Source organism: Lycium barbarum, chromosome 4, assembly GCF_019175385.1.
Source record: "Lycium barbarum isolate Lr01 chromosome 4, ASM1917538v2, whole genome shotgun sequence".
Taxonomy (NCBI): Eukaryota; Viridiplantae; Streptophyta; class Magnoliopsida; order Solanales; family Solanaceae; genus Lycium; species Lycium barbarum.
The window spans coordinates 129290029-129362117 of record NC_083340.1 but is presented as its reverse complement, the minus strand read 5'-3'; the positions used below and the strand labels follow the sequence as shown (position 1 = coordinate 129362117).

At 36.6% G+C, this 72089-nt stretch overlaps 2 protein-coding genes across 3 annotated transcripts; one reads left to right on the top strand and one right to left on the bottom strand.

Moving 5' to 3' along the window:
* Positions 1-19838: 19838 nt before the first annotated feature.
* On the top strand, positions 19839-29631 carry LOC132636439 (protein SEEDLING PLASTID DEVELOPMENT 1). 2 transcript variants are annotated; one of them, XM_060353307.1, is made up of 9 exons: positions 19839-20377; positions 22009-22223; positions 23268-23418; positions 23677-23868; positions 24691-24853; positions 24987-25219; positions 26477-26653; positions 27128-27250; positions 27422-29130. In XM_060353307.1, exons 1-9 carry the CDS (start codon positions 19979-19981, stop codon positions 27455-27457), a joined length of 1689 nt encoding a protein of 562 aa, XP_060209290.1. In that variant the 5' UTR covers positions 19839-19978; the 3' UTR covers positions 27458-29130. The 2 variants fall into 2 exon arrangements, with proteins under 2 accessions (XP_060209290.1, XP_060209289.1); XM_060353306.1 differs by lacking the exon at positions 27422-29130 and adding an exon at positions 29137-29631 and having other exon boundaries at positions 19841-20377.
* Positions 29632-57212: 27581 nt separating this feature from the next.
* On the bottom strand, positions 57213-58479 carry LOC132638589 (uncharacterized). The gene is made up of 2 exons (XM_060355418.1): positions 57403-58479; positions 57213-57310 (listed from the first exon to the last, which is right to left on the bottom strand). Exons 1-2 carry the CDS (start codon positions 58252-58254, stop codon positions 57242-57244), a joined length of 921 nt encoding a protein of 306 aa, XP_060211401.1. The 5' UTR covers positions 58255-58479; the 3' UTR covers positions 57213-57241.
* Positions 58480-72089: the final 13610 nt, after the last annotated feature.

Here is a 72089-nt window from a genome sequence, read left to right as displayed (position 1 = left end):
GCTCGTAGGTCTAAAATTAAGATATCATAAGCCACAGTTAGATCATCCACATCACTTACTAACCAATCCAAGTACGAACGAAACTTAATGAAATTCGGGCAGCATTTCTCCTGAAAACTTAACAATCCTCGAGATTCCAATTTAGCCAAACATCAATCAAAATACCAACAGCAACAACACCAACAATTTCATATCAAACTAGAATTAAATCCATTCTTAAATCACTTCCAAAACAGCCCAATATACATTCGTATACCAATGCTTGTATACACTTCTTTATTTTCGTATATCTATAGTATAACAACAAACGCAACAACAAAAACAACTACAGTCAATCCCACGATATTCCAGCCCACAAAACAATTCATAACAACCACAAAACAACCCCAAAATATTGTCACAAAACAGCCACGAAAATCATATAAAAACAGCCCGGTATACGCTTTGTATATAATATCTTCATACACTTTAATCTCCCAAATTCAAGAACAGCAACTTTTCAACAACATCAACAATTATTATACATCATAACTCAGCCAATTCCATCCATTTAATCCAACAAAAACAGCCCCCGATCCATAAATCTCAACAAAACAACAAACGAATTTATAATGCTATTTTCTCCGTTCTAATCCGTTAAAACTCTAAATAAACTTGTTAACAATGAAAAAGGGACCTTACTCTTACCTTAAGTAAGCAGTAACCACGTCAAAACTCTTCTTCTTGGCTGAGTTTTAGCTCAAATTGAAGGCAACGCAACGTACAACACTTTTCTCTTCATGAGCTTCGGGATTCGGGGCTCAGATTTTGATCAAAACTTTGTTTTTCTCTCTAAGGCTTTCCTCCCTATCTCTCTCTAGAATTTTCTGGGTCTTTTTGGTCTGAAAATGTGGAGGAGAAGGCTGAAACTTCCCTTAAATAACAAGAGAAATGGGCCTGACCCGGATTGGAATCGGGTTGGGCCCATTTCACTGCCCAGCTTGACCTTTCTGCCTTAAAACGTCCATAACTCTTTATCTCGATGTCACATACAGGCCCACCACCTATGGTTGGAAAGGTAATTTAATTATCTACAACTGTAATTTTAGGAGTTTTCCCAAATTCCCAAATAATTATGGGGTTATGGCCTCCCGAAGTCAGATCACCCGAAAACGTAACTTAAAAACATCTTTTTGGAGGGCTTACACTTGGATTGGGCTCAAGGGTCCTTCTTGAGTTGTGTTTAAATTCACATATATTGTCCATATAACTTATCATATGTCCTTTATAAAAATCCCATCATGCGGGCCCCATCTCAGCTTATGGTTACGAGGGTTATATATCTTTTAACGTATTATTCCAATCATATTGTACGAATTCCGAATATCATACTCATGATACTACAGTAGAATGTCATTCTTTATACTTGTGATATTTGCTCCTCCTCGAGCTCACATTAAGTTGTCTGTAGCCTTAGTAACACGAAATTTTCTCGGGTGTAACATCCTTCCCTCCTTTGGAACATTCGTCCTCGAATGTTAAACTAATTCTGCACTTCCAATACTTCCTTAAACGTTCTTTTACTGAATTATGCCCTGCACATGCCTCCTTCATTGGTCGATCCCTTCAGTTTATTATAACGCATTCCAGATCTCTAAGTAACCACTCCCATAATAATTGTTCTTGCTCTTGCCTCTTGAGGTGATAATTCCACGCCGTTGTCTTTACTCTCCTTTTCATTTCGCAGTTGGTTGACGATTGTATTGCGAGCTCTTCCGCTGAAATCTTACTGTCTCCTGGTGCACGTAGTCTTAACTCGACTCTTTCTTCTTCTATAGTTACTCCTTTAAGACGCATCGTTCACTTCATCTTACCTCTCACGCGTAGACGTCCCTCGTCGACTTATTAGACTTTACAATTCCCTGGGGTATTTCATGCCTCTGGTAACTTGTAGACTCTTCACAGACTTTACGGATAAGACAAAATTTCCCTTGGTGTAACATTATTTTGCTTCAATAACCTTACATTGCTCTGTGTTACAGTCCATACTCTGGAATCTTCAGCATCATGTATCACTTCTCGACTTTCTTATTAAAGGTCTTTAACTGTCACTTTGCTTTTAGCTCTTGATCTCGATCTTTAAGGTTGGCTATCAAGTAGCGCTAGAGTTCCCTCATTTTATAACTTCACATAGCTGTTCTGTGATCTGTCTATTATTGACTGGTATAATTCTAAAAGAATTTCTCTTGATTTGACATTTAAATTAACTGTCACCCAGTAACCAGCTCGTCCTGTTCGTCTCGCTTAAGCTATTTCACAATTTCTTTTAACCCAACTTGTAACACTTTAGGCATATTCTATTGCCCCTTTACTCAGATTTTGTTTCTAGTTTTCCTGTCACCCATTATGTTGCAATCTTTAGGCATACCTTAGCGTCGTTTCAATAGTCTGTATGCTTTACCTTTCATTCTTATCTCGTACCTTTCAATGGTATCAGGGCTCAACTATGGCTTTTGCCCTCAGTACTAATCCTATCTCGGTACTTGGTTCAAACCATCTTACACATTTCCCTAATGTATCCAAAATATCGAAACCACATTGTTATTACTGAATCCTTACTCTTCTTATCAAGTACTCACTTGGTCTCATTCTTAACATACAAATGTGCGTAGATCGCATAACTATTCTTGTATAATTTGTACAAAGTACATCCGATCTTAGTCATAGTCTTTCCTTCTCCTGATTCATTCTGCTTTACATATCTTATTTGTACTAAAACTCACTTGCTGTCTATCTTATCGTATTCCTTTCCCTTCCTTTATTCACCATTTGATTTTCTCATATCCTATTATAGGAGATTTTCTATCCCTTCCCATCGCTACTTATAAGTCGCAATACCATTAGCGCACAACTCTATTGCCGACATCTTAGCCTCTAATCCAGTTTGACATTGCCATCCTTTATAATATCTCTCAAGTTACTCATTACTATTCTCCTGTCGTACTCCTTCTTTTTATAAGCACCCACTCTTTAATGTCATATCATTCAAGATCTTTACAAATAATTCTCGGCACTGTCTCTAATGCCCTCCTGACTTTTATTCATTTATTGTTGGCTTTCAGATCTTACTAGCTTGTTTCAGCAAGGGATCTCACTTGAAGTTTTAGTATCCACATCAAATACATTGCAGTGTCGCTTGTTTCGATCTTATACCTATATTTCTCTCACCCGCTTCCCCCCTTAAGGGTGTACTTATACCATTATCTATTTATATTCTGCTTTATGTCCCCATTTCCAATTTCAAATTCATCTGATAACTCACTTGGTATACTGTACCATGCCCATGTCTTTTCTTTATAATTTATAACTTTGATTATCCACGTACGAAACCTTGACAAATCGTGAAGCGATGAGAACCTTTCCATATGTAGTATAAAATCTTGTCTGATAATTCGTACTCGAGTAATGCAATCAATGTAGCAAATCATCCAAGGTCATATTCCACTAAATCCAATCGACAATTAATGAGTGCTTGTAGTCATTCCAAATTCTCAATTAAGTAGCACTCATATTCTGATGAAAAGTGTTCAAAGCTCTCTTGTAACATTATCTTTATCCCAACATGTATCATATGTTTCCTTTAATAGAATTGCGATATATTATTTGTTCCTCAACCTACAGTCCCTGCCCTTTAAGGATTTCACAGGTGAAGTCGTATACGCGCAGTACTCCTTTATGTCTTATGCTCTTCTACCCTTGTTGCGTACCCAACACTGACTTCTAACTTACTCAAAATCATATCAAGTTCGTCTTAATAATGGTCTTATCTTATCACCTTGTCTTAGCACTGCACCTTTAAGTTCGTAGCTATATATTCCCCTTTTATTTTATACTCGTACTCAATTAATTTTGTCTACCTAGGGTGCTTCCTTTAGTATTCCCTTACCATTTCTCCAGTCTATGTCCATCTTTCATTCTGTGCACGAGGAATCTCATGCTACTCCTGTATCCTTCGAAAAACACTATTTCTGCATAACCCCTTTTCTCATCCTCCAAACGTATTCTGTTCATCCCTGTTTGTCCTTGTCATACTAGTCATTTTCTAGCACTCATTCTACCTCGTTGTTCATTTTTCTGTAGCTTGGTCTTTCACAAGTTATGCCATTTATATTACTCGTGTTCTCGGCTACGTCATAACCTGTTACTACGCTGTTATCTCACTCGCTTTCTTCTTATTTCCTTCTTTCAATTAACTCCTTCTTTTCTTGGGCTCGCTTTCATTTTCGTTATCATATAATCTTTATTCTGAACTTTTCCTTATAGATGAACTTTATAAGTCTTTCTTATTCATTCTATAGCTTGCCTTAATACCTTAATCACATAGATTACGTCATGTCTTTTAGTCACTTCCTCGCTAGGCTTTACTCATTTTCATAACAACCCTTATGATATTCACATTACATCCTGTTCGTAATCAATCCTATAACGTAACACTTCTTAACCTTATTCACGATTCTTACTATGTTTTAATTACACTCTGTGGAGTAGGCGTACTTAATCTTTCACCCTTTCTGATCAATCTTACCCTTAATATCTCGCAAGCTGTCTTATCAGTACCTTCATATTTATCATAATCCTTCCTCCTCCTTACTTTTATCTCAATCATACTATTACTCCTTTTAACTATAAACTCGTTGTAATTTATCCCTACTTATCAGTTCATTCGATACCTCAATAAAACGTTCTGTTAAGATTTGACACCTTTTTCTAAACCATCTCGTAGTGTCACAAGCCCTTCCAAATTCCTAGCATTTCATCAACAACACGTGAAACACATGATCTAAGACAGCCCACAAGTTTGAGTTTTCCTTCTACAAATTCCATCTCCAATTAGTTGATTAAGAACTAATAAACTCAAGGACATAAAGATATGATGAAATGTTACCTCAAGAACACAAGAACGCTCCAACTCCAAAATTACGTCACAATGAAGCATCTCCCAAAACCACCATAAGAAGAAGAACTAGAATCCGACAAGCACCACGGGACTTCTAATGCTTGATTCACATAGTTTACTTCCAGATTTATTCTTGGGTCATGAACGAACTATTTAGTTCATAAACTACTTGTTGTATGCTTTGTACTCTTCAAATAAAAGTGAAACTTAATTGTGGACGTTTTTGCTCTTCAACATGAGCCTCTTCTAAGGTGACATGTGGCTGGAAAGTATCCTGGTCCATTCAAATGAATTCCAAACTTTGCTGCTCATATATGCTTCTTCGAAATAAAATTTCCCAAATAAGAATGATGCCTCTTACGGATGACATGGAGGGTGTCTCTTAAAGCTTTAATCCAACATGATAAATTTACCCTATCGATATTGATCTCATACTTACTATTACTATCAATTCAATAGTTAACTTTATTTCTAGAAGTCAGACTTGCAACTTAGTCAAATCCTATTATTACTGTTGACATAGCTTTTCAGGACATATTACAAACTTATATCTCATCCTCTTTTTATTTCTAGGAAACTTTTGGCAGAGTTTCCTCAGTATTTCTTACTATCCCAGAACCTGCACGCAAGAAATACCAACAATGCCTCACAGGGCCAACATGTATACATATGTATCATATGATATCATAGCCACACAGGGCTCCCACTTTCAAGTAAAGGTATAAAGATATCGAAACTTACCTCACATATCACACCTCGAGACGTACCTGATCCTTTAATGATCTATCCCGTTATACCTTCCTATCTACCTTCCTTTTCATTCTTCAACTTTACATTTCAATCATACTTCAATATTCTTACCTTATCCGACATGCATCTTTCGCACCGTTGCTTACCTGTGTACTTAGTAACTTCCAATATCATCAGCCCCTTTCTTCTGTCGATGCCGTTCTTCAGCTGAAATCAAGGGTTAGTATAAGGAATTCCATTTCCTATGGCTGGGCTCTATCGCACGATCTTAGATATGAAAGAAAATAAACATCCTAAATGTCCTGTAGCTTCCTGTTTATAGATGTGGTGCACAACACACCGATAAACAAGATTCTACTAGACACGGTCTGTAGACACTCCGAGGATGAACTGCTCTGATACCACTTTTGTCACGACCCAATCCGTGGGCTATGACTAGTGCCCGAGCTGGACACTCGTATACGTACCTGTTAGATATAGCCAACTGAATCTAAGAACAATATGGAAACTTACAAAAGAACTCCAAAGGTTCATAACGTCATCATATATATATATATATATATATATATATATATATATCCAGATAACCTGTCTCCTGAGGAGTCACATCTAATCAAAACATAATATGGTACGCAAGCCGACAAGGCTGTCACTACATGTCAATATCATATGGAAGCCAACAAGGCTGCCACAACAGACGAACATATCCATAGCACATCGTATAGACACAGCTGAACAAAACTTATACACAACCCACACATATGTCTACAGACCTCTAAGAGTATCGATAGCGAAATATGATGGGACAGGGCCCCGCCGTACCCCTGGATAAACATATATATATATATATATATATATATATATATATATATATATATATATATATCATAAGATCTGTACCAAAAGTCTAGGCTCCGAAACAATGGAGCTCTCCAAGACAGCTGAGTAGAAGTCCTAAGCTGGAGGGTCACCAAACCGACTATCTGTACCTGCGGGCATGAAACGTAGCCCCCCGGAGAAAGGGGGGTCAGTACGAAATATGTACCGAGTATATAAAGCATGAAATGCAGTAAAGAGGATCATAACTGAAATAGAGAGTACAGGAGACAAGTATAACATCCAGAATACCAAAACACTTGCCTTTTGAAACATAAATCACGCATGTCAATATCATATATCATACCCGGCCCATTATGGGACTCGGTGAATAAAATCATCATATACCATCCTGGCCGCCATAAACATATCATCATATCATATATATATATATATATATATATATATATATATATACCGTACCCGGCATTCTAGTGAGGGACTCGATGAACAATGCAGTGAAACTGTGCACGATAACATACCCGGCCCGGGACTCGGTGAAAGATATATTGAGGCATGCACGAGCAGAGTAGTGAACAACTATATGCAAACTAAGTCATATCTGAGACTCGATAGAATAATCAAAATGAACTATCATTTGAAAATCAAGACAATAATCATATCAAGTATCCTTCGAATGTCACAATGGATTATATCAAAATAGAACTTCAGGAATCATAGACACGTATCAAGACATAATGAAGAAAGTTCGGGGAATCAAGAACATTAGCCATCCTAGTGGCTCTAAGAATAGGAGCTTCTTTGGAGTCATATATACATCGTCTGTTTGTTTCATAAAGATCATGCCAAAAAGAAAGAAGGGTTAGCTTTACATACCTTTAACACTTATTTAAATGTCCAACGTCTACTTCTCGAGCTCGTAGGTCTAAAATTAAGATATCATAAGCCACAGTTAGATCATCCACATCACTTACTAACCAATCCAAGTACGAACGAAACTTAATGAAATTCGGACAGCATTTCTCCTGAAAACTTAACAATCCTCGAGATTCCAATTTAGCCAAACATCAATCAAAATACCAACAGCAACAACACCAACAATTTCATATCAAACTAGAATTAAATCCATTCTTAAATCACTTCCAAAACAGCCCAATATACATTCGTATACCAATGCTTGTATACACTTCTTTATTTTCGTATATCTATAGTATAACAACAAACGCAACAACAAAAACAACTACAGCCAATCCCAAGTTATTCTATCCCAAAAAACAATTCATAATAACCACAAAACAACCCCAAAATATTGTCACAAAACAGCCACGAAAATCATATAAAAACAGCCCGGTATACGCTTTGTATATAATATCTTCATACACTTTATTCTCCCAAATTCAAGAACAGCAACTTGTCAACAACATCAACAATTATTATACATCATAACTCAGTCAATTCCATCCATTTAATCCAACTAAAACAGCCCCCGATCCATAAATCTCAACAAAACAACAATCGAATTTATAATGCTATTTTCTCCGTTCTAATCCGTTAAAACTCTAAATAAACTTGTTAACAATGAAAAAGGGACCTTACTCTTACCTTAAGTAAGCATCAACCACGTTAACACTCTTCTTCTTGGCTGAGTTTTAGCTCAAATTGAAGGCAACGCAACGTACAACACTTTTCTCTTCATGAGCTTCGGGATTCGGGGCTCAGATTTTGATCAAAACTTTGTTTTTCTCTCTAAGGCTTTCCTCCCTCTCTCTCTCTCTAGAATTTTCTAGGTCTTTTTGGTCTGAAAATGTGGAGGAGAAGGCTGAAACTTCCCTTAAATAACAAGGGAAATGGGCCTGACCCGGATTGGAATCGGGTTGGGCCCATTTCACTGCCCAGCTTGACCTTTGTGCCTTAAAACGTCCATAACTCTTTATCCCGATGTCACATACAAGCCCACCACCTTTGGTTGGAAAGGTAATTTAATTATCTACAACTTTCATTTTAGGAGTTTTCCCAAATTCCCAAATAATGGTTATGGCCTCCCGAAGTCAGATCACCCGAAAACGTAACTTAAAAACATCTTTTTGGAGGGCTTACACTTGGATTGGGCTCAAGGGTCCTTCTTGAGTTGTGTTTAAATTCACGTATATTGTCCATATAACTTATCATATGTCCTTTATAAAAATCCCATCATGCGGGCCCCACCTCAGCTTATGGTTACGAGGGCTATATATTTTTTAACGTATTATTCCAATCATATTGTACGAATTCCGAATATCATACTCATGCTACTACAGTAGAATTTCATTCTTTATACTTGTGATATTTGCTCCTCCTCGAGCTCACATTAAGCCGTCTGTAGCCTTAGTAACACGAAATTTTCTGGGGAGTAACATGGGGTGCCTAACACCTTCCTTGGAAGATCATCCGAACTCTTACCGAGAACTCTGGATTACGAAGGTTTTTTCATGGTATTTGAATAAACCCTTCACAACTGGTTTTCCTAATTTCTTAAAAATTTGGTGGCTACTCTTTTTCAAAACAAGTCCGAAAGAGCGTCAACGATTTCATAGTAGCCTTTTTGCACCCTAAACCCGTGTGAAAAAGCGAATCGTTACAGGTGTCATTATTCATGGATTTTAATATAGAATTCGATTATGAATAGACTTGAGTACTTGGAGGCATTATGAAAAGTCAAGGCCAAGGCATTATATGTGTAGTTAGTGATTGTTGGAGAAAGCATGTAAACCTTCGGGTATGAAGTTGGGATGCAAGACTTAGGTTGGTATTGTTGTGATTTATGGCTTGTTGCCTTATTGTGTTCGATTGTGTTGTTGCTTATTGTGACTGTTGGCTCGCCGCCACGTGATTGATTCTACAGAGTTGATGCTTAGTGATTACTTGTGTGTCGGAAAACATATTTATTCATGAATGATCTTGTTGGGAAGGAAGTAAGGATTTGATATTGTTATTGTGAGTGAGATTTATGTCCATGTGTGGCACCATTGATTATTTAATCTTGTTGGCATTGTTATCATGCATTCACTAATTCATATATATATATTGGGATCGGGCTGTGCGTTGCAACACTGACTGGGATCGAGTTGCACGTACCGCAACACTGATTGGAATTGGGTTGCACGTTCTGCAACACTGACTATTGGATCAGGCTTGCATTCTGTAGTAGGTAAATGGACTTAGCGGTCCCTCATGGGTCATGACTGTCGAGGCAACGAGATATTCCGCCTGGAGCGTGTGTGTATCATTGCATAGGCATTGCATTCATCTCATATTTATTGTTGGCATTGTTCTGGGACTTGTTGATTGATTCTTGGTGATACGCGTACTTGATAGTAGTTCTTGAGATGTGGATCGGATTTATAGTGGACTTGAGGTGATTTACTAGACTTGGTGATTTGGTACTGGATTCGGTAATTGGTTTTTGTTGAGTTTTTTTTTTTCCAATTGTGAGCATGCCTACTTTTTTAGTCTTTTTCTTATATATGATTTTCTAACTGTTGTCGGCCTATGATGCCTACTCAGTATGTGTTGTTGTATTGATTCTGCCTTGTTGCATTCTTTTTTAGTGCAGAGTTTGTGACCGGATTGACTTCTGCGCCCCGTGACTGAGTCCCGAGGCCTTCTGACGAGTATTCCAGGGTGAGCATTGGATGGATTCGCTGCCCGGATGCCTCTTCTTAGTTACTTGTCTTATTTCGATATTCTGATACAGTATTCCATTATCAGACATTATCCATATTCAGACTTATAGTATTTATAGTAGTGGCTCTTGTACGGCCTTAGACCAGATTTCTTGGGATTGTTGTATTACTTCCGCACTTATTCACTATCCTTATTATTATAATTATCTATATTTGAGATTTATACTCGATTGTATTGATTAATTTATTGTGGTTGAATGAATGATTTGGGAAAGGGTTGTCCAACCGAGATGGGAAATGGTAGGTGCCCGCACGATTCCCCTAGTTGGGGCGTGACAACACCCACACTAACCCCCCTGGTGGGCAAACCATCCCCTTGACCAATTTCTCATTCATTAAATCAATTATAAACCATCAATAATGAAAATAACCATAAAATATCTAGTCATGCCATAATAAGATAAAAGTGTGGAAATCTAAGCTATTACAACCCTAAAGATCCGAAAGTCATCGTACAAGGACTCTAAAAAATAAAGCTATCCAAGAATAAATAACTGTCTGAGATAGCATAAGTGTCTAGAAATCAAATATACATCAATAAGGAAAGATCTTCAGGCGGCATGGCATGGATAAGAGCTCACCCTCTGATCTGAACGGGAAATGGCCTCAGGCTAAATATAGGTCAAGAAGAAGCCTCCGGCACGTAATCTGCACTCAAAAAAGGTGTAGCAAGGTAGTATCAGTACAAATACTATGTACAAGTAGGTATAGGCCGACTAAGATTAGTATCATGCATACATTTGTAAAACCAACAAAATAGGCAGATAGGCACAACAACACAACAATATCAAGAGTCAATCATCAACAAGTCCACAATGCACTACAAAATTGAGTTAAGTCCAATGCAATATAATCAATGATAGTATCTCAACCGTACACACATGCTAAGGGCATTGTTCGGACAATAGTCATGACCAATAAGGGACCCATGGTGTCCATGTACCACTCGCTCCGGAACTGACCTCGGATCACGAGCCCATAACTAGGCCACATCCTCACCCCCTGTCAAATGTGCCTTATATATATAGCTTGTATGTTCATGCTATTGTTGAGTTGATTTCTCTGATCTTGATATGACTTGTGGCATGAGGACTTGTATTCATTGACACTAATATTATTGATTGATCATGCTTCATATTGAGTTATGGACTTGAATCACGTTGAGATTCATCTTGTGATCGGATACATACACACACACACACACACACATATATATATATATATATATATATATCAAGAAGAGTATATATTAACCCCTTCCTTCCAATTCACAACAAATACACCTCATGTTTAATACATAAAGTAATGGCGATAAGCCCACATGATTAGAAGTCATACCAACCTAAGTAGTATCCAACCAGACTTCATGCCCGAAAGCCTAATCATGACTTCTCCCGTCAATTCTACTACATATACAATCTACCAATCAAAGTCTAACTCAAGTAAACCATAACCTACCTCAATGCAGAACTGAAACGAATGCAAGCTACTCCTCGTGAGCTTTCCCCTTGCATAATGCCTCAGAATGCTCAAAGTCTAGCAATATGATGCTAAGTAAGCAACATACCATCTAATCAAATAAGAAACAACATTTGAAAAATAATACCCAAAATGCCCCTACCCATCCAAAAGGGCGAAACCAGAATTTAAGGGTGAATTTATCCTGCCCTCAATCCAAACAATCACAATCCTCCAATTTATAGGTTTCTAATCATTTTAAACTCTTCAAATCAGAATTTAGGCATAACCCTCCAATTTGGGTGAAACCCTAAGTCTCAACATATAATCCACACCGGGTTAAAATGATCTCTTTTGGGAATTCCGAGGTCACGGTTGAGTCCGTAACGTGAGTTACAATCAAGACGCATATATGGTTTGTGTTCGGGAGATTCCGAATGAGTTTCGGGGGATAAAACGAAGTTTTGAACGTTTCAGAATTATGGGCACCCGCTGTAGTGAAGGGTGCACCCGCTGCAGCGAAAAAACTAGGCAGAATGTCCGTTTTTAAGTGTTTTTTTCAAGTCTTTCCCCTCATAAACCTAAAAACACTTCCCTAGAACATAAGGGGCTATTTTCCTAGGGCTAGGGTGGAGTTCCTCCTTAAAGGTAAGTGCAGAACCTTACGTGATTCATTATCTTTCCCTCCTCAAATCGCATGACAAGCTTAAGCTCCATTAATGGTGGGTGCAAGATTAGAACCCAAGAATTGATGAAACCTTCAATAGTTGAAGGGTTGGGAGATAACAATGAAAAAGCATTCACAAGCACTTTGGGGTAAGATTCTAACCTAGTATTCATTATTTATTTGTTGATTATCATCATCTCATAGTCATCCTACACACTAATTGTGAAGAACTAATGGGTTAAGAACCCTAGGGATAAAAATAGAAAAGATCAATTTGGATATCTTGTGATGAATACAATTCTATGAAATTAAGATTGAAGGTTAACTAGATGATGGGTAACATAATTATGCACTAAATTTCCCGTTTTACCCTCATGAACCCGGATTCACATTGTAGGGATATTTTGGCCATTTTTCTAAAACATTATAGCAATATAGGCATCGTTGGACTCATTTAGACTCATAGAGTAATATTTTGACTATATTGTATCTGAATTTTTGATAAAATTACATCTTTGCCCTTGTGGCTCGGTTTGGCTATTTTGGGTCCATTTTTTGGATTTTGGGTAAAACTATGGCAATATGGATATCCTTAGATTCGTATTCTGACATAGAATTCATATTTGATAGACGTTAATCATTTTGAGGCTCTCCAAAGAGGAAGGCAAGGCTAAGGTTTGGCGATTAGAGACTATTACTCGACATTCCAGGTAGGTTATGACTGACTTTATTTAGACTTTGATTAGCGAAACGTATGTATTGTGTAGAATTGATGGGAGAAAGCATGATTAGGTCTTCGGACATGGTGTTTTAGTTGGATATTATCTAGGTTGGTATGACTTCTGATTTTGTGGACTCCTCGCCATTACTTTATGTACTGAATATGAGGTGTAGTTGTATTCACACTGTGGCGATTCGGGATGGATTTCTATTAGGTTGATTGTTGTTGATGGTGGCTCGTTGCCCTGTTATTGTGATTAGACTTATTACCTAAATTGTCGTGTTGTACTCAGTTCTCTCTTATTGTGACACATATCATCGGAGAAAGGAAGGATAATAAGTTTAGACTTGAATTGTGATATAAACTTATGATGGTACGTAGATGAAGACTTGATGTATGATTTCCTATTGACGATAATACATAGAAAAATAGAGCATCTATAAGACTTAGTTGTGAGGCGTACTTGATGTATGTGGAAGTAAAGAGGGATATAGACTCTTATATTGGTTGAGACGGTTTGTATGATTCATTTCATGGTTGAGTTGATCTAAGTCTTTATATGACTTGTGGCTTTGTGATTTGTACCTTTACTGTTGCTTTATTGGTTTGCATTGATTTACCATGTTTACCCTCATTTATGCATACATACATACATACATGATGGAAATGGTTCGGTAAGGATTCATAAATGACTTATGGCATGATGCCTTATGTTTGACACTGATGTTGCTAATTGTTCATAATCCATACATACTAATGAACTGGAATACGTGGAGATATACATTGTGATGTGAAATTAGTGAAGAAGTTAATATAATCTTCTTATTGAACTTGTGATACTATTTGATGCTAGTTGTGAACTCGTGGTCCGAGGTTCGTTCCGGAAACGAGTCGTAAATGATGTGGATCCGCGTCCGAGGTTCTTTCCGAAGCTAAAGATTTATGGCTCGAGTCCGATGAGTATCTGGAACGAGTGGTACATGGATAACATGGGTCCCCTGTAGGTCATGACTTCTGGGCAATGATACCAGTGAGCATGTGTGTACAGTGTGTATTTGGCCAGTGCATTGCATGCACTTCATCATATTTTGCATTGTACATCATTACATTTTATTTTGCATTATGATATGCTCGTTTGTTCTGATTTTGGATGGATGTTGAATGCCTATTGTGATATAAATATGACCATTGACTGAGTTAAATTGTGGATTAGTGACTATACCTATGGACGGAACCTGGACTTGTGATTATCAGGTAAGATTATTGAAACTTGACAGACTTGTGGTTTTGAAGTTTCATCTTAGGCTGTGACTCTATTATGGGATATTCTGTGACTTGGATTTGAGTATTAAGTGTATCTGTTTATCTTGTTGATTTTGTACTTATATGCGTGAACTAATCTTAGTCGGCCTATGATGCTTACCGGTACATAGTGTTGTACTGATACTACCTTGTTGCACCCTTTTTGAGTGCAGATTGTGTTCCAGAGATTTCATCCAGACCATATCTCTAGCTTGAAGCTAGTTAGCTTGATCGAATCCGAGGGTCAGCTTCTATCCATACCATGCCACCTGAAGATCTCTCTTTTCAAATGTCTACTTTCATTCCAGACATTATTTGTTATTATATTTGAGATATACTTCATTCCTTAAACATTGTTGGTTAGAGTCCTTGTATGGTAACTTTCAGATTTTAGGGGTGTAATAGTTAAGACTTCCGCACTTATATTAATTATTATTTATGACTCGGTCAAACTATTTATTCATTTACTTGTTCATTGATTGTTTAAGTATAACTGATTAAAGAAGTTAAAAGTGGCTAGTGATTAATGGATTAACAGGTAAGGGTTCGCCTACTAGTGATAATAAGATAGGTGTGCGCACGATCGGTATTTTGGGTCGTGACAACATAGATGCAACTTCTCATAAATAAGTCAAAATATATTATCGTTTCAATACCATGATTGGACTTCCTAAGCTCGTTGGGTGGGTGGGTTAAATTTACTCAATTTTTCTTTGGAGATTGGTGCATGCTAGTACATAGGTACATAAAATTTCTTGGTCTCTCACTTATTAAACAGAGAAAATAGTGGAATAATCTTTGGTCTCTCACTTATTAAACAGAGAAAATAGTGGAAAATGGATTATTCTACTTTTCGATGTGGTGTTCAATTATTTTGTTTAGAATCATACCTAAAATTTTCGTTTATACGATATTTATCAGCGCTAACATATTTATACATACTATTTTATTGAAATTAATCTAACGTAATAAATTGAATTATTTGTTGAAAATCTATAACATGTGAAACCTCCAATCTCACTATATTATATTATACTCCCTCTGGATAAAAAAAAGAGTCCATTTAGCATTTTTTTTCTTGGATAAAAAAAAAGTCCACTTAGCAAATCAAGAAAGAATTAACCTTGTCTTTCCATATTTTCCCCTATTAAGTGTTATATGATCAATCCCAATGCCTATTTAATTAGGGATAGTTTAGTCAAATTATTTATTTTTGTCTAGGAGTTAATATTTTCTTAAGAGGTGTGCAAATAGCTAAGTGAATTCTTTTTTTTTATCCGGAGGAAGTACTTCACTATCTTCCCCACCCACCACACCCTCACCTAGATAAAGGGGTGGACGGACATTATTCTCTATTTTCTAATATAACTAGTAATATGTGGGTGTGGACAAATATCATAATAAAATATAAAATATATAAAACTAATTTTTTTTCTTAAAAAAAAACATCAACATTTTCATTCAAAAATTAACAAAGTAGGCCTCACAAGGCAATTCATCAAATCCGAACATCAAAATAACTAGTATAAAACTGACTCTAGATCTAAGCCTAATGTTGCCCATGAAGAGCAAATCAATGGAGTTCCATAAGGTGTGTAACTTGACCCACAATGTGAAGCGAAAAAACTGGTGCTATGACCCTATGGAAACCAAACATCTCGTCTGAGATATGGACCAAGTATTCCAGATCTGGGACGGATGAAACATAGTGAAACTCGAAGTTGGAGATCTGTTCGATTAATGTAGGCCTTCATTCCTAGGCCTGCCTAAATCTCTTCTCCACATCGTTGGCTTGTTGAACAACTCTCAGAAGATTTGCAAGAGACGTCATTTGCAAAATAACCAAAAACAGTCAATAATTGCTAATCAAAAGAGAAAAGAGAAACTAAAAATGATAATTAAAACAGAAGCAGAAAATGATAATCAAATGAGAAAACAAAAAATAATAATAACTAGATAAAACAGAGATTTCTAATCTAATCAAAATAGAAAATATTAATCAAAAGAGAAAAGAAAATTTCTAATCTAATCAAAAGAGAAAAGAGAAAATGATAATCAAAAGAGAAAACAGAAAATATTAACCAAAAGAGAAAACACAGAGAGTTCTAATCTAATCAAAGGAGAAAACACAGAGAGTTCTAATCTAATCAAAAGAGAAAACACAGAGATTTCAAATCTAATAAAAAAAGAAAACAGAGAATGATAATCAAAAGAGAGAAATGTGGTGTCCCCCAACCCCAATCGTGTTCACGTGGATTGGGGGGTGAACGTCATCAACCCTTTCTTTTCTCTTCTTTTCCTATAAAACTAAAAGTTATATTAATTTTTATCGTACTAAAACTTAAGTTAGAAACTTTAATCTAGTCGTTCAAAGATCTCATGGAAGGAGTTAATATCCATGAACTAAAATGTGATTTCATTCCTGGAGGGCCAAGTGATTAAGACATCGCAGTGGTCTCTTCCTGATTTTTAGCTTTCTTAGGCTGTATATAGGTCACACCCCCAAATTTGTAAAATGGATCAAATTGTACTCCACTAAAAGCACGGTATCTACAGCCAACACGGTCACGATCAGTGGTATGTCACTACTTGATACGTGGTGGCTAGGTTAGAGTAACTAAACCTCACTTGCTCATTAAAAGAAAAGCTAGAGCATGCTTTTTGTATCTATTTCAAATTGTACTTATCAAAGTTATATTTTGTTAAAAGAAGTTGATGGGTACTTATTGATTTCAAAGGCGTTGGAGTATAACTCCCGAGAAAATGACTGCGGAAAACCAACCTCATAGCTTATAAGAGTAAACGAGTAGTTCACATTTCTAATTCAAATAGATCTACTAGTATGATGCTTGGGTATAAAGAAGGTATCATTTGTCAACCATATAATATTGGTGGATATTTATTTTATTCCAAAATGTATGTAACAATATCTAGCAATTAACATGCAAGGTTATTTGTATTTGATTTGATATTAACTTACATACATTTTACTATTGACAATTTCATATTAAAACAAACTTAACAAAAAATAACAGCTTCAAGTTTTATAATATTGAGCCCATGCTTGCACAGATCGTCTCCGCTCAGTAATTAATATACAAGGCACTGCATTTGAGTTTTTAGAAGTAGCTACTTTTAGACAATACGTAACTAAGCAGATGCGAAAAGATGAAGATCAAAATAAATGTGGGGCCGGGATTTTATTAACCAACTTCTTCTTTTTTTGAAAATGAATGTAGATTCAGTCGAAATATATTTCTTATAGTAATTCTTTTATTAAACATATGGTTTGAGTTGAAGTAATTAGGTGTGAGATTATATACTGTTTGCACTTTAAATTCGCCACTGAGTGTAAGATTAGGGCTGTTCATGGTTCGGTTTGGGTCGGTTATTGATTAAAACTATAACCAAATCAATTTAGTCGGTTTTCAAATGTTTAAAATTAAACCACACCAAATAAAATAAAAATCACCAGTTTGGTTATTGTCGGTTTGATTCAATTTTCGATTTAGGACTAGCCGTGACAATTCAACGATTCTTTCTTTACATTCTTCAAATTTCTTGAGCCGTCACTGTGACTGTGAGAAGGAAACGTGAACTTCTCTTGTTCAGTTAGGTTAGGCAGAAATGTAAAATGAAAAGTGAGATAGTAGGGTTAAACACTTACACTTAAGACTTATAGAGTTGGGCTTGGACATATTCTTTAAGACATGGACCTTAAACAATCATGTAAAATAAGTAGACCAAAATCAAATTATTAATAATAAAAGGTATAAAATATTTATAATTATTTATAATTATATTATACATATAAATAATTATAAATTTTATATATGTAATTATTGGTTTGGTTCGGTTATTTTTTAATATAACTAAAACTAAACTAAATATTATCGGTTTTTCAAATTTAAAACCAAACCAAACTTAATCAAACCAAATGACGGTTTTTTTTATTCGGTTTGGTTTTGGTTTTTCACCAAACCGTGAACAACCCTATGTAAGATAGCACGCAGTGGCGGAGACTCCTTGCTATGAGCGATATCATTTAACTCGTTTCATGATGGAGCAAGAAATAAAGAGATTTTTTTTTAAAAAAAAGTCGCATCGAAAATATAAACTCATGATCTAAAGCATGTTTGAACTTCTTTTACCATTGCATTATGATTTTTCTCACGTCAAGAGGATATATACGTTTTACATATAAGCAAAAAAATCAATTCCACCCTATTAATGTAGAAATTTCGATAAAGAAGATTTAATTGAATCCCCGAGCACCTAGCTCCATCCCTGTACTGCCCGTCTAGAAAATTTACCAAATATATGTAAAACTAATGTACATATATACATTGCTTATCACATGCTAAGCACAGGCTGTCCTCATCTAGTTCTGGAGTAAATGAGAACTTTTATTTTGTTTTTTCCTTCGACATGTGTGAAGCAACAGATTAGGATTTTATTTTATGTTAATAATAACTTAACTAGTCTAAATATTGTTGGCATGTTTTAAATGACAATTAAGATTAGGGTTTCCAATTACCAACTGCCGGTGAAAGAATTGAAACATTCGGCATGTGTTACTTTGTAAGATACAAGGATATAGTTAGATGACCGTCTTGTATTTGCTAACTTTATTATTAATTTTAGTAATAAATATTTTTTTCCCGGAAGTTTCTTACCCTCTACCCAAATACTGAATACAATAGTAACATTTTTCTTAGAAAATTAATCAATTTCCAATAAGTCATATCAAACACCTAAAAATTACACCCTCTATCTCAATTTATGTGGGCACAATTCAAAATTGAAAAATCAAACTTTTAAATTTTGATCGTAAATTTGGATGTAAAATCTTTAAGTTTTTAAAAAATTTATATATTTGGGAAGTGCACAAAGAGTCCTATAAATTACACTAACAAACAATTCAAAATACTCCCCCTTTCATGTTTGACTTGACACACTACTTAAGAAGCAATAAATAACATGACAACCTTACTTATATCACCCTGAATTATTATAAGTCATCTAGAAAATGAATTGAAAGTAATTAAAACATTAGTTATAAGTATAAAATAATAAATTATCTCTTAATTTTCTAAATTGGACAAGTAAAAGCTGACATCTACTTTTAATATAGTGAACAAGTAAAAATGAACAGAGATAGTATCTGAAAAAATTGAGTAGAAAAAAAATTCGTTTAACTCTCAAAATATGAACTAAAAAAATTCGTTTAACTCTCAAAATCTGAACTAAAAAAAAAAGATCGTCCACTAAGCTCTTGATATATGCGGGGTCCAGAGAATGACCGGATCACAATGATTGTTATACACAACTTTACCCAACATTTCTGTAAAAAGTTATTTTCATAATTTGAACCCATGACTTATTAATCATAATATGACAACAACTTTACCTATTATAACCCTGGCATATCGAGGGATAGAAAAAAGAAAAAGAGGATAAGCAAAGCTGAACCGCTCATTTGCAGTCAAACATTGTGAATTTCTGAAACACAGAGAGCAGAATATAGAAGACACTTCCAAGTTCAAACACCGAATGCAAATTTTAGCGCCAATAAAGCAAAAGCAATGCTCTCTCTTGCTTTGCTTCGTCTAAACCCACAATTCAGTTTCCACTACCAAAACTCAATCCCCAAACTCCTAAAACCCCAATTTCAATCCCTCTATTTTTCAACAAAATTACTGAGTAACAGTAAACCCTGGGTCTCCTGCTCATCATCATCATCGTTGTCGTCGGCATCGTCTTTTTCGTTGATTGGTGATGATTTTCAGGTGGAATTGGGTCGGTTACTTACTTTATTACCTGAGGAGATGCGACGAGGAGTTAGCGAACATCCTGAGTTTTCTAACTTAATTGAGGTTGTTATGGATTTGGGTCGTAAGCCACTTGCTAGATTCCCTTCTGGTGATTTTATCTTGTCGGATCATCCCATTACTTTAGATGATCTTCAACAAGCTACCTCCCAGGTTAATATTTGAATATATATATATATATATATATATATATTACTTTAATTGTCTTAGTTGATATTTGGACTGTCAAATGATATTTATTGTGACTTATACAGCACTCCCTCCGTCCCATTTTATACCAAGGTGTTTGAATTGGCACTAAGTTTAAGAAATAATGGAAGATTGTTGAAACTTGTGGTCTAAAACAAACTATAGAAATTTGTGTGGTTAGAAACCATTTCATTAAGGGTAAAAAGGGAAATTTAAAGTCGAATTGTTACTAAATGTAAAAAAGTGTGAATTGTTACTAAATATAAAAAAGTGTCATTCTTTTTGGACCGACTAAAAAGAAAAGAGTGTCATATAAAGTGGGATGGATGGAGTACTTTTTAGGCGGAATAAATAGATATGACACTTAAACTTGGTCTCTACTGTCAGTTGAACACTCCAACTTACAAAATGACCATCTAGACACCTCAACTCGTCTCCACTGTTTCAGTTGAATACTCCAACTTACAAAATAATCATCTAGACACTTCCAAAAAATTTGTGCCACGTCAGCGTCGGGTGTCCATGAGACACAGTAGGAACGAGTTGAGGTGTCTAGATGTGCCTTCTCAAAGTTGGAGTGTTTAGTCGACAGTCGGGCCAAGTTAAGGCGTCTATCTATGTATTATGATGCCTACTTTTTATGTTGTGACTAAGTTTTGTTTAAAAAATTTGAAGTTTCTATGTCCGAATTCACACCGAACATTAGTTAGTTTGACCCTCATACTCCAAATCAAGCCAAACAAATTGAAACAAGGGAGTGACTTGCATGCCTACAGTACCCAATTCAGCTACTACTCCCCCAGTCTGAATTTATGTGATGCATTTTAACAGGACACAAAGTTTAAGAAACAAAGACTTATAAATTGTGGTATAAAACAAATAAGATATATTTGTGTGCTTATAAATCATCTCATTAAGGGTAAAATAAGGGGCGGAGCTAGCCCTTCGGTTATGGGTTCAGACTAACCCAATATCTTTGATCCAAACTCTGTATTTGTATTAATTTTTTTATTGAATATGTACAATTTGTCGATTTAGAACCCAGTAATTTTAAAGGATTGACTTTCGGCTAACCCATAAGCTTTAAATCCTAGCCCCGCCTTTGGGTAAAATGAGAAGTATACAGGTAAATTAATACTTATGCTAAGTTCATTCCCAGAGGAATTGTGGGTGTGCTGATACTTGATAATTCCCATCCACGATTTTCAAATGCTGGATTGCTCCTACCTGTAGGAATAATTTGATTTAAAATTGTAATGATAGCTTCAATTGGATTAGGAAGGCTTTGATTCTGATCAGGGTCGGACAACTCTTTTACACACACACTCTCACACACACTGAACCTTTGATTGAGTAGAAATATTGAGGGTGTGCCTGATTGATTAACAAGTTTCTTTTTTTGAGTTTGGTGCCTTAGTGATATACTCAAAGACACTTAGTAATTTTAGTTGCAGAATCAATAGTAATTATGACCCTTTTCATTCTAGGAAATGTGGTAGCATAGTTGTTGATAACAATTCACCAGGGTCTAAGGCAATATGTAGTGCTAGAAACAATTTGGTTAGCGTTGTATTTAATGGTTTCTCATATTACAGGTTGGTGACTTTGCAGTTGACAATAGAGCTGGCATTAGCAGAACTTTACACCGAATTAGTGCTATTAGAAACCGGAAAGGTCAAATTATTGGTTTAACTTGTCGAGTTGGTCGTGCAATATCCGGAAGTGCCAACTCATTGCGAGACCTAGTTAAAGAAGGTGCTTCTTTGTTGCTCATTGGTCCTCCTGGAGTAGGAAAAACAACTATTATCAGGTTGGTTGTTATATGTACTCTCATGTTATGCCCTCTGATCTTTGATGTGCAATGACATGAAACTAGACGAACATTTCTGCTGTTTAACCTTGATTCTCCTTCTCCTTCTTAATGTTAATCATTGCCATTACATTTCTGATTGTGACATTAGAAAGATAGTATTTTATTTGCTTCACCTTTGGACTCAGTTTTGAGAATAGGAGAAGATAATCCTAATAGAAGTGATACATCGAATATGGCCAATTAAAGGCAAACTTGGTTTTATATTTTGGTAAGCTATGCCACACAGATGCTGCCTAGCTCCTTCAAGGCTGGAAATAGGCAGTGGTTTCTCGTTGTGTGCATGCATAACTTGAAAACGAGTAGTTTGATTCTGGATTTTATATCATGTCTTTGCCAACTCTTCGTCTGAAACTTTCTTACTGGTGCTGCTAATTTGGTATCTAGACATGCCTTCCTGATATGTCTTTCATTGATAAATAAGCTGACACCTCTTGCTTTATCTTTAGGCTCAAATTTTAGACAAGTTTAATAGCCTCTATTTACTTGAGTCCGCAGCTTTCATGAAGGCATTTTTCATGGAACAGAACAGGTCTCTTGCAATTTGTGAAGACAACACCGTGTCCCAATATCAGATATTTTTTTGTAGGTAAACTTAGAGAACCTGGACATAGTCGATAATGTTGAATATTTCTAGTTTCCACATGATGTAATTTCATTTACCTTTTTGACCCTTCCTTTTCACTATCTTTTTCTTTTCTTAAGTCTTTGTGGGCTTATTTAGCTAAAAGTTTTTGTCCCAGACTATTCTAGACATTGCTGTTTGTTACTGTAATCTAATGGAATGATGTATATATGAAATGGTGAGAAAATTTATGGATTTAGCACTTAGTTGGGTGGGTGGGTGGGTGGGGGGGGGGGGCGCTCTTACAATTACTCTGTGTGTCTCTCTGCGATGTGCATGTATCTCCTACCATCACAATCAAGCTATTTCCATGAGATTCTGCAGACGATTATATAAGCATACCTTTTTTAATCTCCTAGGGACATAGCCAGGATGCTTGCAAATGATTATGGGAAGCGTGTAATGATTGTTGACACCTCTAATGAAATTGGTGGGGATGGTGATATACCTCACGCGGGAATCGGTAATGCTCGGCGGATGCAAGTTCCACACACTGATATGCAACACAAGGTAGGAGCTTTACTTTCACTCTGTTAGCAAGATGAAAATAGTTTTTTTTTTTTTTTTTTGAAAAAGTATATCAATGCAACCATTGTAATTTATTATTGGAAGTGATCACCCCCATTTGTGAAAGCAAAGCTGAGACAACATTTACTAGATGAATCGCTTTCCTGAGGATATACCTGTTGCTGGTTTTGGGTGGACCTGTCCTTCCCTTACATGTGGCTTCAAACATGAGCCAATGGCATTTACTTCATATTTTTGTAGGTGCTGATAGAAGCAGTGGAAAATCACATGCCACAAGTGATTGTAATCGATGAGATTGGAACTAAGCTTGAGGCAATGGCTGCAAGCACCATTGCACAACGAGGAATTCAGTTAGTTGCAACTGCTCATGGAGTAACAATAGATAATTTAGTAATGAATCCTGCTTTAGAGATGCTGGTTGGAGGAGTACAGGTAGCTCCTGTTTAACAAAACTTTTTCCATAGTTTACATTTAAAACAGTTGGGCTAATGCTTAGTAAATGTTGAACAATGCTGTTATACAGCACATGGGTAAGTATGGGAACTTTGTAATTTCCGTATGAAACGTCTCTTGTTACTTCACGTTTATAGGTAATAGGACGTCTATTTCCAAAGAAGCTAGTGAGATGCCGATGTTACTTCTTTTTCGTTTTTTTTTCCTTTCATATCTCACAAGTAGTATGCAAAACTAATATCACTGCAATAAAGTGAACCAATCCATTCTCTACATTGTCTATGCAATTGCAACATGAGCGGTGCATTAAGGGTGAAAAACAAAAAATAATTTTATCAAATTGAACCAATGCATTCTCTGTATTTTCTATGTGATTGCAACATGAGCGGTGCGTGGAGTGACAGAGGTGAACAGACAAAAATAAGCGAGAAACTGAAGATTAAAAAAAAGTAATGCTTAAGGGAATCTACCTTGCTATGGTGATTGTCAGTATCTTTCTTAGATGGGAAAGGTGTAATGTTAATAGTTTATTTCAATATCACATTCAACATCAGAAGAACTTGTGAATCTTCAACTTAGTTGCCTAAATATTTACTCAACGAGGTGTTTCGACTGATATCTGTAAGAGGAGAAGTTCTTAAAAGATGATATCAGGTCTTAACTCTACTGTTCCAAATGATGCCATAACACCATTAAAGCATGGAGTGACTTCTCTACTCTCACTCACTATTGGACGTCTACAACTGTTTTTTTGAGGTTTATAACATAGTTGCATAATTTATTTAATTTTTTTTTTGTCAGAGTGTAACTCTTGGGGATGAAGAGGCAAGCAGGAGAGGCGTTCAGAAATCTGTACTGGAGAGGAAAGGTCCATCATCTTTTAGCTGTGGGGTTGAGATAATCTCCAAGACAGAATTGAGAGTTCACCCTGATTTAGAAGCAACAGTCGATGCAATTCTTGCAGGTCTTTTACTAGTCTTCCCTCTTAAGTCCTAACAAAACAAATTTGCCGACAAATCATTTGCGTATCATCCTGTTGGAAGCTAATTTGATGTTGTTTAATTGTCTGCCATGGTGTTAATTTTCATGTTGAGAAGGACGTTACCCGAGATATGAAACTCGCAAGATAAATCCAGGATCACAGGATGGAATAATAGAAAGTTCATCCATCCAAGCACCATTAGATGAGAGAGATGAAGTTTTGGTTGAAGATATTATCCAGATGAATGGAGGTATACCTGGTTCTACTGAGCACATCTCAGCAATAGATTCGACCCTGGAAGGAGGTTCCGGTGAAAGGGAGGATGCCCTTTGCATTTTTCTATATGGGGTAAGATGATATTACCATTCACTTGTTCGGAAGGGAAAAAAGATGACATCACAACATTGAATATGTATAAATTTGGTTAATAACTAAAGCCCAGTCTCAGAATCTGTACTCTTAGTTTAGATTTAACACCGAGCTTGTATTCATATTGTTGAAGGGCCTTAGGAAGAGAATCAATTTCCAAAAGAGTGAATTACCTCCTAGTACATGAGGGTTCTGCATTCACGTACTATTGTTATTTAATTTGCTGCAAAGTTCAATATCTTTTAGCTTGTGGATCTAATAAACCTAATTTGATGCTTCTCCAGTATCCTTAATTCTCCTCCTTTGCTTCTCTTCTCATGTTAAAGTCCCACATACCTCCTTCTTCTGGAGAAAGTGCTTGGTGGCCCCAAAAATGAAAAATAGAGGTATCAAACAGGAACGATTTTTCTTTTGGCTGACTATTGAGATTCAAGCCCAGCAAATATTTTTATTCTAAAATATTCTTGGGAAAAAAGAACGTCTTCTTGAGTCTTGTCTGTCCTTGTATAGGTGGAAAAGAGATGCTTTAGAGATTTCACTCACTAAAGTAATTGTCAAAGATATGTTTTACAATTATAGAACTTCCTCCTCAAATTTTTTTAATGAAGCATTTGAGTTAATCCACTCTCTTTTCCTAAGGTTTTTCTCTGAGGGAAGAGTAAGGCATATAATAATTATGAAGGGAAAAAAAAATAAGAAGGGAAAAAACACGATAAAGCTTTTCTTGCACTGCAAATGGACAGACCAGCTGTGGAGGATGTTTATCAACCTGAGGAAGATCAGATGGGTGAAGCCTGGGAGCATAGAAGGAGTGTTAAAGTGCTGGAACAGGGATGGGAATGTAACAAGAAAAGAGGAGAGATGGAAGATTGTTCCATCATGTATCTGGTGGACTGTTTGGAAAGAGAGGAACCAGAGATGTTTTGAGAACAAGCAGAACAATTTACAGAAGTTAAAGATGAACTGCCTAGCTCTTTTTTATTTTTGGTGTAAACAGGAAATTCTAGGTCAGACAGAAGATATTTTTGATGTGTTAGATCTCTTGTAAGAATAGAAAACTGTAGAGATCAATGCTGTAAATGGGACTACATATTTTGATGTAGTACACCTGTGGATATATAGATTAACTGTTACAAGTAAAAAAAATTAAAAAAAAAAAAAAAACACGATAAAGCTTGTCATCAGCTTCTATTTGAAAACATCTATGTGGAACTCATATTTGAGCAGGTATTGTAGATCTCAGAGGCAAGTGTGATGCAAGGGATGAAACAGCTAAACATCGACGATGCCGTTGAGTTTACTGATAATATCAGCGAAGCGGATGTGCTACTTGCTCTGCAGTCAAAGCTTAAAAAAAATTCTCGGATTCAAGCAGCTGCAAGATCTCACGGCATTCCTATTTATGTGACAAAGGTATGTGTTAGAGATAACTTGCAATATCTCTTCATTTGGATGAAAGTTCTAAAGAAAGAAGGAAAAACAAGATGAGTTGTTTTATACATTATCTGTCGTCGGCTCATTTTCTTGCCCTTTGATTTGTGCAACTATATGTAGTTTCTTGTACCACAATTATCGTATTTATCTGTGGTACCTACTGCTTCTTTTTCTCAGACTGCTTTATCATGGCTTTTTCGCTTTCGTTAGTTTCATTTTCGTGTTGCTGCGAACTGTTTGTGCTTATTTGACCTTTTCTCGTCATATTTTCTCTTGAGCCGAGGGTCTTTCGGAAACAGCCTCTCTATCTTCCGAGATGGGGTTAAGGTCTGCGTACATTTTACCCCCCCAGACCCCATACTATCGGATTTCACTGGGTATGTTGTTGTTGTTGTTGGTCCAAATTCACTATCCTTGTGCGACTTATGTGAAACTATCTTTTTGTTTTTGCAGACAAGCTCTTCAACACAGTTGACAAAGGCTATGCAGGCATTAATCAGTGATTTTGCTGATGGCTTTGAGTTTCTCGAATCTGAAGCTAAGACGAATGAGTCTGAAAAGATTGATGCATTGGAGGTAATTTCCCATTGTATTCTTTTTCTAGTAGTACTTTTTTGGAGAATACAATTTTGCACTCTAGCCGCTGACTTCCATGTAGATGATAATGAGCTTTGCATGATAAAGTGTAGTGTTGACTACACTTAGGTGGCTTTTAACTTTATGATGAAATGCTAGTTTCACTATCAGGAAAACGTGGAGGTTCCAGTGAAGTCATTGGCCTGAAACATATCTGCTATACCATCTTGTCATGCTGTGTGAGGACATCTGATGTTTGCAATGAAACAAAAGATAAAGTGGACTTCAACTTAGGATTCACCAAGTGTATGTTAAAAAAAATTGTGTTTTCATCTCAGACTAAGAAAGGAAGCCTTGGCACAACGGTAAAAATTGCCGATAGGAATGGCAAACGGGCAGGTCAGATCGGATATGGGCGGGTTGAAAACGGGTATCCGATCCAACCATAGTTAACACGGATACAAAGTGGATGAATCGGTGGAAAATATGGATATTCATATTAGCCATGGGCTTCAGGAATAGTCAGGTGAGAACACAAGCTAAAAGCCAAAGTAAACTTAGACTCTCAGAAAGCAAGAACTCATGAAAAATAACAATTAGAAAAATGGGTGTTGATAATATAGATACCCATATTATCCATCTGGATATCCATTTTTTTAGTGGATAATATGGATAATATCCATATTTAATCCATTTTTAAAAAGTCGATTATTCAACCCATATCTAATGGGTTGGATTGGATGGTTACTTATTTTTTGTAACCATTTTGCCAGCCCTAGTTGCCACGTGTCATGAGGTCACGTGTTCAAGCTGTGGAAGCGGCCTCTTGCAAAAATGCAAGGTAACGCAGTATACATAAGAGCAATGTGGTCCAGCCCTTCCCGGACCCTGGGCATAGCAGAAGCTGAATGCACCGTGCTGCCCTTTTTTACTTTTCATTATGGACCAAGGCATCAGCTCTTTGCAACAGAAAAGAGAGAGAAATTTCCATTCAGACTAATGTTTCAAATGTTTTTGTGAAGTGCCTTGTTGCCTAAGGTCTCATCTGAAGGTGGAGCATTCCACAAATACGTTATCCTATTAGCTTTAATCTAATGCAGAATACTGAAGGAGTGTGAGCATTTAGATTAAGGTCATAGGGCGCTCTATTGTACCTGTTAATTTGCCAGAGGAATTCTCCTTTGCAAATTATAAAAGCGTAGTTAGCCAACAGATCCAAGAAAAATATCAACTTGCTAATATTCGTCCAAAAAAATCAACTAACTGATGCAGAAACCTTTTCTTTTTCTTATCACGAAATGGAGTGTCACCATTTGCTATTTGCACTCTAGTTACTAGAACATTACTGTGAAAACTAAATAGTAATACTTCGCGATGTTGTTAATGGGAGGGTGGTGGCTACATCTAATGCTTAGTTCAGGATATGTTGAAGAATAATTCAAAGTTGAACGAAACCCAATTTGTTTAGGATTTGATATTTGTTAATTTTATTAATTTGTGTTTCAATAGAATTTGTAGTCAAATTGATAAGGAATAGGTTGTCCAGTTTCTGTAAAGAGGTTCCATACTATTACAGCTAGGGGTGTTGCTAGCTAATCTCATGTAGTAGAGAACTATAGAGCACATTCAAAAATTTATGAGTTCTGAATAAATTATTTTCCTTCAGGATAATTATTTCTTTAATCGAAATTGAACTGATATTCCTTAGCTCAACTAATAAAACAGAAGAAACTAAACGGGGAAAGGAAAAGCACTAATCAGCAAAGGAAAAGAATGATTGCCGCCGTAATGGATCTAGCATTGTATTTACATAATCACCAAACAATATCATTGTTGTCTTTGGCTTTAAAACCCGTGTGTGGATTTTTTGCGATGAGTTTTCGCAGGAGGCTAGAATAGCCATGGAGCGAGTGGTAATTCCAAAAGGGGAACCTGTTGAGCTACTCCCTCGGCCATCAAACATTATACTGCTTCAGAAGGATCTTATTAGAAAGTACAAGCTAAAATCAGAGCGAATTGGAACAGGAACAGATTTAAGGCTTCGAATTCTCCCTTTGAACAGTGCATCTGATGAAGACAGTCACGATAGTGAAGGAGTTGATGAAGAGAGCGACGTTGATGAATTATTCAGGCCGAATGCTGAATTAAATGGATCTGCCTACACTGTGAATAGGTTACCTCTACTACCTGAATAGAAATAAATTGTTGCTCTTAACAGCAGTTGCTGTAGCCGAAGTCTTTATTCTTAGATTGTCCAGCACACTTGGCATGGTGCATCACATCTATTGAACTACCTTGAAGCTATTGGGTATAAATACAAATGGTTATCTACAAATTGATGTAAATTCGTTATTTTTTTCTTAATTATGGCCCTCAATTGATGATGCGTGTTCAAATTCCATTTTTTGTGCGGATTGCCCTTCAAAAGCATTGGTCTTTAATATTTGGCCCTCAAGTTTGTGGTCTTTAATTTTTGCCTTTCGCCTAATACTTCAAGGTTCTGGGTTCGAATCCCAGCTTAGTAAAAAAAAAAAAAAAAAGGGAAGGAATTTTGTAAGACAGAGGTTGGGATTTGCAAGACAGAGTTTGCAAAACTCTGCCTGCAGGTAGGGTTTTGCATTCAGGTATAAGGCAAAACTCTACCTTAAGGTCGAGTTTGCTTCAAAACTTTACAAACTCTGCCTAATCAAGCAGAGTTTCAAACTTTTGCATGCGAATCTTTGCCTTGCGAATTCAAATTCTACTTTGCAATTTTTTTTTTTTTTTTTTTTTGACTGAGCGGGGATTCGAATCCGAAAGCAAGAGGTTCTAATCAAGGGCAAGAATTAAAGACAATCCCAAAATAAGGGCATTCCTGCTAATTGCCCTTCAAATTCTCAGCCTTTTATGGCAGCATGATGTATGTTATCAGGCCTTTAAATTACTTTATGGGTTTTGAGTCGGTAATAGAGCAGTGGTTTATTCGGTGTTATATCACTATTTCTCGGGCATAAGTTGTTCAAAAAGGTTCATATGATATCTGTCAGCGGAATTACAGCAAGAAAGAAGGCTGGGAGAGATAGCATACTTTTCCTTTTTGAAATAAGCTGCCATGACTCGCTAATTGCATTGGATTCTTTGGATAAAAAAGACCAGCTTTTAGAGTGGATTCCTTCCCTAAAAGTTTTTGACACTCAAGCTTTAGTGTCGTAAAGCCAAAATTTGTGCGTGCTGTGTAATTCAGTGGTAATTCAAATACTCCCTGTTCCCAAAAGATTGTCCTTCTTTCCTTTTTAGTCTGTCCCAAAAAATTGTCTTCTTTTTATATTTAAAAACAATTTAACTTTGTGAGATGATTTACAGCCACACAAATATCTAAGGCTTGTTTTGAACCATACATTTCAAAAGTCTTCTTTTATTTTTTAAACTTTGTGTCAAATCAAAAGAGGATAATCTTTTTGGGACAGAGGGAGTAAAAGGTATCTGCCTGTTCTCGATTAAACAATAAATTTGAGCTATCCTAAAGATTTTCCATCATGTTATAAATGCTTACCCCTAGAAACACATAAAATTATTTCTTGCTTTCACATCTGTGTACATTCATGCATTAATAAGCTACTAATGTATTCAATTGGTCTGCAAAATAATGAAGTGGATAGAAGAATTTTATGTTTAGATGTTGAGTTGTGTTACTTAAGAAATGTATAAGGACATACTATATGGCTTCACTTCTTCTTGTTATTCACTTCACTCCATGTTGGGGAGCATTGTGGTCATTCATATTGCACACTACTTTCCTTTTCTATGAATATACGTTGCTTTCTTCTACATGTCTCTTAGGAAATTTCTTGAAGAAGTTGAAGAAGACTCGATATTGGTGTATTTTAGAACTTGCAATGTTTAAATCTTGGATCTACCACGTAAAATTGATGACTCTAAGAACTGAACCCTAAGAATTGAACCCCCACCTTAGTGATGCTTAGGATCGGGTCCGCCAGGACTAAGCCGGTTGATGTGATATTTGAATGCTTCTTTAAGCCGGTTGATGTGATATTTGAATGCTTCTTTTCTTGATAATCTTTCCCTCAGAATTTCTTGAGCAGTCTCCATTAATTTATTCCTCTTCCTTGGTAAAAATGTCTCGAGAGGACGACCTTCTGAGCTAACACATGCAAGCAAAACAAGAAGAAAACAGAACCAAAACCTAAAACTAGACATTCTTGAAAGAGTGTATATATGTATATTATGTAACACCTCGTAGCTTCGGGCGAAGGTTTGACTCATAAGATGATAATATAATGGAACCAATATGAGGGTTATAAGAAGTGTTTTGAAAACGAATCAAGTCATAATAAATGTCTTTGGGCAAAGCAAAGTTAGAAGCCACTCTACGGGGCATGTTTGCAAGTGAGTTTGTAGAAAGTGTTACTTCCAACGACCATAACCCCTTTATTAATTAGGAATTTGGGAAGACGAACTTGTTATACGACCCATATAATTTTATACGGACCGTATAACTCGTCCGTACTTCATGAAACTTCAAATCGACGTTTTGGTTTCAGCCATGATAAAATATGGTCATATTATACGGACCGTATAACTTTATACGGACTGTATAATATGTCCATATAACTTCTGCCTCACTTTTGTATAAATTCAAGCCTTCAGTTCTTTTATTTCATTATTCACAATTCAATTCCAAGCCCTAGCAACAATCCAAAACATCAAGGTAAGTCAATCCAAACCCTTCCAACTCAATTCTAACATATACTCTAATAATCTAAGCAAGAAATCATTATTCCTGAACTAGGATTTTCAAGAAAACCCATCTCAAGGTTCAAGAATTCAAGATTTTGGAAATCTTCTTCAAAGACTCCACGTACCCATTTTGGCTCATTCATGTTATTTTCGTACTCATGTTTAAACAAGTATTTTTATTAAGTATTATGACTTATTACGTTTTATAAAGGCTCATCATGCATTCACGTTATATTCCGCTCATGTTATGCCTCATGATGATTCAGCAAGCCATGTGGTTCACTCGGTCACATGCAGTAAGACACCAAGTGTCATGTTTCGCCCAGGCCATGATACGGAGCGTGACAATATAGATAGATAACCAAGTTAAAGATATTTATATAATGCAAGGTTGCATGAATTAATGAAGGGGATAATATGCTGCTGTGATGATCGAGCTATATATATATATATATATGCAAATTGCAACCATAGTCTTAAATTCACAATATTTTAAGGGGGTTCAAATAAGACAACACAACTTGTTTAAAACGAACTTATCTAGTCTTAATCCATTTTGATTACTTTTAAGGCTATTTGACCTCAAAAATAAAATAAGTTGTGAACTGAATATTCAAGTTGCCGACGTGATATATATATATTTTTTTAATGCACTTTTCTTTCTGCTGATTGTATGCAGCCGATATTTCGGCGCCATTTGATGTCTTTTGAGTCACAAGTCACAATCACACACTGTACCAATAGATGATATCATCATTCTTGGTAATGTAATGAAAATATGATCGTTCAATTCTAAGTTTGGAGACATAATATCTCATATGGTCACTCAATTATGGCTAGGTCACTTAAAAAGTCACTCAACTTTATTTTATAATCAGAAAGTACTAAACTTTATTTTCTAACCAGAAAGTCACTCAACTATGGGTGTTTCACTCAAAAAGTCACCTAAGCTATTTAAATGATTTTTTAATTAAATTTCGCTGACATGAAATTTTTTATTTAAAGCCAAAATTGTAAAGAAAAAAAATAGACATTTTAACCATTTTATTGACCCGACCCACTAAAAATATATTGATCAAAACCTTTTATTTTACCCTCATTCCCTCCCCAACCATCCTACAAAATTATAATGGATTCCTTGTCACGCCCCGAACCATGGTCATAATGGATTCCTTGTCACGTCCCGAACCATGATCTGGGTGTAACACGGCACTCAGTGCCTGACTACATGTGACCGAGCGAATCAACTGGCTGGCTGAATCAACATGAGGTATACACTGATAAGGAATATAACATATGAACAAACTGAGACACTGAAATGTCTAACTGGTAAATCTTAAATGTGAAATAAGTTCGAAGTATAATAATGTATCCAAACATGGCTAACACAAAAACCTGCTAAAATACTGACTGTCTGTAACTCTAGTCTATGAAGCCTCTAAAGAAAAATAAAGTATTGACTGTTTATCGAGAAAAGGCCCTCGGCATACCTGACTATCTAACTGTCTAAGATTGTCTCACTTATTTCAACTCTAGATCGTGCAATAGAGCTATGTTCTTAGAAATCACTCAGACTCGTGTGTTGTTCCCCATTCTACCAAATACGCCTCATCTCAGTGGATGAGGGAGATGTGAAACTAATCATTATCGATGTGTTGCTTTCAGATAGAGTTATCAGGAGTTATTCTGACTCGTGCGCATTGCATTCTTTCAGAAAATGTCTACTAAGAGAAAGGTAACTTCGGGCCCGAGGGATACCATTGATGCGACCCCAAAGACGAACTCCTCAGACTCCGAGAGTTCTAATTTTTCAATTCTGCGACTGTAGGTCATCAGAACCTGCTTTAAGTACCACTAATGTCCCAGCTCAGACCAATGTGAGGAAGAGGGGTTTTCATAATCCTATTTGCTGCAAGTGTAATAAGAGACATCAAAGGGTGTGCCGCTATGACACCCATAGATGGTTTGGGTGTGGCTGGCAGGGTCACTATCTGAAAGATTGCCCACAAGTGAAACAGGATAACAAAGGTTTTTTGCACCCCATTTGCAGTAGGTGTGGAAAAAGACATGCAAGAGTGTGTAGGATGGGTTCGGATGTGTGTTATAATTGTGGTCTCTAAGGCCACATGTAAAGAGAATGCCCTTCAGTCAAGTACAATAGTAACACTAAGGGTGGTGGTGCAATTCGTTCCCCCAGACCAGGCATAGCCAATTCAACAACACCATTGCAGCCCGTAGTACTTGGGCACTAGCAGACCAAGGCACTGATAGGGATGAAGTATTAGGATTAAGTGGGGATCAAGCACGTTATCATGATATGGTAGATCGCCAGGACTCCGATGTGCCGTCACATGTGTTATAGGCATGCCAATAATTTTCCCTCCTTGTCACATATGAGATGTTATGCCCTAGATCTATTATGTCTTATGTGGTTATTGTGCAGTTGATAGTTCAGATTTAAGACCCTGCAAGGTAACATGTTAGGAAGTTAACTGCAGCAGGCATAAATTGTCCACGGTAGTTTTAAGCAGGAAATAGCCTAAGAGCCAACCACATGTAATACTAGAAAGTCTCGACTTTTTCAAGGATATATATATATTTGCCATATGAACTATGTATATGACTAAGAAGGGACTGAGTGCGATAAGAAAAACCACGAGTAGACGATATTGAATTTTTAGGGATAGTTTTAAATTATTTAAGCTTATTCAGATCAGACCTAGAGAGTATCATGTTAATGAATTACTACAAGAAGCAGATATTACTATGAGATAAAAGATATGATAATTCCCTCTTAGGTTATGTGATTAAGTATTTATCCCCGATATATATAGTGTAATATAATTTTGAACTTGTATAGGGAGTTTGGGATTAGTTGTTCCAATTTCTCATTTGAGAATTTGAGACAGATAAAATTTCCCTAGGTGTGATCCGTGTCTATAGTTCAGAAAAATAGTATACAACCGTAGAATAGAGTCAGATGAGGAGGAAAAGTTAGAAATAACCTTATGCTTCACTTTAGTACTCAGAGAAGAATTAGAGAATATGATGCTAGCAAGTGGTTAAGCGAAGCATAGTAGGTAAGTTTGAGTAGATACAGTGAATTAGAAATTCTCAACAGAGTTAGTAAAAGTACGATTTGAGTTACTTAGTCGAGTTAACACTAGTGAGTGGGTAAATGTCTAAATACACTGAAGGCATGTTAGAACCCAAATGGGTTAAGTTAAATTCGAGGTATAGAAACTGGTGAAAGAAGAAAAACCATCTAAGCAGTAAGAGAGCAAGCTACAGAAGGAGAGCCTTTAAGAGCTATCAGAAAACATTGTTCCCCAAGATTGACAAAGCTAGTATGCCAGTTATGTACATTAGAAACCCATTCATTTAAGTAATCCAGTTTCTCCAGTAAGTAAGACTTGCTTGAAGTAAGCCGAAGAAATAAGTTGTCAGTATTTTTGAGGAAATTAGTGGAACGATTAGATGGCTACTTTTCGCTAACTTAAGAGATCCACATACTTTAAACGTCATTTATTTTAACTAAGGGGGAGATCTTGCGATAAGGTGCTGATATAGATTATGTGTTTCGTAAGTTGATAGATGTTAAGGAGATTATGTCAGAGGATCACAATTTCATTTAGCCAAGACAAGGTGCGTAGAATGTGATTTTGTCATGCCGTTGAGGTCAAGTACTAGGTAAATATGTTATGAGATAAAGTTCTAGATCAAATAACTAGTTTAAGGGCGTAACGATTCCAATTCCAGAGTAATTCATGCACTATATGGTACTAATGCCCAGACATACTCTACTCGTGCCTTTCGTACCTATATCATTCCCATGTTAGAGCTTTACACTCCACGTTTAAGATATAAGAATTAAGACTCCATACGATGGTAAGCTACCCAAAGGAAATGTCCCTTCGTATTTCGCACACCAGGTTGCTTATGTCTAAAGTTAAAAAAAAGAAAACACATTCATGTCCCACCTATTTATCGTGCTTTTATACTCATGTCTATGTTCTAGCATCTAAGTGCTTTTCAAATCTGATGATGATCTTGACCCCTATGATTATGCTATCCATGTTACCACGTACTCGTGCCCCAATCCATTTCGTTATGCATCTCACTTATAGCGGTATCATAACAATGAAGGTGAACCAAGATGGATGTCCTACCCATGATTCTATGTAATTCGTGCTTATGTTTCTTCGGCTAATGTTTTAAACCATCTCGTAGCTTGGCATAAAGGATGCCTTTATCTTTTCCGAAGTACCTATGCCATTTTTATGTTCAAAGTGACTTTCTACTTATGCCTTAGGTGTTTAATAAGAGTAAGCTATGTTGAATCATGTCCTATTCTTTCAGTCTATCTAAGTTCTAAAGGTAATACTTTATCCATGCCTTACATCTCTGAGTACCCAAGAGTGACCCTACAATTGTACTCCACGCAAATCACACTTATGCCTTATTATTAGCTCAATACTCATGAAATCAGGTCCAGACACCACGATATGCATCTATGATGTACTCATGTAAACGCCAGGTTGCTAATGGTCCCATGCCCCATGTCATGCTATTCACGTTTCATGCTATATGAATCACGTTCCCATGTACGCATGTTCCACGTTACGCCCTCCATGTAAAATGCACCATGTCATGTCTGTTCTCTAAAGCGAAGTATCTCATGTGAATAGTACCAATAATTCCTTTTCTCTCAGTCCTCTATAATTCACTCACGAGAATAAGCAAGATGAGCTAAGGTATTCATAATCGTGATTAACAGCTAACAAGATAATCAGAAGTAAGGTGCATTCCTATATTCAAATAGATATATTTTCATGTACCCTGTGGTAGTTATCTCAGGAGTATTCTACTCAGATTCGACGTATTCATGTCATGCCTATGCTAGAGATTTATGAATACCTATGTTAGGATCATATTCTTATTATATGACTCAAGTCTGTCGCATTCACACCGAGTTGCGCTTACATTCAAATCCTAAGCGATACTCTTATCTCACATTACCTTGGTGACATACGAACGTCTATGATCAATTCCCGAAGTGTCCAAATCCTACCCGCACTTAGTATTCAACCCTCATGTTGTGATAATTATATTTTCGACATTCAGATCCCATGTTATGATATCCATATTTACACGTATTCGTATCTCATGACAGTTAGGACTCATGTATTCATGTCATCCAGTCTTCATGTATTTATGTCCCTCATCATCCGCCTCACGCCCAGGTAATCGTGTCATGTTCGTGCCTATTTCCAGTACTCATGTCATTCCTGCCTACAGATTCTCTTCCAAACCCTATGTATAATAATGATGTAATCATTCAGGCAATATCCGTCTGTTCAGGCTAACTCAGTATTTATGTTAGCCACATTCAAGATTCAGTAATCAAGTTATGTCATATCAAGCGCATTAAGATACCCTATGAGTTATGTGTTGGTACTTTAGTTAGCTGGCAGACGTTTGATAAATATTGTGAGGGTCTGAATTATGAAAGAAGTCCTGCCATAAATTTTGTGGCTTCCAGAGTTAGTAGCAATTCTTAACCACTAGTCATAAATTAAGGACAAATGGGTCACGATTCTCATTCATGTAGTTACTACTTAGTTTCATGTTCCCTTGTACATGTTTCTATGTAATCACGTATTCACTTCTCATGATCCATGACCAGGTTCCCATATAACCATGTCAAGCTCTTATGTTTCATGTCATGTTTCCTTCACGTTCACGTAGTCAAGCCAAGTCCAGCCATATTCTTAACCAGGAGCCATCATTCGAGGACGAATGATCCCAAGAGGGAGATATTGTAACACCTCGTAGCTTGGGGCGAAGGTTTGACTCATAAGATGATAATAAAATGGAACCAATATAAGGGTTATAATAAGTGTTTTGAAAACTAATCAAGTCATAATAAATGTCTTTGGGCAAAGCAAAGTTGGAAGCCACTCTACGGGGCATGTTTGTAAGTGAGTTTGTAGAAAGTGTTACTTCCAACGACCACAACCCCTTTATTAATTAGGAATTTGGGAAACCTTCCTAAATGAAAGTTGTAGCCCTTTAAAAATACCTTTCCAACGGTATATTATGGGGGTCAAGGGGATATCTGTACAAAAGGTTATGGCCATTTTACTGAAGGATTACAGAGCAGTTCGTTCACTGGTCATGTTATACAAACGTGTTATACGGCCCATATAATTTTATACGGACCGTATAACTCGTCCGTACTTCATGAAACTTCAAATCGACGTTTTGGTTTCAGCCATGATAAAATATGGTCATATTATACGGACCGTATAACTTTATACGGACTGTATAATATGTCCATATAACTTCCGGCTCACTTTTGTATAAATTCAAGCCTTCAGTTCTTTTATTTCATTATTCACAATTCAATTCCAAGCCCTAGAAACAATCCAAAACATCAAGGTAAGTCAATCCAAACCCTTCCAACTCAATTCTAACATATACTCTAATAATCTAAGCAAGAAATCATTATTCCTGAACTAGGATTTTCAAGAAAACCCATCTCAAGGTTCAAGAATTCAAGATTTTGGAAATCTTCTTCAAAGTTAAAATATTTAATTCAAGTTTGGAGCATTACCAGGTATGTAGATTTACTATCTACGTGTGGGAACATCATTGTTCTTCCCCACGCCTCATAATCCATAAATTATGATTCTCTACTAAAACTAGGGTTTCTACACCATGTTCATGACAACCCTAGGTCCATGTCCATGAATAGATTATGTATGAATTGATATTATTCTATCATTGTGTTCTTAATAACTCCATATGATTATTGAGAATCAGTCCGTAATCCATGAAAACCCATATCTTGTATTCCATGGGTTCTTGCATGCATGTTTTTAACTAAGAATGATTATTTCATGAATATCCTACATGTCTACAAGTTTTCATGCAACTATGTTATATAATTACTTTCATGCCATGATACAAGATACATACATGCTAAATACAAGCTATTTCATGAAACCATGTGTTATATCCCGCATTTTGTACATTCGGATAATTTACGATAATTGCGGGGAGCTAAGAGTAAGGCTATATTTCGATCTTGTTTAATACACAAGTTGTTTATGAATATTATTGGCATGGAATATTGAGAAAGGCAAAGGGCGAAAAGGGGAAATTCGCAAGACGACTCATAGAAATATTGAGGAAGGATAAAGGGCAAAATTGAAATTTCGAAAATTAGTTTCGTGAATTACAAAATGAACCAAAAGAAGTTGGGCTTGGAAAAAAAAAAAAAAAAACAAGAGAGGCCCAATTTTTGGTGGTGGCCGGCCATGGTCCAAATAAAATGGCCCAAGCCCATAAAAATCAAACCATGTGATAAATAAGAGAAAAGGGGCCATAATTCTTCATTGCTCAAGAAACTTCAAGAAAACAAAAGATAGACCAAGAAAAAGAAAGGCCATTCGGCCATAGAAAAAAAAAAGGAAAAAAAAATTGAAGTTTCCAAACTTTGATCTAAAAATTCCTTTCTTCTTGAATCCTTACTAAGTTCAAGGTCCTCTACAAGATGGAGTAGTTGTTGGAGCAAGAGAACCACTATTTGTTGCAAGTTCATGATTCTAGACAAAAGAAAAATGGAGGGAAAAAGGTAAGAATTAATTCCCTTTATATGTTATGGATGAATTATGTATGTTGAAGTGTGTAGAAAAGGATTAAATTCATAAAATATGTGTGCATATGTGTTGGCCGAATATGGTGGTATCATGTAGAATAAATGAAATGATTTTATTTAGCATTTTAATTGTTGTTGTGTTGTGAATTTTATGATGTTAAATGAAGATTTAATGATTGGAAATGAGGTTGAAATCGTTGTGAATTATGGAGGAGGCTAATGCGATATTAGTATGGTTTCTTATGATTATAAGAATGAATGATATTGCTAAAGTGTAGAAAGAACGAGTTAATTTTATGTAGTGTGTTGGTTGTTGTGATGTATAGAAATGGATGGAAAATTCATGAAAAAAAAATGCATGTAGTTGTTGTGGCCGAATGATGGTTGTTTTGGTAAGTTATGATGAATGGATTCTATTTGACATCTTAGTAGTAGTCGATACAGATTCTATGATGAAAATGATGGTTTGGTAATTCGAAAGAAAGTTGTCGATGTGTAGGTTGTTGATCTAGTTCATGAATTTGAAAGTAAGGAATGTATTATTGATGTTTTTGTTTAATTAGGATGGTTGCGGAGTGTGTTGTGATAATCGGTTGGAACCTAAATGAAATGTCGTTGAATTATGTAAAACAAGTTATTAATGTTAGAATGCATTTTGAGTAAATTGTTGAAGATTGGAGATATGATTGTTGGCATTGTTATTGATATTTTGGCCGAGTTCCATTCTCGGGTTTGTTGTTGATGATTTAGCCGAGCAGACTCTCGGGGATGATGTATTTACAGGGGAGATGCTGCCGAAATTTCGGCAGAATATAAGCGAATTTATTTGAGAAGTTAAGACAAGTGAATGACGATAAATCTAATGATCATGTGAATTCTTTTGTATGTAGACTAGCAAGTTTGGACAAATAAGCGTACCTAGTTGGTCGTGGCACAGGTATGTAAGGCTTACCCTTTCTTTCTTTGGCATGTCCTAGAGCCACATAAGGTATGATATGAAATGCACTTTGGGGAAATTCTACTCTTGAATTCTGAGTTTTGTCCCTAAAGAGTTCTGTATGCGTAAATGTTCAAAGTTTTGTTTGATATGTTTCTGAATGGCATTTGAAAGACAATTGGTATGATTAACATTTTGATTTTCAAATGATAGTACGTTTAACTAAAGGTTATATTTGATTTGATCCATATGATATCCGGAAGAGATTTGTTTCTGAACTTCTATTTAATATGTTTTCGAGTCTGCCTACGATTCTGATTCACTTCTGATATAAGTATGTCTGATATGATCCAGTTTGTTATACGATTGAGTAACGAGATAAGTATAAAGGGTTTTGTTTCTAAAAGAATTTTGTAAGTCATAATGTCCCTAACCTTCGGAAAAGATCTCAGATTTGCTCTAAAATGCTTATAGAACGTTCTGTACTTCAAATGTTTGTAACTTTCTCATACGAAGTCGGATTGACCTGAAACTTGTTTCTGAGCCTTCAAATGTCAGTAAGTGTACGTATCTATTGAGTCTTGATTTGTGTGCATATGGTTTCACACTACTCTGTTCGTGCAAGCCTCAGTTTGGATTTCACTGAGCCCGGGCCAGGATATGTTCTCGTGCGTATTCCATTGCATTGTTCACCGAGACCCACCAGTAGAGGGCCGGGACACGTTATATGATGATGGTGCCAGATCCGGACCGGACCCCCTCTACCGAGTCCCTTATTGAAGGGCCGGGACACGTTATCCACCGAGTCCCTCACTGCCGGGCCGGAACACGTTACATGCATACATGATATTTGATGTGACATGCATGATTTTATCTACCGAGTCCCTCGTTTGAGGGTCGGGACACGTTATGCATATGTAATATACGATGTTGACATACACGATTCTATTCACCGAGTCCCTCACTCGAGGGTCGGGACACGTTATTTGCACATGTGATATGTTATATGGATCGGGCTGCACCTTCCGCAGCGATATATATGTATATATATGTATGGATCGGGCCGTACGTTCCGCGGCATTATTATATTACGTATGACATTGGCATCCATGTTTTGTGTCTGGAAAAAACAAGCATTTTGATATTCTGGTGTTTTGGTATTTTGGATCTGTACTTCTTCTGATACATGATTCGCGTTTGGAAATTAAGTATTTGGTGTTCTGGGTAATGTACGTACCTTTTGTACTGTTTGTTTCGATTATGGTTCCGTTTTCTGTATCTTATGCCTTACATACTCAGTACATATTCCGTATTGACCCCTTTTCTTCGGGGGCTGCGTTTCATGCCACGCAGGTACCTACAGATGAATAGAAGATTTGTCAGAAGATGTTTCAGCAGGATTGGCGAGCTCCATTTACTTCTGGAGCGTTGCCGCGTCAGGGTATATGTATGTTCTAATTTCTGGATTGATGTTAGAGGCTTTGCAGACAGCGTCGTGGGTATTGGTTGTCAGTCTGTAAGCGGCTCCATCAGTCGATATGTCATTCTGTGTTCTGTAATAAATCTTATATAATTACAGATTTTGTTTAATTTTGTGAACGCTAAAAGAAAGATTTCGAAAGCTTAATATGTATTTTACTTTTATTTGATTTTCAGAGTCCGAAGAAATTATGTGTGGAATAAGAATCTGTGGGTTAGCTCGGCTCCGGATACGGGGTCGGGTGCCCATCACACCCTAGGGACATTAGGGTGTGACACCATGTTTACAAGTTATTTCGTGAAATCATGATTACAAGTCAAGTACAAGTTAATTCACGAAAATCATGGGTTTCTTAGCCAATTATATCATGTTCATGTTTTTGGGAGTTGCACGAGTTACCGAGAAGGCTCAGATAGCCTGAAAATACGTAGCCACCGTAGGACAAGGATCGCTCCACCCAGTTAGGACGATTTCTAAATTTCACACTGAATGAATCCATCAGGCACGTTACCACCTTATACCCTGGCAAAGTACGGGGACTCTGCTGGTCCGGCGAGGTACCAGACTCCACGTACCCACGTGGTGATATTATATTATCGGTTATGAAATGCTCTCCCTACCTACCATGTTTTACTCATGCTTTATATGATATATGTATTCATGTTCATGCTCATAACCAGGTTTCAGTTTCACGTTCAGTTCTTATCTTTATTAATTTATGTCCCATGTTATTTCATTCAGTTGCTTTACATAACGGTACATTCAATGTGCTCAAGTCCCCTTCCTATTGCCCGGGGGCCTGCATTTCACGATGTAGGTACTGATTTACAGGACGACACATCTGCTCTGTAGGACAGCATTCGTATCAGCTTATTGGTGAGCCCCATCTCATTCGGGGTTTGGTCAACTTTTTATTTTATGGTTAGTTATGCATCTAAGGTATGCTGGGGGCCTTGTCCCAGTAAGTATGTTTTCCAGTCAGACTCACGGTAGGGGTTTCATAGACTAGACAAGTCAGTTATGTTATGTCAGACTTTCGGAGTCGTATAGCCATTTTGGCTCATTCATGTTATTTTCGTACTCATGTTTAAACAAGTATTTTTATTAAGTATTATGACTTATTACGTTTTATAAAGGCTCATCATGCATTCACGTTATATTCCGCTCATGTTATGCCTCATGATGATTCAGCAAGCCATGTGGTTCACTCGGTCACATGCAGTAAGGCACCGAGTGTCGTGTTTCGCCCAGGTCATGGTACGGGGCGTGACAATATAGATAGATAACCAAGTTAAAGATATTTATATAATGCAAGGTTGCATGAATTAATGAAGGGAATAATATGCTGCTGTGATGATCGAGCTATATATATATATATATGCAAATTGCAACCATAGTCTTAAATTCACAATATTTTATTGACTAGCTAGGGGGTTCAAATAAGACAACACAACTTGTTTAAAACGAACTTATCTAGTCTTAATCCATTTTGATTACTTTTAAGGCTATTTGACCTCAAAAATAAAATAAGTTGTGAACTGAATATTCAAGTTGCCGACGTGATATATATATATATATATATATATATATAATGCACCTTTCTTTCTGCTGATTGTATGCAGCCTATATTTCGTCGCCATTTGATGTCTTTTGAGTCACAATCACACACTGTACCAATAGATGATATCATCATTCTTGGTAATGTAATGAAAATATGATCGTTCAATTCTAAGTTTGGAGAGATAATATCTCATATGGTCACTCAATTATGGCTAGGTCACTCAGAAAGTCACTCAACTTTATTTTATAACCAGAAAATCACTCAACTATGGATAATTCACTTAGAAAGTCAGTAAACTTTATTTTCTAACCAGAAAGTCACTCAACTATGAGTGTTTCACTCAAAAAGTCACCCAACCTATTTAAATGATTTTTTAATTAAATTTTGCTGACATGAAATTTTTTATTTAAAGCCAAAATTGTAAAGAAAAAAAAAATACACATTTTAACCATTTTATTGACCCGACCCACTAAAAATATATTGATCAAGACCTTTTATTTTACCCTCATTCCCTCCCAAACCATCCTACAAAATTATAATGGATTCCTTATCACGCTCCGAACCATGGTCATAATGGATTCCTTGTCACGTCCCGAACCATGATCTGGGTGTAACACGACACTCAGTGCCTGACTACATGTGACCGAGCGAATCAACTGGCTGGCTGAATCAACATGAGGTATACACTGATAGGGAATATAACATATGAACAAACTTAGACACTGGAATGTCTAACTGCTAAATCTTAAATGCGAAATAAGTTTGAAGTATAATAATGTATCCAAACATAGCTAACACAAAAACCTGCTAAAATACTGACTGTCTGCAACTCTAGTCTATGAAGCCTCTAAAGAAAAATAAAGTACTGACTATTTATCGGAAAAAGGCCACCGACATACCTGACTGTCTAAAATGCTGAAAAGACTATAAATAAGATAACACCCCAAAAGAGCTGGGGCTTACCAAGCAGCTGATAAGAGAATCTAAGCGAGCAGATTCGTCGTCCTGTAAATCGATACCTGCATCGTGAAATGCATGCCCCGGGAAACAACGAACGTCAGTACATTTGAATTGTACTGGTATATAAAACTAGCTGAAAGAATAAATAGCTATGGGGTGCTCGGGAAAGGGCAGCCCAAATCAATAAACAAATCATATACTGAAACTGCAACTGAGCATACTAATAGCTGAACTGAACAAGAGAAGTAAAATAATAGGTACTCCCCGTTCTGAATATGAAATCACCTGTTTTAACAGAGTTAATAATATTTATATAAGTGCAAAAATCTGTGGCCTCAGCCAAGTAAGTGCGTCAGTCGATGGCCTCAACCAAGTATACGTATATATATATATATATAAGACTGTGCCCTCGGGCAAAGATACATGTGTTCAATATTCAAAAATTATTCTTAAGGAACTGAGAATCATACGGTAATGCATAACACTTGAATACTGAACATTACTACGCTGAGACATGTATTCATGAACTGATTATGAAGTTTAAAGCATTAACTGTTCATAAGCATTCTGAGTTTTCATGACTGAGACTCATGGGATAGCAAACACGAGTCTATACTGGTTACGTACTGAGTTCGCGACATTCAGAATGACAATCATAAACGAATTACAAAATTATATTCTTGTCACGACCCAACCCAAGGGCCATGATGAGTACCTGGAGCTAGCCTACCGAGCACCACCTAACATGCGTCTTTCAATCTTATCTCGGTGGACCACATATCTAACTCACAATTAGCATGATCATAACAAGCATAAATTCTCAAATAAAACTCGTTTACACAATAATCATCAACTCCGCCCCATATATACATATATGAGCCCACAAGGCTACAAAATGATATACAAGATGTACTCTAGTGCGGTTACGAAACTTCTACTACCCACACATGTCTACGAGCCTCTATATCGAGTACTGAAAATCATAAGGACGGGACAGGACCCCGCCATTCCCCAAATATGTACACAAAAGAGAATACTAATAGACTGCGACTCTGAAGTAAGTGGAGCGCTCCTGAGAATCCGTTGATGAAGCTCCTAAGGATCTGAACAATCTCCCTGCCTACCTACGGGCATGAACGTAGCGTCCACAAGAAAAGGACGTCAATACGAATAATGTACTGAGTATGTAAGGCATGAATAATAACATAATAAAGATACAAGAAGTAGGAGATAAAGAGATAACATGTGCATCTGATTGCCTCTCAAGGCGGATATCATGTATGCTTAACTTATCTTTTCAAAACATCATCCATATGTATATATAGTATATTGCTGTGGAACGTACAACGCGATCCATGTATATGTATTGCTGCGGAACGTGCAGCCCGATCCTTATATATATATATTTGTCGAGGAACGTATCGCCCGATCCATATATATATATTTGCCGAGAAACATACAGCCCGATCCATGTATATGTATTGCTGCGGAACGTGCAGCCCGATCCATATGTATAAGTGTCGAGGAATGTATGGCCCGATCCATATATCCCGCGTCTAAGCATCCCGCGTACGGGACGATATCATAGTATGTCAGTTGATCAGGTGGTTATGCGTATATAATGCCTCGCCCATTTTCCCATATCCCATTTATACGTATATAATATAGATAGCATGCATGAGAGCCCAAATAAAATGCTACTAATCTATCGAAGTGACGTAAGGTCGGTAACCTCCGATGTGTCATTATAGAGTCATCACCATCACTATTTCTCACCTTGAAGGAACAACTATCATAAGGTGAGATCAACAATAAAGTAATCATGTGCTAAGATCAATAGTGTCATGAGAACATTAAAAACTTTAAACTTTGGCCCTTTTAGAATTAAACTCATCATCATTCTATCTCACTTTAAAGAAACAATAGCATAAGATGAAGCCAATTATAATGAATGGAATCAAGATTCATATGGTAAGCTCAATCACGTCATGATAACATCTAAAACTTTAGTCTTTGGTATCTTAGGAAATGGAGTCATTATCGTTATCGTTGTCACGAAGAACACTTATCAACACCATCATAAAAATCTTGAGGATTATGTACATTCTAGCGTTTCTAGGAGTTTGGAGTAATATGGAAATCATGTATAAGGTTACAACATAGGCATCATGCCTTTAGAAAGAAAGGTTAGCCTTAACATACCTTCACGTCTTCTTAACCACTAAACGTTCTCCTTTCAAGCTCGCAAATCTACATTCAAGAGGATTCATACTAAAGTTAAGTCTTGAAAACACTCTTAATCCAAACTAGAGTAATTAGCGAGCTATCGGAATTTGGGCAGCACTTCCCCTATTTTATCAACTTTCACCATATCATAAAACAGCTCCCAAACAACAATAATAACATCCATAATATCATAATCAAGGAATTATATTCAATTCCATCTCAAATTCATCCAAAATCCTCTTTTCAAATTCACCCATAGTCATCTTCTTCACCTCAACATCTATGGCTTCTCTACTTTAGATTTTCTCCTCAATAAGAGTTGCTAAACCTTTATATCACTTAAATATATGAATAGGATGAAGAATATACCTTAAAATAGAGGAAATTCACTTCACTCAACTCCCTCTTCAAGACCAACTTCACCACAACTTCAAAAGAAAACAAGAATCATCACCTTCCATGGATTTACCTTGAGATTTGATGTTGATTCTCTCTTTAGACGGTGTAGAAGGGTGTGGAGTGATTGAGAACCTTCAAGAAATCTTTTGAAGGCTATAGAGAAGTGTGGAAATAAGTGTGGAAAGTTGGAAATGAGGTTGGGGTCGTTTGGGATTTAAAAAGATGGCAAAATCACCCTCCGACCTTAATGTGCAATGAGTATGCGGCCTTGCACACTCAGTGTGCGTCCGAACACTCCTTACTCCACCTAAAAATGATGTTGGTCAGTGTGCTCACCAAAAATGGGGAGTTGGCGACCAGTGTGCGGCTCAGCACACTCAATGTGCGACCGCACACTGCCCTTGCATCTCTCGGTTTCGTTGAAATCGCGTTCTTTTGACTCGTTTGACCTCCAATCCTTATGGAACCTTCTTGGCACTTGTATATGACTTCATTAACCACCTAAGGGGCTCTATATATCTCCCTCAAAGTGATGCTAAGCAGTGTGCAACTCAAATGGTATGAAATCTTTCCAAACATAACTCAACCTCAACTTTCTCTGACGAACTTGCTTCCATTGCCTCATATGGCTTTGGAGCCTTGCGGTATACACTTAAGATCGTCAAATATCCTTCTTAAACTTATAATTGCTTCATGTTCACTTTAGTCTTATGCTAGTCTATTTGTAATGCAAGCGACACGAAATTCCAAGGTGTAACAATTCTTAAAAGATATAAGTTCTGAACTTTTCATGAACTAGCGCAAAATCTCTATTTTTGATGTAATTTGTCATAATCATGGGGAATGAGGCATGGGGAAGATCAATAACCTTCCCACACATAGAGATTTCTCCTTACATACATTAATCGCTCCTAAACTCGAAGAAAATCCAATCTTTGGAGGAGAAACCCAAAAACCTTCACTTGAACCTTTGAGAAGGGTTTTTTTCCTAGGTTGGTAACATAAGATTTCACTTAGAATCATTAAAATTCACTTAGGAATACATGGGAGGAACTTACCTTGATGTATGAGGATGAGGAGAAGAGAATGGTCGTTCTAGGACTTGGGGATGTGAAGAATGAAGTGAAAAAGTTTAAAAATAAAGTTTTAAAGTTGTTCTCGGGCCTGTTTTACGCCCACTTAAGGCCCATTTTACGCCCGTAAATCAGTAACAGTGTCTTTGATTTTTGGGCAAAATTTACGGCCGGTAAAAGTTTTTACTGCCCGTATTCAGGGCCCGTAAATTCTGCAGTAAGTCGGCAGAACACTGTTTAGTAAAACGTACATAACGTTTTGTACATATGTCCGTTTGGGATCCACCGTATATCGTTGGAAAGGTATTGCAAAGGAATGCAACTTTCATGTTTTAAGTTTTCTCAAATTCCCAACGGACTTTCACTAAATCAGGATGGAAGACAGACTTATCAAAAACTTAGTCGATTCTATCAAATCTTATGCACCTCACTATCCGTCTCGATTACAAAACAACTATTTCCATCCCAACTCATTTCGATTGGACTTCACATGTCTAATGTCACATTTATATCCATTTAACACATTCACACTTAATTCGAATTTATAGAGTGTTACATTCCTCCTGGCTCAAATAGTCAAACTGGCTGAGCTACTACTGTTAAAAGAAAATTAAAAGCGGTCATATGAAATTAGAACCCTTGGTATGTTTGAAACTCGTTATTTCAAACTACAAGTGATAATTTGAAATTCTGGATACACCACTAGTCACAAATACCTTTTCCCTTCTAAATGGCCTAACACTACCTTGTTATGATTAGGGTTGTACAGGGCAAACTGATAAACCGCACCAAACCAAAAAAAAAACCCGACTAGTGGTTTGGTTTGATTTGGTTTGGTGTTTGAAAAAAAACCGACCATTATAGGGTTGGTTTGGTTTTAACTAAAAAAAGTCAAACCGAACCCAAAACGACCCGATTATAGATATACTACTTTTAAATTATGTTATACATAAAAATATTTATTAAAATAAATATTTATTAAAATGTAATTTATAAATATTTTCTTAAAATTTTTCATAATTTTCGTTTTCTTTCTTACATTTAGATTTGGATTAAGAAGCCCATCTAAATAATATACAAAAAAGCCCAGAAGGAAATGAACATCAGAAGTCCAAAACATGTTATGTAATGCAAATGTAACTAAAAAACCCTATTCGGCTACATACCCCTTCTCCCAAAATCAGATCCCTTTCTCATTTCACAAAAAATCAGGTCCCTTTCTCATTTCACAAAAAGCCATTGTTCTTCCCTCTTTTGCTTTCCTCTCAAATCAGCAACCCTACAAGACTCAACTTTACACTGTAAGCCTTTTGTTTTTCCTAATTAGCTTTAAGGTTTTACAAATTTATTTATATTGCTATCAATTTGTTGATTTATTACAAATTACAACTTTTTTATTATATACAGAAGTTGTCTTTCGCGATGGAAGCTACAACTTTTGGAACTAAATCGCTAGTGATTGACAACAACCCTCCGATTGTGTCAACAGAATCTCAGCAACAACAAGGTAAGAACATTCCTCATCGACGCACTCCTAAAAAGCAAAAAAGAACAACTCCTAAAGAACCTTCTAAATCTGGGAATAGTGGTAGAGAGACTTCTGAGATTTGGGATCACTTCTCCAAATTTAAAGCTAAAGGAGGTAAAATTAGGGCGAAATGCAATTACTGTCCAAAAACATTTGCTGCCGAAAGCAAGAATGGGACTACTACATTATGGTCACATCTAACTGTTAAATGTAACAAATATCCCTTTAGAATCGTTGATAAGAGACAAACAACATTAAAACCTATTAAAGAAGGGTGGACAGAAGGTCTTTCGAATTCTAATGAAAGGGTAGTGTATAATGCAGATGAAATTAGGAGGGCCATTGCTGAATTTGTAATTATTGATGAGCAGCCATTTAGAGTTGTAGAGGGAGAAGGCTTTAGGAAATTGATGACTAAAGCCTTACCAAATTTTGAACTACCTTCTCGTGTTACTGTTGCAAGGCAGTGCTTGAGGATTTATCAAGAAGAGAAAGATAAGCTTAAATATCTTATCAAGGACCAACGTGTTTGCCTTACTAGTGACACGTGGACATCACTCCAAAATTTGAGTTATATGGTTGTCACCGCACATTGGATTGATGACCGATGGAATTTACAAAAGAAAATTCTGATCTTTTTTCCAACACCAGATCACAAAGGCGAGACTATTGCTAAGGGAATTGAGGAAAGCTTATTGGGTTGGGGCATTGATAACTTGTTTACAGTAACCTTAGACAATGCGACTACCAATGATGCTGCCATTAAGCATTTGAAGGTGCTAATGGATGATTGGAATGGGGTAATACTTGGAAATAAATTTTTACATGTTAGGTGTAGTGCTCACATATTGAACTTGATTGTAAAAGAATGGTTAGATGAACAAATTTAACCCATTTCTCGTGTAAGGAATGCGGTAAAATATGTTAGATCTTCTCCTTCAAGGTTTGCTTCTTTTAAGTCATTTGTTGAAAAAACTAAGATAGACACTCATGGTCTTGTGAGTCTTGATGTCTAAACTAGATGGAACTCAACATATACAATGTTAGATACAACTATAAAATTTGAAAAAGCCTTTACAAGAATGTATCTGGATGACCATAAATACCAAAAGTATTGTCGAGAAATAAGTGCATTAAGAGGAAATCCATCAGCAAATGACTGGAAGAACGTGAGAGCTTTTGTCAAGTTTCTTGATCTTTTCTACCATACCACTTTAAAATTTTCAGGGACTTTGTATGTTACTTCCAACTGTTTCTTACGTGAATTTTTTACTCTTCGAAGTTCTATTAAAAAGTATTCTACATGCGAAGATCTTATTTTGGTTGATATGGCAGACAGGATGAAAAGTAAATTTGAGAAGTATTGGGGAAATTTAGAGAATATGAATATGTTATTGCTTGTTGCTGTTGTGTTAGATCCCAAATATAAGATGAAGTATGTAAACTTCACTCTTTCCAAAGCATATGGTCCTTTGTTGGGAAGATTAAAGTCGGAAGATGTGGCAAGTGTTTTAACGCGTTTGTATAATTCTTACAGTAACTCTGTCGTTGATTCTTCTTCTAATGACAATATTGGAGGTGATACTGCCATGAGTGAAACCGATGATTTGTTGGAATCTGAGTGGGAGAAACATTTGGCAGACGAGGGAAATATTGCAAAAAAAATTTGATCTTCAGATATACTTGATGGATGATGTGGTGAAGAATAAAGATTTTGATATCTTGTCTTGGTGGAAAGTTTCGTCTAGTAAATATCCGGTTGTTTCAAAAATTGCGAGAGATGTTCTTTCTATTCCTATTTCTACTGTTGCATCTGAGTCGACATTTAGTACAGGTGGTCGAATTGTTGATTCTTACCGGAGTTCTTTATCGCCAAAAATAGTAGAAGCTCTAATTTGTACTCAACAATGGCTACGATCACCTTCTAAAGAATACAATTTTCACGACAGTTTGGAAGAAGTCCAGAACATTGAGCAAGTTGATGAAGGTATTGTCAAATAGCATCTGATGAATATTTGCATGCATGACCCTATTTCTTTATCCCGCTCATGTCTGATGGTACTTATGAACTGCAGTAGATATGCAATTCTGCATAATACTGCAAATTCATGTCACCAGATGCCAAAAAACAGCACTCCAATCTTGATCCTGCTCATGTCCTGCTCATCTTCAATCTTGAACTTCCTAATTCCTGATTTCTTAATCATTGTGTTGCCTCTAAACGTGCTGCATATGTGAAACCATGCAGCTTTGGCTTCCTTCTTCCATGCAGAAACTGAATTGCACCAATACCATATAATACTTGTTTCCATGAAAAACTCTAATCTCATATCATTTCAACTTGAAAATGGATCAATAAAGTAAAACCATGACCAGTCATGGCTCAGGTCATTTCTTATAACTTATAAGCATAAGTTCACCTGTATCAACAAAATGACCTGATGTTCTGAATTCTTTATGAAGCACTGCACTAGCCCATCCCATATTATTTCCTTATCTAACCATTACCAGTGCCAATAAATTACTTTCTGTGGATTCTACAGGATTGAGGTTTGCAGCCATCCTGTAATCTGTGTGATATATCTAGGATCCATGAGAAAAATGAGTAATTCTTCATTGAGCCTTTTTTGCCTCACATCATTTCCAGAAACAAGATCAGTGACACAAACATCAGTACTTGTCATACTGTGTTGTTAGTCTTTTTGGAACCTGCAAAACAAAAAACAAGATTAGTAGAAATCAATATCACTATACTCTTCTCTAAAAGGACTTGAGTATGATGATAATCCCTTTTCCGCTTCAAACCACCAGCTTCCATCATGAACTGCACCAGAAAAACTGATTCTATATCATTTCCTGCGAGAGGATCAATGAACCAGTTGTTGCAGTTATACATGCACCACCAAGGTACATAGACAACCATCATCAACAAACCAAACAAGTCTGCAAACTGTTTTCCAAATGTACTTGTAGCCTGCAAGTACAACACCAGTCCTCCAATCTCATATCATTTCCACTTGAACATATATTCAGTTTTTTAGAATCTGGTTGTATTTTTATATTATTTATCCAATATATTAATTTATTCTTTTTTCTTGCAGAGTATCGAGACTCACCTTTGAGAATTGATTAGCCAGTTTCGTTCACGATGCACTATCTGTGTGAGAATTGGTATGTTAATTGATTACACTATTCTTTTACAAAAGTTACAGGCTTCTTCTACAAAAAGTTGTTTTGTACAACTCATTTTCTTTGATAGTTATGAATTGGCTGACACTTATTCTCCTATATTATTTCAGTTGGTAAAAGCTAAATTAAATTTCTGCATATTTACATTGCTTTAGTTTCTGCAAGAGAGGCTGATCATTCAAGTATAATCATAAGAAATGAGTAAATAAACCAAGATCGTTATAAGCTCCTTTGGAAACCTTTATACCTCCTCTAAAACTACATCTGACTTCACTTTTTATTTTGCAGATGAGGAAATAGAACTAGATATGCAGATTGCTTCCAACATTATGTTGCTTGAGTTTAATTGAGAGTTGAAACAACTTCAGTTGTAATAGTCTAGATGATTTAGAGTATACTCAAACTCTAATGTGGATTTTTGTTTTTGCGACATCTGACATCCCATTTTGTCTAAAGCTGTAGTTGCTTAATTTTATGGAAGAAACTATATTAGTTTTTGTTTATGTGTGATCAAGTCAATTGGCAGAACATCTGGTTCCATTGCGTGCGACATTTACCTCATATTTACATATCAAGCAGATTTTGGATGGTGTTATGAACACCTTTGAGAGTAAAAATATGGCTATTTGACATTTTAGCTATTTGACATTTTAGTTATATTATAAGTTAAAACTTCAAACAGTATTCTGCCTCCATCTTATATGTTAATATTTTGTACTAGAACTCTTTTTAAGAAGCACTGCTCTGTGCTTTTCATTAGATACTATGAAAAACTCGAGAAATCCGAAAAAACCCGAAAAACCCGAGAAAAATTGATATCGAAAAACCCGACTTTTATTGGTTTGGTTTGGTTTATAGATTTAATAACCCAACACAAATGGTTTGGTTTGGTTTGTAAAAAATCCGAACCAACCCGGTCCATGTGCACCCCTAGTTATGATAATGAAATTCTTGCAACTGATTCGCATAAACTTGGCATACTCGTGTCAATAGTGTATGCAAAAATTTATGCAAATATTTAAATACTGAGGCAAAACCATGGCAACAACACCGAACGGCATTAAGGGTGACACAAATATGGCAAACAAGTATTCTTGTTGTTCTTTTTTCGATAGTGTCAAATAACATCGTTTTGAAGCTGCGTCAATTTTTTAAAATATCGGAAAAAACGATATCAAATCTGCGCCCAGTGTTTTTAAATGAAAAAACAATTAATTACTACATAAATTCAAAATTAGATTAGTCTAAGTAACTAAACATTAATAATTTTGTATGAGGAATCCCCTAAATGGAAGGTAGCCCCTAAATGGAGAGAAAGGGAGAGGAGGAATCCATTAAAATTTTGTAGGATAATTGACGGAATGAGGGTAAAATAAAAGGTCTTGATCAATATATTTTAGTGGGTCAGATCAATAAAATGGTTAAAATGAATATTTTTTTATTTCTTACAATTTTGGCTTTAAATAAAACCTTCATATCAACAAAATTTAATTGAAAAATTAATTAAATAGGTTGGGTGACTTTCTGAGTGAAACACTCATAGTTGAGTGACTGGTTAAAAAACAAAGTTGAGTGACTTTCTGAGTAAACTACTAATAATTGAGTAACTTTCTGGTTAGAAAACAAAGTTGAGTGATTTTGTAAGTGAACTACTCATAATTGAGTGACTTTCTGGTTAGAAAACAAAGTTGAGTGACTTTCTGAGTGAACTAGCCATAGTTGAGTGATCATTTGAGATATTATCTTTAAGTTTGGACGGAGTAATGACGCCGTCATTAATCAACACAACTCATTTGACCCGCCTCAAATTCATCCCCTATTTGACACCCTATTTAAGATGTACAATAGTCATTGGGTAATTAATTAGGCTTCATTAATAAGCTCTAATGAGGATTATGATTAAAAATGGTTAACTAGTTAGGCATAAGTAAGGCCGGCAAAATGGTTCAAAAAAAAAAAAAAAAAAAAAACTAACTATCCAATCCGAAGGTGGCGCATTCAACAAATACTAATTCCTACTAGCTTTAATCTAATGCAGAATACTGAAGGAGTGTGAGCATTTAGATTAAGGTCATAGGGCGCTCTATCGTACCTGTTAATTTGCCAGTGGAATTCTCCTTGAAAATTATACAAGCTTAATTAGCCAACAGATCTTAAAAAAAAAAAAAAACAACTTGCTAATATTCGTCCAAAAAAACAACTAACTGATGTACAAGCCTTTTCTTTTTCTTATCATGAAATGGAGCGTGTCACCATTTACTATTTGCAGTCTAGTTACTAGAACATCATTATTGTTAAAACTAAATTGTAATACTTCTGGATGTGGTTGTTAATGTGTATGGTGCTTGAGGGTAGTGTCTACATCTACTGTTTAATTCAGGATATGTTAGAAGAATAATTCAAAGTTGTAGGAAACCAAATTTGTTTAGGATTTGATATTTGTTAATTAATTTTTTTAATTCTAAATAGAATTTGTAGTCAAAGTTATATAGGAATAGGCTTTCCAATTTCTAGTTAAAGTAGGTATTGTACCATTATAAACTTAGGTGTTGCAAGCTATTTTCATGTAGTGGAGAACTGTAGAGCAAATTAAAAGATTTATGAGTTCTGAATAAATATATTCCTTCTAGTTTATTATTGCTTTAATCGAAATTGAATTGATATTCGTTAACTCAACTAAATAAACAGAAGAAACAAACCAGAGAAAGAAAAAGAATGGTTCCAGATATATCACCAAATAATCTTATTAAAAGCTCTGAGTGGATTTTGTGATTTGATTTTACGCAGGAGGCTAGAATAGGAGGCTGGAACCAAAATGCCAAAAAAAAAAAACATTTTGAACCAAAATATTCCAATAAAAAAAAAGTTATCAAAGTACCTTTAACGCAGTATTTTACTGCGCTATAGCACTTCACGGAGACGGAGCCGTTAGGTACTATAACACAGTATTTTACTGCGCTATACAAAACTTTCTCTCACCTATAACGCAGTAAAATACTGTGTTATAGGAGTCCGCCATTTTCAATAACATCACATTTTCACTTCTCTTTACGTAGTTTATCTTTTTTACGTAGTTTAGCCGTATATTAATCATGTTTTGAGATTCCGGAACTTCAATATTTTATATAGAACTCTAGTTATATTTGTACAGTTAATAAAACAGGGTCAACACATCAAGAATACGCAATACTTTGGATTGTCACTTTGGTGGTTGAATAGTGCTCGAAGTCCTTTTTTATTTGAAGACTTGTAGTCATTAGCTTTAAGTTATTTATCTTTTAGGGTTTCGTCTTAGTTTTAAATTAATGCTTAAATTTATTTCGAATGTGTCACGTTTTTTTATTATCAATTTAGGATGTGAAACTATAAACAATAATAAAGACTAAGATAATATTTATAAATATGCAAAAAAATAGATAATATTTACGCTAAATTATACAACACTAATGTATATACACTATCGAGGATGGGTCCCACATGTAGTATGCCGGAGACTATCCCTAGGCCTAAGGCTCATACCATCCCCACCGCCCTCGCCATCGTCTCCATCGCCCTTTTTCCTCTTAATAACCGGGCGCTCCAAGTCATGATCATCTTCTCTTCCCCTAGCCCTTGCGCCCTTAACTAGAACGTGATTCTTCTTGGGATCTAGTCCCGCTGGCACGCTCAGAACCTCAGGCTGAGCTGGGTCTGAAAACTCGACCTCTTCCTCGTCGGGAGTCGCCACCGCAGGCGCCGAAGGATGAACCTGAAAAGTATATAAATATTAGTACCATTTCTTATTTATATTGAATACATTAACGTTATTTATTTAATCAAACCTGTGTGTCAACGGGCGCCTGAGTAGGCTCCTGAGATGGGTCTGTAGGCTCCTGAGATGGGTGTGGTGGTGAATATGAGGTAGTCTCCTGGACAACATGCTGTTCGAAGTCCAAGTAAAGGTTATAAAAATTAAATAAATATTTACCTTATATTGAATAAAATTAGTTCTAAGTAAAAAACTTACATGCGCCTCGATAGTCTCATGAGAAGATACCTCTGCCTCGGCAGGCTAATGAGAATGCTCCGGAATGGGCAGCTCCTGTGGACCCACTGGCGCCGAATCCTAAAATATAAAAAAAATGAAATAATAAGTACTTTAAATGATCAAATATGTATATTAAATATTGACCTTATATTGAATAAAACTAATTTTAATTAAAAACTTACATGTGGCTCGACAGTCACATGGGAAGACATCACTGGCTCGGCAGGCCCATGAGAAAATGCCTGAGTGGGTGGCTCTGGTGGACCCGCTGGCGCCGAATCTTAAAATATAAAATAGTACTAAATAATGAGTAACATATATATATTTAAAATAAATAATTTAAATGAACAAATAAGTATTTCAAATACTAACCGGAATCAAAAACTCATTGAAGTCAAGAATCCGGGCTCCCTTTAAATTCCTCACAGGCCGCTCATCAGCTAATGAAGCGCGGAACGCCGCCCAATCAACGTTATAACGCTCTTCCATGTATGCATTCTGGCTCGGCTGTGATGAAGACCCGGGTATCTCAGCAAGTAAGAGCGCCGGCGTAAACGTAGGTGAGTCCCCAGGTGAGCTGCCACCGGCCTGGAACGGCTGCGGATGGACTAGACCGTGAACGCCCTCTGGAATGGGATCGGCCTCATCCGCCTCATCTACCAGATGGTGTCCTCCACCACCAGGTCCTTTAGCAGCAGCGCCGCGTCCTCTACGCGCACGGCGACCTCCGGTAGCATGGCGTCCTTTGCCAGCACGGCCTCCTCCTCTGGGAGCACCCGGTGTTGCCTGATACTCAGCCTCCGGAACAGGCTCCGCCATGCGCCTAATCTCGCCTGCCTGCCGGATACCATTCTCGGAAATCCTAACATCTCCGCGGCAAGCCCCGCAAGCCCAGGGTAAGGCATATTCTCTAACCCCAAGATGCGTAAACGCTGTACGGCCACCAGGTGCATTTGTGTTTAACAAAAACAAAAAAAAAATTATTTTTAAAACGTAACAATTAATGAAATTAGATAAATCTAAATACGATAAACTTACCAATGCCTCGCACTGCCCCGCGAGTGCTGAGTATCCTACATCCCTAGGGGGACGCAAAGCTGGGTTGCCGATCAATCGGCGTGTGATCTGATGATACAAGCGCATGTAATGTTGAATGGGAGTCAAATGGCCGACCACCGCTAAAGTGCCTAACCTGTTCTCCCAACGGTGGAGTTGGACATCCATGAAAGCCAAAAAATCATCATCAACGGCAGCCCGATCATCCCGCTGGTAGTGTCGGAGCTCATGACAGACATCAGGGGGTATACTCTGTGTATGCCCAAACTGTCATAAGACACGCTCGGGCATGTGATCCTCTACGATGTCCAGGTGTATCAATGGACACCGCGACCTCCAAACCCCCTGACCTGCCCTACAGAAGGGGGCAAACCATCTAATATAGCAGCGTACGACGTCCATATAAATAGCTGCATAACATATAAATACAAATCAATGATCACCAAGTAGAAAAGACGTTTAATTAAATTATTAATGTAAATTTAAATAGTTTTACCGCATCGTCCGTCATGTGATCAAGCTGGTTCCGGAATAGAAGAATACTGTGGTGCATATCGACATCCCGGTCAAAACCCGTTGTCCACCTCCTTGCATAAGGCATGTCAATCTCGAGGTGATGCCTAGGTACGGGCTGAAAAGGCAGCATCCTCTCCCACGCTCATAACTGTAAGCGATATTAGAAAATACGATTTTTTAGTCGTCCTTTCAAGAGGTTTGTTGACATTAAAGGAACACACACTTAAAATATTACTTGGAGAAGAGCAAAAAATCCACACACATTTCTGACAGCACCAATAGACGCTCGGCACAGGCATCTGTAAAGATACGCCAAAAAAGCACCGCCTCAGCTGTAGTCTCCCAAGCGGTCCAGATGCTCCAAGAAAACCAAGTAACGTAAACTGACAAGGCACCCGATGAATTCGGGAACAAGATGCCCCCGAATATAATAAGCAGGTACAAACGGGCATGACGATCAACATCGTCCTGCGGGGTGGCGTCGTCAACCGGATCCAGACCCTCCAAATAAGTGCAGAGTGCACTAAGCTGAACTCGACTCTGTCCCGATATCTGGGCTGCGGCATCAGGCACGAAGTGGGTGAGCCTAGTCAACTCTGTCACCCACGTCTGACCAGGAGGAGACTGGTACCGAGTGTACAGTGGCTCTCCATCTACCCGCAATCCAAAGAGGACCTCCACATCCTGAAGTGTAATCGTGGCCTCACCAGTGCGAAGATGGAAGGTATGTGTCTCTGGCCTCCACCGCTCAACCATGGCCGTGATGAGCGCCCAATCATGCTATACCCGACCAACGGACACGCAACGGTAGATGCCGCCCCGAAACAATATCTCTAACACACGAGGGTGTGGGGGGTGCTCGCGTAAAAGAGCTCACGCTCTCTACAGCCTACGGGGACGGAGCCTAGTAGATATCCTTATAGTACCGGCCCATAATAACTCTGACCTATGATTGTCTTGCAAAGACAATACTGATCTATTAGCGGGCCCCAGGTGAACAGCGGGCCCCGGGTGAGCATTCGGCGCCGGGGGAACATCGGGCCCAGGGGGAACATTCAGATCCATGAAAGAGTCCGGTCTGTACAAACTAAATTAGTCATTATTCTTGAAATGAAAGATAAATTATATTAACTAATTAATAATTTGTAGGAAATATGTGAATTATGTAGTATTATATCTTGTGAATAATTAACATGGGATATGCAGTAAATTTAATATGTGATAGTAAGGACACATATGTGATGACAAAGATTTTTAAGTTAATTACTTTTGAATTATGTGATGGCAAAGCCTTGTTAAGTTAATTAGTTTGGGAATCGAAATTCAGCAGTAATATTTGTTTGGAACTATATTTTGAATATGTGATATATTTTTAGTTGACCAAATAGCCAACACAACTACAATAAAATTAAACTAAAAGAGTATATTCGTCGACCACATATTTTCCTATAAACTTTACCTTTTTTTCGTTAGCTTATGTATTTATGAAAAGAAGAACTTTAACTATTCTTTTTAAGATAATCTTTTTTTATTTAACATATATATTCACGCTTTTAAAATTATATAGATTAACATTTCATAATCGTTTACAACTTGTTTGGATGGTTGTTACCTATTGTATTATATTATGTTGTTAGTTTAAATAAAATGTTTGCTTTGATTGCTACTTTAATTTTATTGTTATGTAACGACGAAAGGTTCTATTTTATGTAACCACTGATTTGGTCCTATACAATACAACACAATACGATAAATGTCAAAACAATACATAACATTCATCCAAACAAAGTGTTAACAACATAATAATTCATTACCAATCAACTTCTTTCAATTCATAAAGAATATTTAACAAATACTCAATTAACAAAATAATAATTCATTAACAATTAATCAAATTAACAACTCATAAACATATAACAAATTAACAATTCATAAACATTTAACAAATTAACAATTCATAAACATTTAACAAATAATAAATTAAACAAAACAAAAAAAAAAAAAAACGGAACAGTGGCATAAGCCACTGCCCAGCCCGATCAAACAAACAAAAAACAAAAAAAAACGAAATTTGTTTTTTTTTTTTTGGAAATTAACGACGATTAAATGTTAAACATGCATGCAATATAATGTATATAACAAAATAATAACAAAAGTTCATAGTAGAAAACCTTAATCGAAGATTTTTTGTAGAGTTATTTTAATCGAGTTGTACGCCGCTTTTTCTCAAAATTCGAACTTAGAATCTTGCTCCTTGACTTGAATATACCGAGAATCTAAACGTTTCGTACTAAATTTAATAGAAAACGACGTTTTTTGGATGTGGGGACCACCTTGGCTTGCCTCCAATGGCGTTTTCAATTTATTTATTTTTTGCCACTGGAGGGACCAGTGGTGGAACCCGATCGGGTTTTAGTGGAGTGATATAGTGCAGTATTTTACTGCGTTATAGGTGAGAGACAAACTCCTAAGCAGTATTTTACTGCGTTATAGGTGAGAGAAAGTTTTGTATAGCGCAGTAAAATACTGCGTTATAGTATTTAACGGCTCCGTCTCCGTGAAGTGCTATAGCGCAGTAAAATACTGCGCTAAAGGTACTTTGGTAACCTTTTTTTTGATTGGGGTATTTTGATTCAAAATGTTTTTTTGGGGCATTTTGGTTCCGGACTCCTACAATAGCCATGGAGGAGTGGTAATTCCAAAAGGGGAACCGGTTGAGCTACTTCCTCAGCCATCAAATATTATACTGCTTCAGAAGGATCTTATTAGAAAGTACAAGCTAAAATCAGAGCGAATCGGAACAGGAACGGATGTAAGGCTTCGAATTCTACCTTTCAATAATGCATCTGATGAAGACGGTCACGATAGTGAAGGAGTTGATGATGAGAGCGAAGTTGATGAATTATTATTATTCAGGCTGAATGCTGAATCAAATGGATCTGCCTAAACTGTGAATAGGTTACCTTTAATACCTGAATAAGAAAGTAGATTGTTGGTTTTAACACCAGTTGCCTCTAGCAGAGTGCATCATCTTTGTTTTTGAAGTCTTTATTCTCAGATTGTCCAGCACACCTGGCATATTGTGTCATTCAACATCTATTGAACATTACCCTGGAGCTATTGGGTTGGGTATAAATTCAAATGGTTATCTACAAATTGCGTTTTGATTCTTGATATTTTTCTTAAAATAATTATGGCCCTCAATCAATGATACTTGTTCAAACTTCAAATTCTCAGCCTTTTGCGGCCGCATGACGTACGGTATTAGGCCCCTTAAAAGTACTTTATGGATTTTGAGTTGGGAGTAGAGCTATGGCTTATTTGGTGTTATGTCGCAATTCATTCTCGGGCGTAGTTGTTCACAAAAGGTAGCATGGGATATCTGTCAGTGGAATCATAGCAAGAAAGAAGGCTAGGAGACATAGCATACTTTCCTTTTTTTGGATTTCTACCCGTGGATGTCTTTCCTTTTCGAACTAAACTAACACGACTCTCGTGAATTGCATCGGATCCTTCCCTAGAACTTTCTCTAATACAAGATTAGAACTATAGATCCGCGTGCCAGTAAGCGAGTCTACCGCTTCAAGAAACTTCCTAAGAGACATATGTAGAAGAAGAAATATGAATGACCACAGTATGTGCTTCTCAACATGGAGTGAAGTGAATAACAAAAAGAAGTGAAGTCACACACACACACATATATATATATATATATATATATGTCTAAATCTTGGATCCGCTACCTAAACTCAATGACCCCTCAATATTGAACCCCACCCTAGTGATGCTTAGGGTCCGGCCCACCAGGACTAAGCCGGTTGATGTGATATTTGAATGCATCTTTTCTTGATAATCTTTCCCTCAAAATTTCTTGAGCAGTCTCCATTAATGTAGTCCTCTTCCTTGGTGAAAATGTCTCGAGAGGACGACTTTCTGAGCTTATAAAAGAAAGCAAGATAAGAAGAAAACAGAACCACAACCTAAAACTAGACATTGTTGAAAGAGTGTTTATCTATAGATAACCAAGTTAAAGATAATGATATAATTCAAGGTTGATGAATAAATGGAGGGGAGTAATATTCTGCTGGGATGATCGAGCTATATATATATATATGCAAGTATGCAACCATAGTACTAAATGTTCATAATATTTTATTCCAGAGCTTAGCTGGTTCTAATAAGACAACAACTTGTTTAAAACGAAATTATCTAGTCTTAATAATCCATTGCCATTTGACCTCAAAAGGTAAATTTTAATTTAGTATAAACTGAATATTCAAGTTGGTGACGTGAATTTTTTTTAATACACCTTTGTTTGTGCTGATTGTGTGCAGCATATTTATTTTTCTGCATTCGCTATTTGATTTCTTTTAGCAGCGTCACGAGTTATAATCACACGCCCCCCCCCCCCCCCCCCCCCACACACACACACACTGTACCAAAGGATTTCTTTTAACTTGTTTAATATAGGAATTTATCTAGTGCTAATCCATTTTCTTGCTAACTTTTTGGCCATTTGACCTCAAAAAAGAAATTAAATATAACTACTACTCTCTCCGTTTCATAATAAGTGATTTTTTTAGCTCAAGCACACCCTTTAAGAAATTGCTCCATTCCTAGAAAATTAGGAGTGTTTTTACTAACTTACCCCTAAGTATTTTTGAAAAAGTAAACATAGTTAATGAATCTTGATTATTTAAATAAGGACGATTTTGAAAGAATCTGCTCAAAGTATTCTTGAAATCTTAAAACACCACTTATTTTAAAAAAAAATGAAAAACTTAAAAAACCAATTATTGTGGAGGGAGGGAGTACTACTGAACATTCAAGTTGCTGAAGTGATTCTTTTTAACGCACCTTTCTGTCTGCTGATTGTATTTTTCTGCGCTATTTGATTTATTTTAGTTTAAGAGCCTGTTTGGATGGCTTTAAAAAAAAGCAGCTTATAAGCTGAGAACAGCTTATAAGCCAAAAACAAAAAAAAATTATTTTAGTTTAAGAGCCTGTTTGGATGGCTTTAAAAAAAAGCAGCTTATAAGCTGAGAACAGCTTATAAGCCAAAAACAAATAAGTTGGTGTAGTTCAATTTTTTTTTTTTTTTTTTGCTTATAAGCTGTTTTAGATAAGTTAAGCCAAACAAACTTAATTAATTTTTTGGGCTTATTTTAAGCACAAAATAACTTTAAGCTGGCCAGCCAAACACTTAAAAAGGCTGAAAACAGCTTATAAGCAACTTATAAGTCAATCCAAACGGGCTCTAAGTCACAAGTCATAAGCCCGCACAAAGTACTGTACCAATGGATCTTTAGATTCGTGGTGATGTAATATCATACGTGATCGCCCAAATCCTATTAAGTGGCCACCTACTTATTCAACACTAAACTTTGATGCTGCCTTTCTAAAAGGAATATAGGCTCTAACAATTCCATCAGGACAATTTGCAGGATTACCCTTCGCTGGGGGTGGTCTTTAATGTTTACCCCTCAAAATGGTAGTCTTTAAATTTTACCCTTCAGGCAGAGATTCTGCCTTCAGCTAGAATTTATACTTCACAAGCAAAATTTCTGCCTAGCGATTTTTTTTTTTTACTTGAGCTGGGGTTCGAACCCACAACCTCGGAGTGTTAGGCGAGAGGTATAAATTAAAGATTATCAATTTGAAGGGCAAAAATTAAAGACCACCCCAAATGACGGGCAATCTGCGCAAAAAAATGATTCCATCACCGTCTACAAAAATGACCTTCTATAACATGTACAACACTCATTCATTAATTTGTTAAGCTTCATTAATAGGATCTAACGATGATTATACTCCCTCCGATCCATATTATATGATGTTTTTAATTTGGGAACAACCCTTAAGAAATTCACTCACCCCTCGAAAGTAAGAGGTACGTATTTTCACTAAATTTTTAAATAGTACACTATTTAATACTTATGATTTCTTGGTTATGTAAAAACTCACTTATCCAAATAAGGATAAATTTGAAAGAAAAAACACAACCTTTTTTATTATGGAAAAAAATATTTATTTTGGACTACATGTCAAAGTCAAACAGCATATAATATGGATCGGACGGAGTAAGTAATAAACATGGTTAATTAGTCGGGCAAATATAAGAGAGAGGAATATTGTGTACAATTAAGTCATTGGGACTTGGATTATAGCAGCTGCTGACAATGTTGGCAATGCTTGCTTATTCTGGACGTGGATGCAATATGAATTCAGTCGCGGTTGAATTGAATCTAATAACTTTAATACAAAAATATATAGATGTATATATATGGAGTACTAACATTTTAACAAACATGCATGAAAATGTGAACGTGTAATTGCAAATTAAAATGCAATGAATATTCTGTGATTAGACTATAAAAATTAAACTCATCGTCTAAATCTTGAATGCGTCTTTGAATTCATCTCCTTTTTAACTTCCCCTATTAAGGTCCTGAAAGGTCAGTATTACTATCACATTCCTTTTCCAACTTTTCAAAGTTATATTTTATTAGAAAATTAGCTAAGCTAAGCCAAGATTCCTTCAAGTGGCCCTTCTATTTGCCTATGAGCCGACGGCTGCCGACTAGTGTTTTATGCTAAAGATGCTCGTGCGTCCAATCTTAAGTTTTGTTATTGGAATTACACGCATGATATAAAATATAGCTATCCATTATATATAGGTAAAAGCTAATTTTAATTTGCTATGGATATGCATTCATTCAGTTTCGTTGTGCCCCTTCCTTTCTTGGCCACCACTAAGTGTGTCAAATGGACATATTGGACTAAATTTGGACAGCAAAAAATAAGTCGAATTAGTAACATTTTTTTGTGCGGATTGCCCTTCAAAGGCACTGGTTTTTAATTTTTGCCCCTCAAATTGATGATCTTTAATTTTTGTCTTTCACCTAACACTATGAGGTTTGGGATTCGAACTCGACTCAGTAAAAAAAATAAAATCGCAAGACAGAGTTTCGTAGCAAAATTAGGCCTATTCGGGCAAAAGTTAGGCCTTAAGACAAAGTTTTGAAAAAATCCAATTGAGTTTTTTTTTTCCTGCCTTAATGCAAACATCAGGGAGAGTTTTGCTTTATGCTTGAAGGCAAAATTCTACCTTAAGGTAAAGTTTGAAACTTTGTTCGAAGATAGAGTTTTGCAGGCAAAAGTCTGTCTTACGAATCCAAACTCTACCTTGCCATTTTTTTTTAAAAAAAAATTGACTGAGCGGGGGTCCGAACCCGGAACGAAGGGGTTTTTAGCGAAGGGCAAAATTAAAGACCACCAATTTGAGGGGCAAAAATTAAAGAGCACCCCCGAATAATGACAATCGTGCAAATTACCCAATTAGTAAAGGGTGATGTATAAGAATGACGTTAAAAGTGAATGGTCTTGAACTTTGACCCTACTCGCTTTATTGGAGAAACATCAAGTTTAACTAGTTTAGCTCTGCAGGCAACGCTTTTGACTTTTGACATTGAAAGTTTGTTCATGGAGTAAGGAGCAAGCAAAGGTCAAAAGTTCACGATCATCCATTTTCAGGGTCATTGAGTGTAATTTATGGATTAGTGAATGAGTGGATTATTACTTAGGTCAAAATGAATTGGGTTGAAATGAGTTAAATAATGAGTCATAACCAATTTGTCCAACTCTTACAAAGCTTTTTTTTTTTCCCTTATACTTTATTTAAATAACTACTAAGTAAATTTTCCCTTTATTATAGCTATAGATAACATATAATTTAAAAGTATTTTGACAACGTTTCTCATATGTCAATTTGTACTGCACTTCACCCCAACTTTTAGATGAGTTAAACTTGAATGAGTTGGGCGGATCATGATTTCAAGAAAGACATAAATGACATTGATACAGGATGACTCAATAAACTTAAAAGACATTTTATAGCCTTTTCAAAATAATTCTATTTCGTAGCCTTTTTTCAACTAATTCCAGCATGTGTATAGGATCTGTATCAAATTGTTGTATAGAATATTTATCACTATGGTATATGTATAGAAAATGTATTATACGTATAGAAACTGTACCATTATTATATAAAATATGTATCCCTACAGTATGTGCGTAGAAAATGTATCGTTGTTATATAATTTGTGTGTAATAAATGTATCATTAGTGTATAATATAAGCACACTAATGAAATACATATCAAACTGTTATTATACACTATTTACACAATGTATAAATGACTAGCATATCTGAAAAAATTGTCGAAAAATAGAGCAACGAGCAAGACAAATTTAATACATAGAAAAATGTATATCTATGTTTGTGAGTCTAGCCTCTTTAGGCTTCCAAATCATCTTACTCAGCCCGTAGGCTCACATTACATGTCACTAGCTATTATCAGCATCACCTCGTCTCTAACCATTTTCCCTCGGACCTTACACATGTATCCTCAAATATGCATGAGATACCATATAAAGCATAAATATGACATGCAAAACAGTAAGCAAAGCTAAGCAATAAAGACTCAATCTTTAGCTCTTTTTCACTTTTAAACAAGTATTTCGGAGTGATGAGAACACATAATCACAAGTAAGACAAGTAATAAGCATAGAAACAATAATCAAGGGATCTCATGTCTCAATCACGAAACACAAGTCAATCTACGCTATCAGCTAATGCTCAAAGCATGGCATTCAGACTGGACTATACATTGTAAATACACGCAAATACCCATAATATGGTATCAGTACCTGATACAAATGTTCGTCACCTCACACGTATCAGGAACCCCTTAGTTACCCCCATTAGTCTCTTTCATGTAGTCCATTCTAACTAACCACGACGCTTTAAATAAGGTCAAGAAAGGTCTCAATTTGCCTGATTGAAGTCCGAAGCTCAAACGATCACCACACGACCTTGCCCTTCTTCTAAGCCTCCAAACAGTCTCAACCTGTTCAAATACGTAATCTACATAAGTATACGAGTTCGTAGACATTATATTGCTAGGACAATAATTTAGGTCCAAATATTCACCCCAAAAGGCCAATTCCGAGCCCCGAAGGTCACAATTGTAATTTCGTTATAAAATCGGGTTCAATATAGTGAAAATAATACTCTGCGAGTTTAAACGAGTCCAATAATACTCATATTTCTATACTTTAATTAGGAACTCGAAAAAAGAACCCAAAAAGGTAACCCTGATCCCCCAAGGGCAAAACTGGAATTTTATTTGAAAAATGGTTTACCCATAACTTATATAGTCTAGATCCAGAAAATCACCTAATTCCATCCATGAATCGATCCCCAAATCGAGATTCTTCATTCTCTTATACTTAGGGCTCAAAACCCCAACTTCTACAACCCAGACACGGATAAAAATGATAATGAAGGGTCATGTTTCTCTCTCTCTCTCTCTCTCTCTCTCTCTCTCTCTCTCTCTCTCTCTCTCTCTCTCTCTCTCTTTCTTTGTTATACCTCAAAATGTTTTGCATCGTTTGCATCGTAAGCAAACTAACATAAGCCCAGAGAGGTTATGAAACCCTTATAAGGTTAAGGAAGACTTCTAACAAGTGCTAAGTAAGTATCTAAAGGTTTCGGGATCAAGCGAATCTAAGAAATTAAGTTTATCGAAATTTTGGAAAACTTGGCAGAATTTCGGACAGGAAATTCTGGTCCAACGTGAGGGAGGTGTATCTCCTAGAATATGAGGATTTATGGAATGCATAACCTATGTAAATTGAAATTCATTGAGTCTAGTTTCCAATGCAACAAACTGTTTGTCGATACGACATCAGAGTAGAAAGTTATGGGCGTTTCAAGATAGGCTGCAAGATGGCTTCTCTGCAGGCCCGCTTGGACAGTCGGTGGAACTGACTTTCAAAGGGTATAAATACCCCCATTATCCCCATTTTATCATCATTATACACTCCTTTGAGCTCTAGAAACCTCCATAAACATTTCTTAAACACTTATAGCCCCTTAGATCAAGAATTCAACAAGATTACACTAAACTTGTTTATGAAAAGTGATTGTTCTTGCTTCTACGTGATGTTGTGGTGAGTTTGGTCTTGAAGAAAATTGGTGTGGCTAGAGTTCTTCAAGTATAAGGTATGTTCTTCATCTTGACTTTGATATTGAGTTGTTTTTGGAGGATTTTAATAGTTTAAATGAAGGAAAACATAGTATAAAGGTCGTAGTTTGATATATTGATGTTGTTGGCTTATGGGCTGATTTTCGAAGGAAGCCTTGGATGGATTTGTATATGTTTGTCATGTAGTATCTTGATTATGTTATTGTTGATGTTGTTATTGATGTTTGGGAGCTGTTTTGGAATTGGTTGGAGTAGATAATATAGGGGAAATGGTGTCCGAATTCCGTTAACTTATTAACTAGCTAAGTTTGAGTGTGAAAGTGTTCCTATGGCCTGATTGTTGTATGAATCATCTTGGATGTAGATTTGCAGGCTCGGAAGGTAGACTTTGAGTGGCTAAGTAAGCAACAAGGTATGTTAAGGCTGTCCCTTTCTTTCCTAAGGCATGATTCCATTGCTACGAGCTTACACAAAGTATGTCCATAATGATTCCTCTCTTGGAAATATTAGAAGCATATGTTCTTGATGTTCTTATGATATTGTGAATCCTTATCTCTTGATTATTGGCTATTGATCTCATACTATGGTTATTGATCATATTATTGATGTTGGTCTCACCTTATGATTATTGCTCCTTCAAGGTGAGATATGCCAATGATGTTAGCTCCATAATGGAAATCGGAGGTATAACGACCTTACGTCACTCCGATGAATTCAGAAATGTGTTCTCAAGGAATGTTTTGTAAGACATGAACAATATGCTAGTTATAAGATCCCTAATGAGGTACGTAAATCTTATGTAATCATGTAGGCATTAACGGATAGGTAATGATCATGATTAGTGCATAGAAGCTAATAGATAAAGAATGAACACTAGAAGTATATAAAGAGTACATATAGGGGATATTTGGATCGGGCTGCACGTTCCGCAACATATGCATTCATATTTGGATCGGGCTGCACGTTCCGCAACATATGCGTTCATATTTTGATCAGGCTGCACGTTTCGCAACACATGCGTTCATATTTGGATCGGGTTGCACGTTCCGCAGCACATGCACTCATATTTAGATCGGGCTGCACGTTCCGCAGCACATGCATTCATATTTACCACTGGTCTACGGTCAGTTGGACAGTTATGTATTTACCACCATGCTACGACTGGTTAGGCAGTTATGCCACCGAGCTACGACTGGTCGGGCAGATATGTATTTACCACTACGCTACGGCTGGTAGGGTAGTTATTACCACTGTGCTACGACCGGTTGGGCAGTTACCACTGATCAGTTTGGCAGATAGTACCAGGATGATAAGTAGATCAGAGCCACAGTATTGTACAAAGATGTAGTTAAGCATATGAGAGTATAGAGAGACATGCATTATACATGGTATCGAGTTGTACGCCGCAACATCTGTTCGGATAACGTTATGATAATAAGCTAACCGGGGCCATGGTAGGGTCTATAGGCATAGTGGAGATTACAAGAATAAGACAAAGTATATATGTGTATGCTAGATTCTCATTGGTAAGTCAGGAGTGCCAGGTTGATTCTTATCCTTCTTCTTTACAGTATATGCTTATTATGTTACATTTTCCTCCTCATATACTCGGTACATTACTCGTATTGACGTCCCTTTGCTGGGGCTGTTGCGTTTTATGCCCGCAGGTCTTGAGATACAGGTTGACGGATCTCTCAGTAGGATACCAGCTCAACAGGCAGTGTCGTGGCACTCCACTAGCTCCGGAGTTGCTCTGTGAGTCAGCAGGGTTGCATATGCATTTGCATGGGTATGGCGGGGCCTTGTCCCGGCAACATTATGTCACGTACTCCAATAGAGGCTCATAGACAGATGTGCTCAGTTAGATGTCTTATGGCCATCTCGGTCTATATTCTGTTGTATCATTACTATGGATAGCCTTACCTGTATATGTATTTGGGATTAGCTTGATGACGTATGTATATTATGTTTGGGCTTGTATCCCATGTAGCTTATGGTATCTACGAGTTCGCATTATGACCCACTCAGGTATGACTGAAAGTTGCATGTATGTGGTGCTCGGTAGGTTAGCTCTAGGTGCCCGTCATAGCCCTCCGATTGGGTCGTGACACTCTTGGCGCATGTTAAGCTAGGAGTGCTAACGTGCACATCACAGTAAAAAAACATGACCCTTAACAAACACCGCACCGAAATCTTATCATACCAGAGGATGGTCAGAATCGTAGGCTTCCCTCTATCACTTTTGGAAGCTTCCTCCCACCTCAATTTTGTTCTATTTCAGAGGAAGAAGAAGGAAATCACTCGAATTCATACTCCTTTGGATCGATTCATTTGAAAGACTATGGGGATTCAGATGGTTCACCGACGGCTAGACGCCTCCAGTTCTCTGAGGCGGCCACCTCAACTCAACCCACTCCAACCGAGGTAAAGGATTTCTTCCAAAATCGACAAGCTCAGAGAGGTAAAACCCTTACCTATGTTCCTCCATGTACAAAACAGGGCAGAGTTGTGGTTGACATTGAAAAAAAGGATATCCAATCTCAGGAATTGTATTGGAAAACTGCTTTGATAGGCTTCATTGTGGGTGATACTCCATATCTTAAATCGATGGAAGCATATATTGTGCACACATGGAATTTTTCTTAAAAACCCCAAATCTTAGGACACGAATCTGGATATTTCACCTTCCGATTCAGTAATCAGGAGGATTGTGATAGGGTTTTGATGGGGGCCCTTATACGTATCATAATAAACTATTCATAGTGCAAAACTAGGAAATTGATTTTGAATTTAACCTCGATTGCTTGATAACAATTCCTCTATGGGTTAACTTTCCTGGGTTACCTGAGTCAAGTGAAGCCTTGAGTAAGATTGCAAGTGTTATAGGTCGTCCTCTCAATACTGAGGTCACATTAGACATGGAACGTATTGCTTATGTAAGAATCATGGTAGAAACTGATGTTCCCCAACCACTCATCGACTAAATTGACATTGTGACTCCAACTAGTACCATACAACAATGTATTGAGTATGGCGACCATGATACTGTACCTATTGTATGAGGTTTGGACACTCTGAGAGTGAATGCAGGAAAAAAGAAGTGGAACCGGGAAAGAGGAGGAATTCCAAGAGGTTCCCAAGAGAAGGAGAAGAAAACCAGTAAGACAAGGTTGGTTAATGATGTTGTTGTTCCTAGAAAGGAATATGATGTAGAAATTGTTAATCAGGAGGCAGATAAACAAATGGGGAAAACTTCTCAACCACATAGAGGGGAAAATGTAACCACTATTGAGGTTCCTATTCCTAACTCTTGTGGTGGACTTCAGGACTTGGTCAACACTGATACTGGTAATGCTGGAGATATTGGGATTATCCATAATCCCCCATGATAATAGCAACATGGAACATTTGGGGCCTGAACCAACCTCTAAAGCAAAAG

Coding starts and splice junctions, on each gene's coding strand:
- LOC132636439 (XM_060353306.1), top strand. CDS start 19,979: ATGCTCTCTCTTGCTTTGCTTCGTCTAAACCCACAATTCAGTTTCCAC. Junction 20,378..22,008: donor TTCAACAAGCTACCTCCCAG/GTTAATATTTGA, acceptor CTCATATTACAG/GTTGGTGACTTTGCAGTTGA. Junction 27,251..29,136: donor AAAAGATTGATGCATTGGAG/GTAATTTCCCAT, acceptor GAGTTTTCGCAG/GAGGCTAGAATAGCCATGGA.
- LOC132638589 (XM_060355418.1), bottom strand. CDS start 58,254: ATGGATGTCCAACTCCACCGTTGGGAGAACAGGTTAGGCACTTTAGCG. Junction 57,311..57,402: donor TCAATGAGTTTTTGATTCCG/GTTAGTATTTGA, acceptor TTATATTTTAAG/ATTCGGCGCCAGCGGGTCCA.